Genomic DNA, 72,089 nt, shown 5'->3' on the forward strand with positions numbered 1-72,089 from the left:
TTAAATCTTAAATTAATATTGTAAACTTTGTAAAAACAATATTTTTAAAATTGTAAATATTTGAAAAATTAATACAAGTTTGGTGTGAATTTATAATATGAATTTTTAAATTAAGTTTGGTGTGAATTTATAATATGAATTTTTAAATTAAGTTTGGTGTGAATTTTTAATTTTTAAATATGAATTTTTAATTTTATGCATTTTAAATTTTAAGTTTGGTGTGAATTTTTAATATTAATTTTGAATTTTATATTTAAATTGTGTGAATTTAAAAAACAAAAATTTACTTTATCTCATTAAATTAAAAATATGATTTTTAAAATTCGTCGTAAGTTGAAGACTAGGTCTTTGAATCGAAATTGCTTTACCCAAGGGAGGGACGAGAACTTTTATTATCATTATTTTTAATCTTATTGAATTAAAGTATGCCAAAAACATTAAAAAAACCCAAAAACCTTAGCTTTTAAAACAATCGTTACAAAAAGACAAATTTTAAAATTTTGTCGAAGGACGGACTAGGACATCGATCCGAAACGACCTCGTCCTAAATAACAAGGGAAACAAAATTTTAAAATTAATTACTTAATTGTTTTAATTAGTATAAGTTATAAAAAAAAAATAACAAAACAAAAAACAAACTCCGCGACTCGCGGAGTTTGAAGGGTAATTCACCGCGAGTCACGGAGGGATCGGATTACAGAAAAAATAAAAAGAGCTGAAACAGCTCAGTCCACACAACACACAAAGAAAACACTGCGAAATAACTGCCGAAAAAACCCCCAAAAACACCCCCAAAATCACAATTTTTAACCGTTAATCATCAAATCTTTTACTAAAATCATGTTGAGAAGGATGCTATCAAGGAATTACTCAAGAAAAACAGTAAATTTCTACACCTAAACACCATTTAATCCGAAAATTAGTGTTCTTGAGCAATTTTTTCCCCAATTTGATTTTGATGCTTTTTAGTGTAATTATGATTAAATTGTTTATGTATTATGCTTGTATAACCTAGATTGATGCTATTTAACATGATTAGAAGCCTTAAACTTCAAATTTTGAGTAATCTAGGGTTTGTGTTCTTGAGCAAATTTGGGGCTTTTTGATATAAACAGGTTATGGCCGATTTTTGTCATGAATTGTTGCTAAAATAAGTAGTGTAACATGTTTAGGTAGTTAAATGATCCAAACTTTGAGCCTAAACATGATTTTGAGAATTAAAGTGGACTTTTTCAAGTCTAAAATTCATGAACTTGATTTTTGAGAGATAATGCCATTTGAAACTTGTTTAATTGCTAGTAATGATTATTTTGACATGTTATTTGAGTTGAATGCTTATGAACTTGGCGAACATTTTCGTATATGCTTATTTGAAAAAGTGTAGATTTGATGAAAATATGAAAATGAGCTTAAGTTTGATATAAATTGATCATGTCATTGTAATTATTTTGATTGATGATTTTGCTGACACTGATGCATATTTGGATGCACAAAAATTGTGTTTGATGTGTTTTGCAGACTGAAAGGGGTGAATCTTCATCCCAAGCTCACAATGCTCCTGCTGAGAATGTGGAACAACAGGAGGTGGATAACTACTACAAGCAAGATATACCTCATCCAGTCATGACATTTTCTGATATGCACTTGGAAGAGTTGCACCCGAACCTGAGATTTGACAGACTTTGGATAGATTATCCAAAATACCAAAGGGGTTTGCATACTCTTCATTCTAAAGTTGTTGAGGTACCGAGGGTCATAGAATGGGGACCATTAGAAGCTGTAGAATTGGCCGGGCCAATTAGGGAATTACTTGTACAGAGGTATGGTAATTCTACTTTTAACGACTGGGTACGTTTATTCACCATGCATAGACCTGTATATAAAGTATGGTGTGAAGAATTGTTGTGTAGTATAGAATTAAACGATCGGGTAGCTAGTTTAACCGATCGATCTTTTATTAGATTTTTGTTAGGAGGTTCGATGCGCCACATGTCTTTACTAGATATGGCTCAGGCTTTACGTATATATACGCCTGAGGAGTTAGCATCTGCCGATTGTAGAGGGTTGATACTAAATGGTAGAAAGATAGATGAAAATTTTGATACACACGGTGTATGGAATCAATGACAAGCCATCACCGATTCAAAGGGGGAAATTACTCTTATTTGGATATAGATAGAGCTGAATTAAGAGTGATTCATAGGTTTTTAGCTAATTCGATTACACAAAGAGGTAAGAACAAGGAAAAGGTAAATGAACAGGATTTGTTTTACCATATGTGTATTCGAGACCCACAAAGCACTGTAAGTATACCTTATTGTGTGGGTTATTATTTATCAGCTATGGTTAGGGGGATGAGACCGCATAGCATAATAGGAGGTGGTATTTTTATTACTTTGATTGCTGAATATCTCGGTGTGGATATAAGTCGGGGGGATTATTAGTCGAAGAACCAGAACCCCGCGATACTATAGGTTTAAATGTATACCATGGTGCGAAAGTTTTGAAGAGGCGAAATAACACCGCAGTACAATACCATGGTAGACATCCACAGGTTGAGAGAAACCAACAGCAAGGTAATGTTGGAGGGGGAAATGAGATGCAAGAAATGCAAAGGTTTATAGCTTCACAGGAGTACGAAAATGCTAGACAGAGAGCATTTGAAGATTGGCAAGTTCATCAAAACCAAATCATAGCTCATTGCCAACATATAGGTAGAAACTATATTCCTACGCCAAAACCCATATTCCCTCCCTGGTCTATAGAGATGCAGCCACCGTATCCTACGTATAACCCTGCCGAAGTATTTTATAGCACCTATGGTTATGCTTGGAACCCCTATTGGTATCAATATCATCCCTAGTCTACTTAGTTTTTTTTTATTTTGTAATTTGTAATGATTGATACGTTTAATACTTTTGTTAATATTGTAATAGTTTTTATAATTGTCTAACTTTTATTCTTAGATTTTAATAATTTTTGAATGTGGGGTAATATACCAAACTTCAAAAATATGTATATATGTTTGCAGTTTATCTTATGTACACAACAGGGTAAAATAGCGCATTTTCAAAGACTGGCATTAAGTTCAGCAAAAGCAACTAATTTCGACGACAAGATGCAAAATATATGTGAAATAACAACAAGACGGAATGAACAAATGATGTGCACCATTTATCATTCAGCAAACAAATGCCAATATATTAGGAAACATTGGTAAAAATTTAATCATTTTCACACAAATCACCCTCAATAATTTAAATTGTTACTGATTTCTTGCAAATGAGGGCATTGCAAGATCTTAAGTGTGGGAAGGGGTTAAATTCTTTCGGATTATAAAATTTTTATCTTAAACACTGGGTTACCATTAAAAATACTAGTAAAGTAGTAGTTGTATTAGAATCTAGTGCTCTCTGATAATAAAGAACAGCCCTAGTCTTATATACTGACTACCCAATTCTAGTAAAATTTTTCAAAATTTTCAATTAAATGAACTCAAAATCATGTTTATACATATTTATGAACAATAAAACTAGGTATTAACACCGAAATTATTGTTACCTCGGAAAGGACATAAATTGAGAAACAAACCAAAATGTTAAAATTCATTTAAAATGGAATAGAGGACGATAAAAAGAAAAATAAAAGCCAAGTGTGGGAAAATTTACCAAGTTATCTTAAACATATGTCACATATATCTGTAACAAATAACTGAAAATACTTTTGTTTTGGACTAAACTAAACTGTTTTACCCGATGAAAGAAAAAAAAGAGATGGATCTACACGATGAATCAATTCCATCATTAAAAGGAAGTAAAGTCTTCCGAAAAAGAAACGCGCTTCTTGATTTAGGTCAAGAAGTTGTCGTTCAGACCAGCTGTAGGTTGACGAAAAATCTAGAAAATTCATCACTAAAATCAGCAGGAAATCCACGGACCTCAGTATTAAACAGGGTCGCCAAGTGGTCAGATTTATCCTAACTATGAGAAGGATTTATCTTGTAAAATGGGGGGGGCACCATGCAAATTAGCTTGATAAGACTAATGAATCAGATCCCCAGAAAGGATAATCTCCTTAAAAGATCAAAAATCAGCTTTTAAGCCTGATATTACTCAATCCTAGAGATTGACCTTAAAGATTGAGAATTCAAACTCATGGAATTCAATGATATCTAAACTGGAGCTTGAACGAGAAAATATTTTGATCAAAATTACAAACCGATTTGTTTTCTGAAAACCCTATTTTCAATGCGTTCATTACCATTGAACGTAAAATCCTAGGAATTCACCTGGAATTCATTAGGTCACCTGAACCAAATAGGGTGTCAACCGTAAGAACGATGGTTGCATAGCATGGTCAAAGACAGGAACTTGTGCCAGACCGAAAAATTATAAGGGTGAGCTTTACTATTGCTCCTACCAAGGATAGTAATTGCGTCCGAGACATTATAGACCATAATTAAAAGCATGTCAGGGGACATTGCCTTAACAGTTGCTTGTTCAACGCTTTCCTTTACAACCGGACGGTAGTTTACCGAAAGGTAATATACGGGACAAGTAAACTGGACGTGTTGCTTTCCTAATACAAGGTTAGCAAGTGGGTGACACAAAATCGCAAGTTTTGAGCTAAAATTTTCAAATCTGAAACCCATCAAACCCACAAAAATATTTTGCAAACACCGGTAAAGGGTTATTCCGGAAAACTTATCTAGGGTAAAAACTAGATTTAATTTTTAAAAGATCAAATGTTTTCATAAAGATCCAATTTCCTTAATGGATCTAAATTTTTATAGTCATGTGGGACTGTAAAACATATCGTTACTACCATTGTTTATACCGCCGTATAGAAATCACTGATGTACAAAGTGTGAAGAATAAAGAAGTGATTCTAGTATTTCAAGACGATATTGCTTGAGGACAAGCAACGCTCAAGTGTGGGAATATTTGATAATGCTAAAAACGAACATATATTTCATAGCATTATTCCTCAAGAAAGACAAGCTTTTAGTTGCAATTGTTCTATTTAAAAAGGATATTAGTTTAAATAATAAAAGATGAAGACAAAAGACAGATTCGGCGAATTGAAGACGCAAACAACCAAAAAGCTCAAAAGTACAAAATACAATCAAAGAGGTTCCAATTATTGATAAGAAACGTCTCGAAATTACAAGAGTACAAGATTCAAAACGCAAAGTACAAGATATTAAATTGTACGCAAGGATGTTCGAAAATTCAGAACCGGGACATGAGTCAACTCTCAACGCTCGACGCAACGGACTAAAAATTACAAGTCAACTATGCACATAAATATAATATAATATTTAAATAATTCTTATAATTATTTAATATATTATATTTATTTATAAAACCGTCGGTAAACAAAGAGCCAAACTTGTGTGAGCTGTAAAAGCAAACTCCGCGACTCGCGGAGTTTGAAGGCCAAAAGGGCCGCGAGTCGCGGAGCCCCAAACTCTGAAAATCCCTATAAAAGCAAACGAATTCTGATCACAAAAATCATCTTTTTTTCCTTCTTCTCTCAATATATACGTAATATATATTTATAATTTATATTTTAATTTTAATTTTAATTTTAAATCCTAATAATAAGGATATGTTAGCAAATGTTGTAAGGGTGTAAGTCGAAATTCTGTCCGTGTAACGCTACGCTATTTTTAATCATTGTAAGTTATGTTCAACCTTTTTAATTTAATGTCTCGTAGCTAAGTTATTATTATGCTTATTTAAAACGAAGTAATCATGATGTTAGGCTAATTACTAAAATTGGGTAATTGGGCTTTGTACCATAATTGGGGTTTGGACAAAAGAACGACACTTGTGGAAATTAGACTATGGGCTATTAATGGGCTTTATATTTGTTTAACTAAATGATAGTTTGTTAATGTTAATATAAAGATTTACAATTGGGCGTCCCTATAAATTACCATATACACTCGATCGGACACGATGGGCGGGGTATTTATATGTACGAATAATCGTTCATTTAACCGGACACGGGAATGGATTAATAGCCACTAGAATAATTAAAACAGGGGTGAAATTATGTATAAGGACACTTGGTATAATTGATAACAAAATATTAAAACCTTGGGTTACACTCAGTCGACATCCTGGTGTAATTATTAAACAAAGTATTAAAATCTTGTTACAGTTTAAGTCCCCAATTAGTTGAAATATTTAACTTCGGGTATAAGGATAATTTGACGAGGATACTCACACTTTATATTTATGACTGATGGACTGTTATGGACAAAAACCAGACGGACATATTAAATAATCCAGGACAAAGGACAATTAACCCATGGGCATAAAACTAAAATCAACACGTCAAACATCATGATTACGGAAGTTTAAATAAGCATAATTATTTTATTTCATATTTAATTTCCTTTATTTTATATTTAATTGCACTTCTAATTATCGCATTTTTTATTGTTATTGTATTTAATTGCACTTTTAATTATCGTACTTTTTAATTATCGCAAGTTTATTTTATCGCACTTTTATTATTCGCAATTTCATTATCGTTATTTACTTTACGCTTTAATTTAAGTCTTGTATTTATTTTTAATATTTTATATTTGGTTTTAACTGCGACTAAAGTTTTAAAATCAACAAACCGGTCATTAAACGGTAAAAACCCCCCTTTATAATAATAATATTACTTATATATATATTTGTATTTTTATAAAAGTAAACTAATATAGCGTTAAGCTTTGTTTAAAAAGATTCCCTGTGGAACGAACCGGACTTACTAAAAACTACACTACTGTACGATTAGGTACACTGCCTATAAGTGTTGTAGCAAGGTTTAAGTATATCCATTCTATAAATAAATAAATATCTTGTGTAAAAATGTATCGTATTTAATAGATTTTTTTCCTGTAAAAATATAAGCTATTTCGTATACACCTCGCGAAACATCAATAACCCCAATGGCGAAGGGTTAATATTGTGAGTGGAGTATTTATACGTACGTATATATGGCATATCTATTTGTAGGTGTTATGGCATGAACCATCGAGCCGGTAGTGCCATAACATGTGTGCGATAAGATGTGAACCACGTGCCGGTAGCATCGAGTGTGAACCACGTGCCGGTAGCACTATAAATATAATGATGTGAACCACGTGCCGGTAGCATCGAGTGTTAACCACGTGCCGATAGTACTATAAAATGAGCGTGAACCACGTGCCGATAGCATCGAAGTGTGAACCACGTGCCGGTAGCACTATAAAAGAGTGAGACTCAAATGTGTATGGTGTGAACTACGTGCCGGTAGCACCATAGCGTTATGGTTAACCATATTATGTTGTTGGATATTGTTTAGCATGTTAAATATTGTATACGTATATTGGTGTATTGTTGTGATGTAGCTAACCCTCCGGGTGTAGCTCATTGGCGTTGTTCACCTTGTCGTTGGTGAACTAACTTACACTTTGTTGATATCTTTAGCTTGTGCTTAGAGATCGTACGGTATGCTTAGTGTAGTTGCCTTATACTTGGATGCTCCGGTATGCGGTATTTGACTTTTGTATGGCGTGTCCGTTTTATACATATATATGTATGTAGTATATTATCATTCACTAAGCGTTAGGTTACCCTCTCGTTGTTGATATTTTTATAGGTTCGCATGCTTGGCGGCTCGGATAAGCTTGGGGATTTAGAGATCTTGGCTAGGTTGCTTAGAAGATCTTGCTTTTGTACTCGATTAGGATTTGGGTAGCGTAGTCCCAAATCACCATGCTCGGTTTGTTGGAAACTAAACTAGTCGGATCGTGTATGTCTGTTTGGAAAATTAACTAATGTATTAAATGTTTTAAGGTTATTAAACCTTCTATTGTAATTAAAGATGTTTATGGAAAAACAATCGGGACCTAAAGTATTATTTAACGCGTATTAAAAGGAAAAATTTTTATGGGCCGGTTTAATACAGGTTGGGTTGTTTCACTTTAACTTTTTGCTAAAGTTTAAGTCATTAAACTAGGGGGACTTAACGGTGTATCCTATCGTATACACGCATTGAGGTATAATATTTGCATGAAATTAGCATCAAGAACACTGGGAACAACGGTTTTGTGAAACTGTCCGTCCGGCGTTCTCCGCTGTGCAGGCTGCTTCCGTCATGCGTAAGCCCTGAAGGCCGCCTAGCGCTTAAGCCCTGACCGGAGAGCGTCACATCCAGCGTAAATATCGGATCATGAATAACAGAACGCAGCATCATTTGACACTTGTCCCCGGGTACTTCGGTGGATCTATCACTATAACTAGACCCCTTGGGTCGTCATTTCAGAGGGCAGACACACTGATAATTTGTGTCAAGAGATTTCACCTTTCTCTCTCACATAGTATTTTCTCTCACTGGAAGTCATCCGGCTAGTAGCTCAACGCTCAGCGGACAAAGATTGATTAAGCCACCCCACAGATTTCTATATCTGTGATCCGGGTCTGCAGGGATTATTTCCCGATGGTAAACATCAATCGGAAACATTCCCCCACTTTTAGCTAGATACTTCTAGTATTTGTGCTGACACACTAAGCCTTACCTCATAAGGAAATAGGTGTCAACAGTTAACTTGGGTCCCATTACGTGGTCATAGTCCCTAAATGAGACGCGTTTGACCCAAATTATGTCGCATTCATTTGAAACGTGCATGACTTGCAAAGTTTTAAGTAAACCAAACGGTTCGACAACATGTATAAGTTTACAAAAGTTATAAAGTATAAATGAAATAACTTGCGACATAATATAAGTTGAAAATCACGATTGCTATAAATAGCGTAAGTATGTATGCTTTAAGTTTGAATCCAAAAGTGCTATCACTAGCGTATGCATGTATGCTTGACCCCAAGCAAGTAATTAAAGTGTGCGGAAGCATGTATCAAGTAGCCAAGTATGAACCTGAGAAACATATAGAAAACTGTCAACGAAAAATGTTGGTGAAATCATAGGTGTATTTGTAAACGTATGTTTTTGAACCATAAGATTTAGTAATAAGGTGATTATCTAAATCGTTTACATTCCAAAAGTTGTTGTTTGTATCAAGAGCACCCAATTAGCAAGGCTTAACTGAATAGTACCTCTGCATCATAGTGTTAGAACCTACACTATACCCCAAAAATACGTTTCATTCATTTGAATGAGGGTTCGTCAAACCCGCATGGCCACACAATATAAGTTCTCGCTTACACCCTACAAGTGTAACTAATGATAATTGGACTTGAGGATTTTTGTTCTAACTCATACGTGGAATGTTTGTTTTCGTACTTGTGTTCAACGTATAAAAGTATGAACCGTATATGTTTCTCATCCCATGATTTAAAAGTATAAAAGTTGTTGAAAAGATGGGACTATGATCTCACCGTAGTTGCACGCCAAAGTGTTGAAATTAAACGTTGTGCAAATGAAAGTTGCTTAACCTGGACCTGAAAAAATAAGTTGTATCAATTACCAGTGACGACATGAGGTCGGGTGAAATGTGTTCAATTAGTCATATGGCTCGTTACGACTCAATTATATAGCATGTGAATCACGTTGTCAAGTTTCATGCAAGAATTAAGTATAAAAGCATGTTAGAACGATTGCATAAGTGTTTGGTTAAGTTTGACTAAAAGTCAAACTTGGTCAAATTCAAAGTCAACGGGGTCGGGTCGGGTATCCGACTATTGACATATAAACGTAGTCATATATAAGCATGTTGGCAAAATTTCATGTTAAACGGAGTTGCGAGTAAGCGGGAACGAAACTTGAAAAAAAAAATTGGGACGGAAATATTCTCGCTATAGCGAGATTTTGTGCACAATAGGGCTCGCTATAGCGAGACCCCTAGTTTCAGGTGCTGTTGCTGAATTTTTAAGTGCACGAACCAAGCTTCTTTCAAACACAACTAATGAACCGTAAACATTCAAAACACGTATCTTATATCATTGAAAAGGTAATTTAACAAGGAACACAACTAAACACATTTCATCAAACAAAAACATTATTTACAATAACCAATTTCTCGTCAAGTGATCATTAAAAGTTCGTTTTCAAAGTTTCAAGTTCATAAAATGCATAAGATGATTCGTGAACTTAATACACATATATAATATGCCGTTTCGTAGGTAATTACGCATACAATACAACTAAACACTTACAAACAACATTGCAAAGCATTTAATGCATCAAAATTCACATTCAAGGCTACCAAACAGTAACCAAAAATCATAAAATCACTAATCATGTTAATGTTAGGTTTTCATGTCATCCAACATATCAAAACGAAGCTAATGATGCTAGTGTCACTTTTAACACATAAGGTTTACCATATAACAACATTTAATCAATCAAAATCAAAGATTAAACTAACCCATTTTTCATATTCAAGCTAGTTACTCAAAATAAACAAATCGAGCAAACTAAACACATGTTCATGTTAGACTTAAGCCATAGACACTAATTAACACCATTTCAAGTCAAAAACACTAAGAACATGAAATCTAAAGTTTTTAGAAAGTTACCCAAAAGAGATGAGATTAGTATCAAAACGTAGAGGATGAAAAGAGGATTCCAAAAGTACAAATCATTTTGTTGTAAGCTTCCTTGAAATGATTTAGATGATGATTTAGTGTTGATGGAGAAAAATGGGTTCTTGTTGCTAGTAAGAAAAGAAAGAAAAAGAAAAAGAAAAGATAATGTTGAATGGGAGGGAAAATGGAAGTAAGTGGGAGTTGGGTTGACTAGTTGACCTAGTCAACTAGTTTGCTCACTTGGAAATTTTGGTCCCTCGAGTTTAAAGCGGGAGTAAACGGGAGATATTATAATTACATAACGGGAATATTAAGAACATTAGTTAACGAAAGATACGAATTTAGATAACGAAAGGTATTATCTAAATAAAATAAAAAGACGGCGTAAAAATAAATTAACGGAAAAACCTGATACCTTGGTCGAATATGGTTCAGTACAATTCTGGCATAATTGCACTTGAGACACATGTTGCGGGAGTTTCTTTAGCTCTCCGAATTCTTTGGTGAGGTTTTCTATTTGGTCCGAGAAAAATTTAAGGGTTTTAATGTCGATAGGATTGGATGCGGAAAATGATGATGCTAATGAAATGTGCTCTTCCGTGCTCCAATCGTGATGGTGCATAGTCATCTCCTCGATCAATCTCCAGGCCTCATCAGCAGTGAAGTTCATGAAGTTACCTTGAGAAACAGCATCAAGAGTAGACTTGTTATTCTGATTCAGTCCTTTGTAGAAGGTCAAAATCTGATCAGAGCTCTCAAGCCGCTGGTTTGGGCATCTTCGAAGCAAGTGGTTGAATCTTTCCCATGCAGTGTAGAGTGATTCATCGAAAGCTTGTTCAAAGTTTACGATGTCATTCCTAAGTCTGTTTTGTTTTGATGGGGGAAAGTACTTGATTAAGAAAGTTGTTTCCATTTCCTCCCATGAGGTGATAGAATTGGGTTCTAACCCCTCAAACCAGGTTTTTGCATGTAAGAGTTAAGGAATAGGGGAACAGATACAGACGAACTACATCTTTTTCAATCCCGTTTTTCTTATATGAGTTGGATAGGGAGAGGAATCTATCTAGGTGAGAGTTAGGATAGTCAATCGGTAAGCCGTGGAACTGGCAATGGTTCTGAATGAGTTGTATGATGTTATGCATAAGCACAAAAGATGCTCCGTTAACCTCTGGATAGAGTATCAGTCCTCCACGTCCTTCTAACTAGGGTTTGGTGATGTCGACGAGAGTGATGCGTGTGTTCATCTTCAAACTATCGGCAGGTAAGTGTGGATCTCGTCGGATGGGTACAACGCATGATATTGGATAGAAGAAATGATGTGTCAAAAGAATTCTTAGCGGTCTAAGTAGGTTAAAACATCCTAAAGGTTCACTAATAAGGAAGTATATTTTAAACGTTTAATTAATCTAAATTATTCTAATATTATCTAACCTAACTACGGTAAACTAGTAACTTCTGACAAAGCTATTATTTGTCAAAAGGGTCTCTTAAAAACTAACTAATCTAAATAGGCTCCAAATCATACTACCGCTCCCCGGCAGCGGCGCAAAAATTAACTACTCTTATGATATGCCCGAATTGAACGGTTTATTTGTGCGGTGTCGTTAGGTCGCAAAACGTCAACTCGGGATATCAACAGAAGAAGCTAATTGTTTAATTTATATATGCTGGGCCTAAATCTATTATTCCTTCCTATGGGTTAGCAAGGGCAAATATAACCTAGGGTCATTCCTTGAGCGGTCGAATTTCAAACGGAGCTTATTAAGATAATTTAGTGATTAAGATGGGTTTGTACACAATATAGTCTCCAATACTAGTGGCCAGGTACACCTTTATCCGAAATATCCAACAACCAAGTCCAACCAGTTTATTCTAGACACCACTTTATCCGGAATATCAAATTGTGTAAAAGTATATAGTTGGGTTGATTTGATTTATAATTTTATTTAAAATATTAAAGCAATATAATTAAAATAAGCTAGCTATCATGCAACAGCTAAGGACAGAGAAGACGTGATTCACCATGATTTAAGATAATGTAGTGTCGGGATGATTGTGAGACACTCCTTGGATATATATACCTTGGTGTGAAAACTAGATTCCCTATTAAGTGTTTTCCCGATTAGCATGTCACGAGGAACTAGGCTTTGAAGATTCTGATCGGATGGACTATGCTCAACTCCCGACGCTTTATCCAATTTAAGGATATAATCAGCTCATCTTGGATGCAGTGCATACCTTGGGCACACGAATAAAGTAGCATAGCCATAAATATAGAATATCCAACCTTTCTTAACACCTTAGTGGATCATCCAAGTGAGTGGTTATGATTGTGTTTCGAATTCATTCCTGTCAATGGTTTGGTAAAATCTAAGGGCTTGTAGACAAATTAGCACCTCTGTTAGTTCTCAGTTATCCTTAAAGATTTATAAGCTTAGTTTGTACTTTGTATTGTAGTGCGTTAAATTCCCATTTATGATTTAAACTAGCCCTTACTTAATCTACCCAATAAATCCCTTGGTTATCCACCATGTACTAGACTTAGTGGTTCCATAGCTTCTAACCTTGACCATGCTCAAGTGGTCCTATAGTACATCAATAATGTACTCTACTGTTGCAATAGTATTTCCTCGGGTCTTATACTCTTGATCAATATCTTGATCTGGTCCTACGGTAATTCCCCATTTACTTGTATTTCCGATGGGTTCATACCTTGAGGAATGTATAAACACAGATAATTAATTACCTTATAATTGTCGACTTTATAAAAGGTCTTAATCACGTTTATTGGTGGAAGGACGATAATAACGAGGTTTAATATCATAGACAGAAAGCGAATACTAAACGATAATCATCATTAACTAACATTATTAAATCATGGTAAATAATTAAGCAATTACTCACACATCATGGCAACAAGCATTTCTAATATTAATAAATCACAAACATCCAACAAGAATATTATAATAAATTAATAAAAGAAAATGATAGATATTAACGAATAATGTCGGTAGAATAACACTTGTATTTCTTCATAATATCAATAGCATTACAATGCTTGATAGCTTCTACTACTAACTACATACAAATCTCCTATTAATCACTAGAGAGCGATAATAGAGAGATACTTACATTTCCTAATCTCTGTACTTTTCTCTCTCTAGAATCTAGAGAGAGAAAGTAGAGAGAGAACTAATCTCCTATATATCACTAGAGAGCGACTATAGAGAGATATTTGAGAGAGAAGTGAAGAATTGTTGTGTTTGAAATGGTGGGATGAAGCCCCCATTTATAGGAAGTGCTTGGTGGCAAAATTGTAATTAGATGTCTGAAAAACTGCTTGCCACCTGGCAGGCCGTTTGGCAGGCCGTTTGTCATGGAAGTTTGCCTAGGTAAGCCATTTTTTATGCCCATTTCCTGGAAGGCCGTTTTCCCTTATGGCAAGCCGTTTGCTGGATCGTAACTTGTCTTTCACCGTTTTCGCTCTAAAATCTTCGTTTTAGCTCCGTTTTTGACGATTCTTGTGCCCACGCGTTCGTAATTGAATATCATAAAACATGAGATAAAGTAAATAAACTTTTACAAAAATTATAAAATAAGTTATTTAAACGCGAGTTAATCGTCTTAGCCGATTTTGCTCGTTTTCCTTGTTTTTCATCCGTTTTTAGTGATTCTTGAAACATAGCCATTGTAATGACATAATCTACCAAATGAAGCAAATAAATGCTTATCTAGATGATAAAGTCAATTACTTTATCATAAATGGGGCTAATATCGGGGGTAAAAACGTGACTATTTAGCCGATATCAAAGACGATCATCAGGGCCCAAAACAATCATCAAACCTCACATTCCACCACTTTAATCTCATTGCACTCAATCCTTAATTAAGTATCTTTAATTTAGGATTGATCAATTGGTGTCATCCGTGGGGCATGTTCAAAATTAAACTTGAAATTTTTCGTTTTGTGCTATCAAACGATTAAAATTGCCTGTTAAATTTTAATTGTGTTTTGTTATGATGATTTACAGGAAAATTGCTAAGGTGTACCAGTTGATTTGATCGTCGGCCATGGCAGCTAATGCGAAGCACGCAAACAGCTCTATGAATGCTGATGTGCTGCACGATGATTTGCAGAATGCCTTGCCAGTTAACTTCTAGGCAAATATTAATGCTAATGCGAGCAATTCGGTTCAAGAACCGCTTGCTAAAGAGTCTAATTTCAATATAGCTAGTGTTGATCCGCAACTAAAGGTTGCTGCTAATAAAATGGTTGCAAGTAGAAATTTGCAACAGAGTCACGATGAAACTATTGTAGAAGGCAAGCGACTCAGAATTTTGGCTGGGAAAACGAGTTTCAAAGCAGATAAGGTTGTCGGTACTGCTATTGAGCAAGCCAAAAAAGATGCCAAACATGGCCGCGAATCTCGCATACCGCATACTTATCTATGGCTAATGAATGATTCAGGATCACATATTGATCGTTAAGTTGTTGAACATCGCGATAGCGATAGTGATGATGCAGAGGAACACGTTGTTTTAAACTCCGTTTTTAATTCCAAGATTTCAAAAACGCCAAGAGAAGAAAGTGAATATTTTAATGATTCAGATAGCGCAGAAGAATTTGTGAAAATTCCACATGTTAAGCGTAGGCGACCACCAACACCTTTTCCCCACCATGGGGATGAGGGTGAATCTTCTGATGCTACGCGTAGAGAGAATGCTCAAAATTTCTTAGCGGATGCTTTTAAAAGCATTGTGCCTAAATCGATGCAGCATAAGTTTGAGCAACCAATTTTTTTGCAAGATATGATAACTAAGTTTTGTGCGGAGAGTACTGATACCCGCACAAAAGGCGACTGAGATCACTACTGCTGCAGACAAGTTTGTCCAGCATATCTGTAACGACCCGTCAAAATCACTATTGACGCAGCACGTTAATCATTGATTCCACAGTGAGGTTTTGACCTCTATATGATACGTTTTGATAAAATATTGCATTCATTAAAATAAGTGACTTTCTAAACATAGAAAGTTATAAACATGTGGGCGAGTGTTTAGGTATAAGCAAAACCCCAAAATACATAAGTCTTTAATTTACAGGTTGACTTCACAGTCCAATTATTTATTACACAACGCAGTTTTATTTTGAATGCAATAAACTTTGTACAAAGCATGAGAGACTCTATGCAGGCAACAAGCACATCACAACGGAAGCATTCTAAGGACCTGAGAATAAAATATGCTAAAAAGTCAACACGAATGTTGGTGAGTTATAGGTTTAATTGCTCGAGTCATAAACATATATAAAGATAGACCACAAGATTTCATCAAAAGTTTATCAATAGATTCTACGTAACAGAACACCCTGGTAACTAAACTTAATGCTATAGTGATAATTACCCCATTCGTTTTAATACGCGCAAACCAACTTGTCTTAAACTCAAATAACATACGTCCGTTAAAAGGCTAGCGCTCTAGCTCGGACGGGGATGTCAAGCCCTATGGATCCATATACAATTATTCACGCCCACCAGTCCATATCCTATGTACTGGCAGCTACTAGTTACCAAAGCTAAGGGATTTTTGGTTTAACTCAGTGTAGAATTTTGTATGTACTTGTGTCTTATTGCGTTTAAAATAAATTGCATGTATTCTCAGCCTAAAAATATTTAAAGTATTTAAAAAGCGAGACTATAACTCACAGTTCAATATTGCGATTCAATATTGTAGGCAAATTGCGTAGACGTAATGATGGTAGACGACTGTATGGTTGGTCTTGGATTCAAGAACAATACCCCGAACAATACCCAATATTTCCTTATTTTAAAACGGTTTGAAACCCGAATTAAAAATACCCTCGAATATACTTTATTATTATTAAACTTAAAATTAAAATTATAATTATAATTATAAATATAAAATTTACGTACAGAAATGATTATAAAAAATTCATCGAGCAAAACTGACCTTTTATAGTACTTTTCGATTTACTGTAGCTCATGCGATCGCATGAGTTTTCAGTGTTTTTGCCATGTGATCGCATGGCCGCCTTTTCTGTTTTTGTTTGCTAGTTCGTCGACATCAAATAGTGTGTTACTGTAGTAAATAGTGTACTGTAGCAAATAGTATTTTACTGTAGCAAATAGTGTTTTACTGTAGCAAATAGTATTTTACTGTAGCAAAGTAATTTTTACTGTAGCAAATAGGATTTTACTGTAAGAAAGTCGTTTTTACTTGTACATATATATATATATATATATATATATATATATATATACATACATATAATTGTTCATGAATCGTCGAGAGTAGTCAAAGGTAATTGTATATATGAAACAGTTCTAAAATTTTGAGACTCAATCTAACAGACTTTGTTTAACGTGTTAAAATAATAAATCGTATAGAGAATTGGTTTAAATAAGTCAAAAAATTTCGGGTCATCACAATATCTCTAATTATCCGATTGTTACACCGCCCATTGTGCCTGCAACGTTGGGAGTTTATTCTGGCTTAACTGACCCTTTGGATTTCTTGTAACGGTTTGAGGGAAATGTAAGAACTTATAATTGGGATGAACCGGTCGCATGGCGAGTATTTCCTATAGTTCTGCAAGGGTCAGCAAGGGAGTTGATAGTGCTCCAAATGAACATATATTTAGTCGCAATATCACACCAATATGTAAAGTTTTTAGTTGTAATTATTCTATTTTTAATTTGTAATCGTTTAAATAAATAAATGTGAAGACGAAGCATGAAGACTAAAGAATTGAAGAAAGAGTGCCACTAAAGCCTGAAAAGTGCCACTAAAGCCACAGTGCACTCAAAAGTGCCACTAAAAGTGAGTTAAAGACTTGCGCGGATTTTGGGAGTTAAGGAAAATAATTTTTTATGCAAATTACAAATTGCGAAACGCAAAGTACAAGATATCTACGCGTATGAAAGGACGTTCAAAAATTCGGAACCGAGACATAAACCAAGCATCAACGCGTGAGACAACGGACCTAAAATTACGAGTCAACTATGCACAAGAATATAATATAATATATATATATATATATATATATAATTACATTAAATTATATATATTAAATTATATATTAAAATAAAACGTCAACAAACTAGAAAACAAAAGCAAGTGAGCTAGTCCAGGGCGGCCATGCGATCGCATGGTATTTACACTTCAAGCCCATGCGATCGCATGGGCTACAGGAACTCAAATTTTGCTATAAATTGTCCAGTTTGCTCGACGAATTTTACAATAGATATCCATCTTTCTCTCCCTATATAATATAGTTTAGTTTTATATTAGTTAGTTTGGGTAATGTAAAGGTATTTTACGAGTTTTAAAGTCGGAACTCTGTCCCTGTAACACTACGCGATTAATAATCATTGTAAGCTAAATTCTCCCTTTTTAATTATGTATTGTACTTAAATTATTATTATGCTTATTTGAGCCGAAGTAATCGTGATGTTGGGCTAAATATTAAGACGGGGTTATTGGGCTTTGGACCATAATTGGGGTTTGGACAAAAGACCGACACTTGTGGAAACTAGACTATGGGCTATTAATGGGCTTTATATTTGATTAACTAAATGATATCTTGTTAATTTAATATAGAGATTTATAATTTGATGTATCTATATATAACCACATACGCTTGACTGGGTACGGTGAGCGAGATATTTATAAATACTAATAATTATTAATTTGACCGGACACGGGGATGGATTATTAGTCAATGGACTCATTAAAATAGGGGAGGATTACATTCAAAGGAAATTGGTGTAATTTTTAATAAAGTATTAAAACCTTGGGTTAGACACAGTCGATAACCTGGTGTAATCATTAACAATGTATTAAAACCTTATTACAGTTTAAGTCCCCAATTAGTTGAAATATTTGGCTTCGGGTATAAGGTTAATTTGGCGAAGACCCTCGCACTTTATTATTATGACCGATGGACTATTATGGACAAAACCAGATGGACTTATCAAATAATCCAGGACAAAGAACAATTAACCCATGGTAATAAATTAAAATCAAAACGTCAAACATCATGAGTACGGAAGTTTAAATAATCATAATATATTTTATTTCATATTTCCTCGTACTTTTATTTATTGTTATTTATTTTATCGTTAGTTAAATATCATCATTTACTTTACGCTTCGCTTAAAATATAAAATCAACAAACCAGTCATTAAACGGTAAAAACCCCCTTTTATAATAATAATAATTGTAATATATATATATATATATATATATATATATATATATATATATATATATATATATATTTATATTTTGTACAAATATAGTTAATAAAATTATAGTGTAAAATAAGCCGTCTCCCTGTGGAACGAACCGGACTAACTAAAAACTATACTACTCTACGATTTGGTACACTGCCTATAGTATTGTAGCAAGGCTTATGTATATCCCATCTATAAATAAATTATATAAAACTTGTGTAATATTTCGTCGTATTTCGTAGTAAAATATAATAGTATTTCGTACACCTCCGCTGCTTCATCAAGTTTTTGGCTCCGCTGCCGGAGAGCGCTAAAACGCTGTATTTTTAAATTATATTTGTAAAAATATAATTATAAAAATAGAAAAAAATATAAAAAATAAAAAATATATATATATATTTTAAGGTTTTGTTTAATATATATAATTCTAATAAGTGTTTTGATTTTTATTCTTAATTTTAAAAATACAAGTTTATTTTACATTAATTTTCTTTATATATCTTAAAAAAAAAACGAACGAACGAATTTGAGCCTGCAACAAAATCTGAATCTGCATACCAGGCGATCGCATGGCTTCGAAGCATAAACCCCATGCGTTCGCATGGAGTGAGTTGACAGGACCAAACTCGTATCTATTAATTACGGAGTAGGGTTTAATTATTATTATTATTATTATTTAATCAATTAGGGTTTAATTATTTAATATATTCACTTCTAGTTTTAATATTAATTGTAATTTAAGTTTTATTATTATTATAGATTAATTTTTTTATATAATAATTTTAGTAATAATATTTTTATTTAATTAATAGACGCCAATTTTCTGGTTCGTAGTAATAGTTGGATTTGTTAGTGGCTGAGTTATGGATTTTCTGATTTAAAGGATCCTGGCTCCCTGCTACATATTTTGGCTATTCAAAACGTGGGTAAAAGCAGAAAAGTCTATTAATTTGATAACTTATATAAAGTGTATAATAATCTTTAAGTTTTATAACTAATATGATAATTAGTAAATGCACCACATTGTAGCTAAAATTTGGCCATAACAATAAAACTGAAAATTTTGAAAACAAGGCCTTGGAAACTCTTTTTGAAATCCAAAATTAATTAAATCAATACTCTCAAATGAGTGTTGATGACAATTCGTTCGGTCAAACTTGGATCACAAATGACGAAACAATAACTGGTTGTGAAATCTGTGGAGATTATCATTCAACATGGGAATGTTATTATTACGTTCCTATGGAAAATTATGCACCCATGGAACCTGAATGGAATGATTATGAGGAATACAATTCAAATTGGGATTATTCCCAAGAATATATCCAAACTCAACAACCAGATGACGAGGAAAATTATGTGTCTGAAATTTTTTTACATTATATGAAAATCAAACTCGAAGAATTTGACGCTCAAAATGAACAAATGAGAGAGTATGCAAATAGGCAAGCTAAAACTCTATCAGACTACACACCTGTTGATCTGAGGAGTATTGTGCAAGAAAATCTCATATCATCGGATTTTGTTGAATTCGAGAGCTCCGAAATCACCAATTATCCCGATGATACATTTTATTCAGTTTTACCAATTTCACAACATATCGACACATTAGCCTCTACCGACGAAATCATCGATCCATCAATGGGTGAAGAAGAAGTAAGGGTGAAAAATTGGTACTCTTGGGAAAATGATAACATTGAAAATTTTATCCCCGAGACCAAAATGGTGGGATCGATAAGGACCGTTAATGAAGAAGAATTTGCTTCGATCCTGAAATTCACCATCCCACAACCTTCCAACCCAATATTCTCAATAGTCGAGTCATCTACCGAAGATGAACTACGAGCTGTAATAGATATTGACACCTCGGATTTCACCTAATTGGGTAGTAGAGGAGAAAATTTTGATCCCGAGAATGAACGGAAGGAAATGTTAGGAATTGTCCACCCTAAAGAAATATGTATGTCGGTGTATAACGATTCATTTGACCAAGAACCAAAAAAAGAGACATATCCCTTTACTAAAAGTTACACTTAAAAAAGAATTAAGTAGTGACGATCGGGTGGGTCTAAACTTTAAACCCATTGATATATTATACACCACCCGAGATGTAAATAACTGGCTCACTATTCTAATTCGTGGAACTTATTCTACCGACTTCACATGTCATCAGCCAAGTGTGGGGAAGTCTAACCCCACTTAACCTTAAATTCGGGGTTCGGGTTACTGCATAACTTGTTAATAAAAATGCATGATAAATAAGGGTAAAAGATGTATTTTCAAAGATTAGCAAACAGTTCATAAAAGCAACCGTTTTTGAAGAAAAACATGTGTGATAAAACAACAAAAGTAATGAACAAAGAGGAGCGCCATCTATTATTTGACGAGCTTTGTAATTACAAACTGGGTATTTTTAATCACTTTTCTACACTAATCACCCTCATGAATTTATAATTATAGTCTGATTTTATGCAAATGAGGGCATTGCATGATCTGCAAATGAGGTCATTACATGATATCAAGTGTGGGGAAGAGGTATAAATTCTCTCGGGTTTATACTTGGTTTATTTTCTAAATTTTATGAAAATTTGAAAAAATTTCAACTAAATGAATTCAAGCGTTTTAGTTGTTTCTCAATTTATATCCTCTTTTTAGGGTAACAATAATTTCGGTATTAATGGCCTTGGAAACTCTTTTTGAAATCCAAAATCAATTAAATCAATACTCTCAAATGAGTGTTGATGTCAATTCATTCGGTCAAACTTGGATCACGAATGATGAAACAATATCTGGTTACGAAATCTGTGGAGATTATCATTCAAAATGGGAATGTTATTATTACGTTCCTATAGAAAATTATGCACCCATGGAACCTGAATGGAATGATTATGAGGAATACAATTCAAATTGGGATTATTCCCAAGAATATATCCAAACTCAACAACCAGATGACGAGGAAAATTATGTGTCTGAATTTTTTTTAGATTATATCAGAATCAAACTCGGAAAATTTGATGCTCAAAATGAACAAATGGGAGAGTTTGCAAATAGGCAAGCTGAAACTCTATCAGACTACACACCTTTTGATCTGAGGAGTATTGTGCAAGAAAATCTCATATCATCGAATTTTGTTGAATTCGAGAGCTCCGAAATCACCAATTATCCCGATGATACTTTTTATTCAGTTTTACCAATTTCACAACATATCGACACATTAGCCTCTACCGACGAAATCATCGATCCATCAATGGATGAAGAAGAAGTAAGGGTGAAAAATTGGTACTCTTGGGAAAATGATAGCGTTGAAAATTTTATCCCCGAGACCAAAATGGTGGGACCGATAAGAACTGTTAATGAAGTAGAATTTTCTTCGATCCCGAAATTCACCATCCCACGACCTTCCAACCCAATATTCTCAATAGTCGAGTCATCTACCGAAGATGAACTACGAGTTGTAATAAATATTGACACCTCGGATTTCACCCAATTGGGTAATAGAGGAGAAAACTTTGATCCCGAGAATGAACGGAAGGAAATGTTAGGAATTGTCCACCCTAAATAAATATGTATGTCGGTGTATAATGATCCATTTGACCAAGAACCAGAAAAGAGACATATCCAGTTACTAAAAGCTACACTTAAAAAAGAATTAAGTAGTGACGATCGGGTGGGTCTAAACTTTAAACCCATTGATATATTATACACCACCCGAGATGTAAATAACTGGCTCACTATTCTAATTAACCAGAAGGATTATATCCATTAATAATTTGTGAAGAGTTTAACCATAAATAATCTCTTAACCAGCCCATCAAATAAGTGGAAGATTTGGAACTTATTCTACCGACTTCACATGTCGTCAGCCAAGTGTGGGGAAGTTTAACCCCACTTAACGTTAAATTCTGGGTTCGGGTTAGTGCATAACTCGTTAATAAAAATGCATGATAAATTAGGGTAAAAGTCATATTTTCAAAGATTAGCAAACAGTTCAGAAAAGCAACCGTTTTTGAAAAAACATGTGTGATAAAACAACGAAAGTAATGAACAAAGAGGAGCGCCATCTATTATTCGACGAGCTTTGTAATTACAAACTGGGTATTTTTAATCACTTTTCTACACTAATCACCCTCATGAATTTATAATTATAGTCTGATTTCATGCAAATGAGGGCATTGCATGATCTCAAGTGTGGGGAAGAGTTATAAATTCTCTCGAGTTTATACTTGGTTTATTTTCTAAATTTAATGAAAATTTGAAAAAATTTCAACTAAATGAATTCAAAATCATGTTTATACATATTTATGAATGATAAAACTAGGTGTTAATACCGAAATTATTGTTACCCTAAAAAGAGGACATAAATTGAGAAACAACTAAAACGCTTGAATTTATTTATTAGAAATAAAAAGACGCATGAAAAGAGCCAAGTGTGGTTAGAATGTACCAAGTTATTTAATTAAAAACTATCTATCACATGTTTCTGTAAAGTTATTGCAGATGCTTTTGTTTTGAACTATATTAATCAGTTTTACTCGGTATATTGTAATAAAGATGAAAGAAAAGATGGATCTACACGATGAATCAATTCCATCATTAAAAGGAAGTAAAGTCTTCCGAAAAAGAAATATGCTTCTTGATTTAGGTCAGGAAGTTGTCATCCAGATCAGTTGTAGAGTCTACGAAAAACCTTGAAAAGTTTTCTCAAAAATCAGCTGAAAATCCACGGACCTCAGCATCAAACAGGGTCGCCAAGTTGTCAGATTTATCCTAACCATGAGAAGATCTGTCTCGTAAAATGGAGAGGGTGCCGTGCAAATTAGCTTGATAAGACTAATGAGTCAGACCCCCAGAAAGGATAATCTCCTTAAAAGATTATAAATCAGCATTTAAGCCTGATATTACTCAATCCTTGAGATTGACCTTAAAGATTGAGAATTACAAACTCATGGAATTCGATGATATCTAAACTAGAGCTTGAACAAGAAAATATTTTGATCAAATTACAAACTGATTTGTTTTCTGAAAACCCTATTTTCAATGCGTTCATTACCATTGAACGTAAAATCCTGAGAATTCACCGAAATTCATTAGCTCACCTGAACCAAATCGGGTGCCAACCGTAAGAATGGTGGTTGCATAGCATGGTCGAAGACAGGACCTTGTGCCAGACCAACAAATTATAGGGTGATCTTTACTATTTCTCATATAAAGGATAGTAATAGCATCCGACACATTGTGGACCATGATTAACTGCATGTCATTAGACATTGCCTTAACAGTTTCTTGTTCAACGCTTTCCTTTACAACCGGACAGTAGTTTACCAAAAGGTAATATACGGAGCAAGTATACTGGACGTGTTGCTTTCTTAATACAAGGTTAGCAAGTGGGTGACACAAAACCGTAAAGTCGTGAGCTAAAATTTTAAAATCCGAAACCCACAAAACCCACAAAACCCACAAAAACATTTTGCAAACACCGGTGAAGGGTTATTCCAGAAAACTTATCTAGGGTAAAATCTATAATGAATTTTCAAAAGATCAAATGTTTTCATAAAGATCCAATTTCCTTAAAGGATCTAAATTTTCATAGTCATGTGGGACTGTAAACCATATTGTTACTATCATTGTTTATACAGCCGTATCAAAATCACTGATGTATAAAGTGTGAGAATAAAAAAAAGTGATTCGAGTGAAGTGTGATTTTATTTCAAGTTATGTATTGCTTGAGGACAAGCAACGTTCAAGTGTGGGGATATTTGATAGTGCTCCAAATGAACATATATTTAGTCGCAATATCACACTAATATGTAAAGTTTTTAGTTGTAATTATTCTATTTTTAAGTTGTAATCGTTTAAATAAATAAATGTGAAGACGAAGCACAAAGATTAAAAAATTGAAGAAAAAGTGCCACTAAAGCCTGAAAAGCGCCACTAAATCCATAGTGCACTCAAAAGTGCCACTAAAAGTGAGTTAAAGACTTACGCGAATTTTGGGAGTTAAGGAAAATAATTTTTTATGCAAATTACAAATTGCGAAACGCAAAGTACAAGATATCTACGCGTACGAAAGGACGTTCGAAAATCCAGAACCGAGACATAAACCGAGCATCAACGCGCGAGACAACGGACCTAAAATTACGAGTCAACTGTGCTCAAGAATATAATATAATATATATATAATTATATAAAATTATATATATTATATTATATATTAAAATAAAATGTCGACAAACTAGAAAACAAAAGCAAGTGAGCTGGTCCAGGGCGGCCATGCGATCGCATGGCATTTACACTTCAAGCCCATGCGATCAAATGGGCTACAGGAACTCGAATTTTGCTATAAATTGTCCAGTTTGCTCGACGAATTTTACAATAGATATCCATCTTTCTCTCCCTCAATGATATATATATATATATATATATATATATATATATATATATATATATATATATATATATATATATATATATATAGTTTTGTTTCATATTAGTTAGTTTGGGTAATGTAAAGGTATTTTACGGGTTTTAAATTCGGAACTCTGTCCCTGTAACACTACGCGATTAATAATCACTGTAAGCTAAATTCTCTCTTTTTAATTATGTATTGTACTTAAATTATTATTATGCTTATTTGAGTCGAAGTAATCGTGATGTTAAGCTAAATATTAAGACGGGGTTATTGGGCTTTGGACCATAATTGGGGTTTGGACAAAAGACCGACAATTGTGGAAATTGGACTATGGGCTATTAATGGGCTTTATATTTGATTAACTAAATGATATCTTGTTAATTTAATATAGAGATTTATAATTTAATGTATCTATATATAACCACATACGCTTGACTGGGTACGGTGAGCGGGATATTTCTAAATACTAATAATTATTCATTTGGCCGGACACGGGGATGGATTAATAGTCAATGGACTCATTAAAATAGGGGTGGATTACATTCAAGGAAAATTGGTGTAATTTTTAATAAAGTATTAAAACCTTAGGTTACACGCAGTCGATAACCTGGTGTAATCATTAACAATGTATTAAAACCTTATTACAGTTTAAGTCCCCAATTAGTTGGAATATTTGACTTCGGGTATAAGGTTAATTTGGCGAAGACCCTTGCACTTTATAATTATGACCGATGGACTATTATGGACAAAACCAGATGGACTTATCAAATAATCCAGGATAAAGAACAATTAACCCTGGGTAATAAATTAAAATCAAAACGTCAAATATCATGAGTACAGAAGTTTAAATAAGCATAATATATTTTATTTCATATTTCCTCGTACTTTTATTTATTGTTATTTATTTTATCGTTAGTTAAATATCATCATTTACTTTACGCTTCGCCTAAAATATAAAATTGACAAACAAGTCATTAAACGGTAAAACCCCCGTTTTATAATAATAATAATTGTAATATATATATTTATATTTTGTACAAATATAGTTAATAAAAATATAGTGTAAAATAAGCCGTCTCCCTGTGGAACGAACCGGACTAACTAAAAACTATACTACTCTACGATTAGGTACACTGCCTATAGTGTTGTAGCAAGGTTTAGGTATATCCCATCTGTAAATAAATTATATAAAACTTGTGTAATATTTCATCGTATTTCATAGTAAAATATAATAGTATTTCATACACCTTCGCTGCTTCATCAGGAGTGGTTCCATAGCTTGCAAGCCTGCAGTATTATCGGTTTTATCAATCTTCGCAATAAGTTTCTGTTGCAGTTTCAGAATCTTTTACCGCAAAAGAAGACGCATATCGAGTGCCATGATATCAAGCAGGGCAATAGAGGAACTTTAAACGCACTACTTATGCGATATATTTATGAGTCCCAAAAAATACCAAGTTTGAATGAGGATCAAAAAATTTCTGGTTTTTTGCATGCCATCAATCTGCAAAGACATCCAACGCTTGTGCGCTGTTTGAGAAGAGATGTTCCATCAACTTTTGATAAGGTGCATCAGGAAACATATGATTATATTAGAGGCGATGAGGATAGCGCTATAACCGCCACATGTGGATAGGGTAAAGATAAAAGTTGGAGGGATGATAATGATTCTTTCCGTGATGAAAACAATGACAACTTTCGCAGTTCAGGATATCCAAGGCAAAACGGTGGTGGTAGTTATCCGCGTAATGACAAGAAAAGACCCGTTCATATACATTATAAATGATTCACAATAGTTGATTACATCACGAGGTATTTGACCTCTATATGATACATTTTACAAATATTGCATTCGTTTTTAAAAGACAAACTTTCTTTACATCAAAAATTGACAGACATGCATACCATTTCATAATGTCCAACTATAAATGATCTAATCTGTCATTTACTTAATAATAATCTCTATTGAACTCAATGACTTGAATGGAACGTCTTTTGAAATATGCCATGATTGACTCCAAGTAATATCTTTAAAATGAGCAAATGCACAACGGAAGATTTCTTTAATACCTGAGAATAAACATGCTTTAAAGTGTCAACAAAAAGGTTGGTGAGTTCATTAGTTTATCATAATCATTCATTTCCATCATTTTAATAGACCACAAGAATTTCATTTCCATTTCTCATAAATATACGTTCCATGCATAGAGACAAAAATCAGTCATATGGATTGAACACCTGGTAACCGACATTAACAAGATCCATATAAGAATATCCCCTATCATTCCGGAACATCCATCGGACATGATAAAACAACATCGAAGTACTAAAGCATCCGCTACAACGGATGGGGTTTGTTAGGCCCAATAGATCTATCTTTAGGATTCGCGTCAATTAGTAGACTGGTTTACTAATTCTTAGGCTACACAGCAAAAGTGGCATATTCGGCTTCGATCATTCAACCATATAATGTAGTTTCGATTACTTGTGTCTATTTCGTAAAACATTTATAAAAACAGCGCATGTGCTCTCAGTCCCAAAAATATATATTGCAAAAGCATTTAAAAAGGGAGTAATTAAACTCACCATACTGTATTTCGTAGTAAAATACATATAACGTCATTGAACAAGTGCAAGGTTGGCCTCGAATTCACGAACCTAAATTAATTATATATATTTATATGTTGGTCAATATTTGTCTAACAAATTAGGTCAAGTCATAGTGTACCACAATCCTAATACTCGAGACTAATATGCAAAGGTCAACAAAAGTCAATTTGACTCAAAATGATTTCCAAAATTTATACATGATTATTATATAGTTTAAATATCGTCGTTTTATATTTTTAAATACTTTTAAAAGATTTAATAGAGTAAATAATATAATTCATTTATTAATAAATAAGATTTTATATAAAAATACACTTTTATATATCTTAAGTAATAAAATTTATAAAGTTAATTTAATATCATAAAAAATAATATGATAGGTAGTACTAATGTAATTATATTACACGTAATAAAATATCTTTGTATTATATATTTATTTGATAAAATAATATCGATAATAATAATAGTAAGTAAAAGTTGTATTATTTTATAATAATAATTATTATTATTCTACTAATAATAATAACAATATTTATATTTACGAAAAATGGTATTATGATAAAATGATAATTCTTATTAATAATAATAATGAAATTTTATATTAACAATGATATTCCTATTAAAATTAACAATTTTTGTAAAAAAAGATATTTTTAATATTAATATTACTTTTAATAATAATAGTGATAAAAATAATGAAAAACAATAATTTTATCTAAATCAATATCTTACTGTATTTTAAATTTCATTATGATACCCATACTCATTACTAATCGATTTGTTTTATAGCTTTTAATCATCTTTTATATCGCGTTCATAATAATAATAGTAATCATAATAGTTAGGTGTTACTAATATTAGTTTTAATTATAATAATACTAATGATAATAAATGTTATGATAATATTAATGATAGTACTAATAACTATTTTAATGATAATAATAATAATAATAATAAAAATCATAACTTTAACGATAACAACGATAGTAATAATAATAAAAATAACAATTTTTAATGATAATACCTTTTATTGAAAATGATAATAATAATAATAATAATAATAATAATAATAATAATAATAATAATAATAATAATAATAATAATAATAATAATTATTATTATTATATAAAAACTATAATGACGATAATAACGACGATAATAATAATCATTTTTAATAATAATACAAAAATTCAATTGACTATAATTTCTAATCCGTTCATCGAAACCATTCGATATCTAAATGAAAAGTTCTTAATTTTTCGCTAGCTTTCCAATGACATGCATATCTTATACCTTATCTCAATCGCATATGTAACTAATTCAGGATTCAACATAACCTATCTAATGGGAATATCAAAAGTACGAGAATGCATAATCCTATATACTCGAGCACTAGTCAGTGATATACTATTAATATATAAAAGTTAAATTATAAGTACTCACGTATCAATATTGAGATTCAATATTGCAGGAAGGGTACGTAGACGCAACGGAGATGATAAACACTAGTTTGATCTCACGAGCATACCCTCGAACATTACCTATTACCTCCATAGCTATAACCCATAATCTCCTTAGCTCTATCCCGCTCGAAAACCCATTTTAAAATAACTCGCGCGTACCCCTTGTCGTAGTATTTTATGTATAATACATAATAATAATAATAATACTACTAATAATAATATTTCTAATAATAATATTAATCTTAATATTAATAATAATAATATAATAATAATAATTATTATAATATATATAGAGAGATAGATGCGATATAGATGGATAAATGAATCAGAGAAGCAAAAAAAAAAAAAAAAAAAAAAAAAAAAAAAAAAAGGTTCGACATTTAAAGGTTGTAACTTCACCAACCCTCTCATGCACTTGCATGAGGTTTGTGAGGAGAATTCATGCACTTGCATGAGGCCTAGTTCCAGCTAACATTCGATCAATCAAGGCTGCCGACAGTTTGTTTAATATATTTTATATCTAATATATTTAATTTATATAATTAATTATATATTATATTATATTTACGTGTATGGTAAAAATGTAATTTTTGTTCAAATGACTCGTACGTTGTCACTGGACTCATGTACCACTTTCGGTTTTTCGAACGCATTTTCGTACGTTTAGAAAACTAGCCTTTTACGTTTCGCGACGTGTACTCTTATTAATAATTTGACTTACTCATCAATAAGTTATCTTATAAAAATGTAACTTATAAAATTGAGCGTTGTGGTCATATGCTTCTATAAATTAGTGGCTCGTTGTTTATCAAAATATATTATTTTAAATCAAGACGTTTTATGACTAAGTTAAAATATATATATTTTTATATTTTCATTTCAAAATATAAATTTGGGACAATATATAATATATAGTTTTTCAAAACTAATAATATTCAAATTTATATATCTTGAAATCGTTTAAATAATAAGGAATATTATTTCGTAACATTTGTATTTTTAAAGTTTAAAATTGATATACTTTATTTATATAAAAACGTTTACAAAGACATTTTAATATTCCAATTACTTTATATTCCAAATCATTTTATTACAAAGGTTATAATAGTAGAAGTTGTTATATCATAAGATGTTCTTAAAAAGTCTATTATATCGAAAAGACATTTTCGTAAAATCATATATGAATCATATCATGTTTCAAGGTTTTAACTTCCAGTTTAATCATAACTCGTAGGATTAAGTCTAAAGGAAAAATTAAACGTAAGGAATCATCTTAATGTAAAATGTCGATCTATTAATCTTGTCCATATCTATTTTCTAATTTACCTATATTCCCTAATTTCACTTTCACAATACATAATATGTAGGTTAATTAATTTTATTTTATCAAAGTTACCGGGCAATTATTGTAGGGCCTGTATTGGAATTTAACAGGAATTTCCACCAATCTGGCTAGCTCCTGTTACTTTCCACTTTGTCCTTACTCGAAGATCACTTTACCATTTATTTCGAATATCGTTAAAAAGGAAAGATTTTCTAAATCAAAGTGGACCTCTCAGTAGGGACTCGTAATCATCATTCAATGTATCTGATAAATCAATCATTTGATATTATCTTCTGATTCCATCGATAAACATGTTGAAACGAATACGTTCATGTAAAGTATTATACGTTTAATACTTTGTTAATATTTCAAGTTATAATATATACACATATACATATAATCATATCCGTTCATTTAATGGTTCGTGAATCGTTGGAACTTGGTCGAGGTTTAAATGAATGTATGGACACAGTTTAAAATTCTTGAGATTTAACTTAACAAACTTTTCTTATCGTGTAGGAAACATATAAAGATTAAAGTTTAAATTTGATCGGAAATTTCTGGGTCGTCACAGTACCTACCCGTTAAAGAAATTTTGTCCTGAAATTTAATTGGGATGGTCATGGCTGACAATAAGTATGTTTTCATGACGCATATAAGCTGAAAATTAGGGTTTTATCATCATTGAGTAATATGGATAAAACCTTTTGATTTTGTGAAGAGTACGAATGAAGCTATCACCAAAAGAGTGAAATGAGAAAGGTAAAGTTTCGTCATATCCTTTGGCGTAGACAGTTTGATTTTCGAAGTTCAAGAGATATTGAGAAGATCTTAGTAATAAGATTTGATTAAGGAAATTTAGGATCCGCTTTAAATGCGATCATCCATCTTGATTGCTCTGTCAGATATTTTACTATAAATCCACTCCCTTCGTTTCCTTACAACTCACACCTTCTCTTCTTTCTCCCTCAGCTCATACTTTAAAGCATTTGTTAATATGCTCCATCCAGTTCTGATTCTTGATATACTCCTTACCTTCATATCTTTCATTCTTCTTTTTCATCAGCCGCCAGAAGAATCTATTTACTTTTACTATACCCTTGGGTTTATAGTGTTTTTAGTTCTCCCGTGTCTTTATATTGCTATTTGCATCGATATATATGGTTTGTAATTTCTACATTGTTGTTGGGTTTTATATCTTCCCTTATACTTCGATGTCCCTGCTTCTGTCTTCTATAATCATTGTCATCCCCAGTTAATTCTTTCTTTTATTTGCTGCGATTTATACCCCAATTTCTGTTTCGGAGCTTTGTCCTTTTGTTTCTTCTTCTTGCGAGTAAGTACCACTTATAATGGTCCATAATTCGCAGATATGAATTTCGGAATGAACATTGTTAATGTTCTAAGAAGGAAATTGTAATGGCACGATCTTGACTTGTCTAATTACTAGAATACCTCGGAAAAGACCGAATCAACATGAAATATTTTCTTGATATTTTAGAGGTTAAAGAGAATATAAGAGTCGTGTAACATGACATATGATGACGTTATGGTCTGTGAATCATCACGTTTCATTAGAAACTCAGCATGACTTACTGTAATATAATCACGTTGATCAAGTGTCATTATATTATACTAACTCATGCTTCAGTTCCTAACACTACTTCAAAAACATTCATATTTTAAGTTTGAATTTTTCAGAATTTAGAAACTAAAACAGTTTCCTTTCTGAGGTGACATTGATATCGCGAAGAGATACATGATTTCAGATAAGAATAGTTATAAAAATATCTTCAGAAATATCGAGGATATTTATAATGAAAGATACGATGATATCTTAGAGTTTCTAATATCGATGGATGATGATGAAGATTTGTACGTCAAAGTGAAGAGTCAGGAGAAAGGTATTCGTTAATGACTTCAGCAGACACTGAATCATTTGGATTCTTTGAAGGCACTTTCAGTCTTTGTGATTTGTCCACAGCCTCCTTTATACTTTGCTCAATCCGTTTTCTAGTTCCAAAACTTCTCTTTTTCTGAGCTTTGCCAATACACTAATCTTTATCATCAAAATTTTTACTGTTAAGATCGTTTACAGTTGTTGATGCTTCGTCAGCATTTCAAGAACTAGTTCGTAGTTCAAGGTGTTTTTCAGAAACTTCACATTCAAAGTATGTAAGTCCAGGAGATAGTCGTTGTACGTACACATATAACTATTAGCGTAGACATGCTGCGAGATTTCAAAATACTGATTGCTAATTCCCGATGATTTGTATGGCAATTCTCGTTACAAGATGCGAATGAGTAAATGATGGGGTTTCGATAAATATAATGATTCTTTGGAAGGTCAAAGATCAGTGAAGTTGTGAATAAGTTTATTGCTAATGTGGTGGAACATGAAAGGTTCTCCGGTAACAAAAGGTTAATCATATATATCAAGATTATGATAAGGCTACTCCTAATGAAAAATCGAAGTTGTCTTGCTGGAGCTGTGATAGAATTTGCTACTTTGAAAAGGAATTGCAAAGTTATTTTTGCTAATAAATGCCAAAGGATCTGACACAGATATGTGTTGAATTATGACTTTGGTTTCGAGAGCTTTTTAAGTACATAATTGTGGTTAATATATGGTTGGATCATCATCTCGATTGCTCATTATTTGAAGTGTCTTCAGAAATTTTCGAAGGGTTTGAACACAGATTGTAATCGTTAATATATATTTGATGTTCTAACACAGTTTTGAAGTCAAAGTATAGCTTTGAAAGATGTAGGAATCTAAAAGTGATGATACCGGTTATATCTCGAATTGAATTCTGAGGTTTCAAAATCAGAATATGTAATTGGGTTTGAATGAGTATGGTTGTTTTGATTTCTATGAAAGAATGTATATTATTGTGAAAGTAGGAAGTATAGTTGATAATTTGCTTAATCAGATTCGAAGAATGTAACATATTAATTGTGAATATATATATATATATATATATATATATATATATATATATATATATATATATATATATATATATATATATATATATATATATATATATATATATATATATATATATATATCGGGTATTACCTACCCGTTAAAAAAATTTCACAATTAATATTTTGTACAAAAGAATTTTATTACAGTCTTTATGAAAATATATATGTATATATTCTCTTCAGATGTAATATAGATTTTAATGAGTTAATACTAAATTAAACTCATTCGATTTACGGTTGGATCTAAAATTGAATAATCCCTTGAAGGCTTTAGAGATTATATTAGTATTTCTTCAATAATATTGAAATTATGAATCAATACTTCGTTATTTGTTGAGGCGTGATGTTGGTTCTCGTTAAATTCTTGTGAACTTCGCAAAGTACGAATGATGTTATCTGAAAAGTTTCAGGTACATCGATGATGAAAGTGTAAAATCAAATATATACTTGATTTATTATGAATTGGAATTTGTTGAATTGAGAAAGAGATTGTAGTTAACGGTGGTTAAGTTGCAAGCGAAGGACGTACATTATTGCATATTTGTAATATGAATTAACCGAGTAGTTAAGATCCACACACAATAGCTTAGCACGGAAAGATTTATTTTTTATTTCAATATATATATATATATATATATATATATATATATATATATATATATATATATATATATATTATATACATATAATTTCTTCAGAGGAAATGAGTTAATTCTTCATAACTCGTTGATACAATATACGCGTTATTGATTCGTAATGATGTCCACAGTGATTCTTGAATTGACGGAGTTTGTGATGTTATAGGTGTTGTTAATTCTGATGCTGACTGCACTGACGATGCTGGTGACGCTGATGGTACTGATGATGTTGTTGGTAAAACAAGTTTAGCTTGTTAACCACACACCATTTTTGTCAGGGTTTCTACTCTTCCTTCTATCGTTTTGGTTCGCTAAACTGGTTTATGGTTAGGGCTAGATTAGATAATCTCTAAGAATTTAGAGATTACATAATCGCCGCGGAATGTTTCTCCAATGAAGTTATGAATTAATACTTCGTCAGTTATTGTTGGTGGTACTCCTTAGTATCCATGGTGCGTATGACGTTGATGCTCGTGGGACAGATTGTAAAGTTGAGGTTTACGACGCGGTTATGGTTGGAGGTGGTAATGGTACTGTGGCTTTGATGATGGTGGTACTGATTATGTTGCTGGTGCTTCTGCTGGTGTTTGTAACTTTTGCACCATATTCTTCAAAGTCACTACCCGAGTGATGTTATACGAGGTGTATATGAAATACTTATATTTTTACTATGAAATACTATTAAATATAAAACAATTTTACACAAGTTATTTATTTATTTATAGAGTGGATATACCTAAACCTTGCTACAACACTTACAGGCAGTGTACCTAATCGTACAGTAGTGTAGTTTTTAGTAAGTCCGGTTCGTTCCACAGGGAGCTAGCCAAGTTTAACGCTATATTTTTAAACTATATTTGTATATATATATATATATATATATATATATATATATATATATATATAAGTAATATTATTATTATTATAAAAGGGGGTTTTTACCGTTTAATGACCGGTTTGTCGATTTTATGTCTTAAGTCGCAATTAAAACCTAATGTAAAATATTAAAAATAAATATAACTTAATTTAAAGCGTAAAGTAAATGACAATAATTAAAGTGTGATAAATTAAAGTACGATAAATAAAATGACGTTAAATAAAATTGCGATAATTAAAAAGTACGATAATTAAAATGACGATAAATAAAATTACGATAATTATAAATACGATAAATAAAAATGTGATAAGATATAAAATAAAGGAATTATGTTTATTTAAACTTCCGTAATCATGATGTTTGACGTGTTATTTTAGTTTGTTACCATGGGTTAATTGTCCTTTGTCCTGGATTATTCAATATGTCCATACGGTTTTTGTCCATAACAGTCCATCAGTCATAAATATAAAGTGCGAGTGTCCTCGTTAAATTATCCTTATACCCGAAGTCAAATATTCCAACTAATTGGGGACTTAAACTGGAATAAGGTTTAATACATTGTTAATGATTACACCAGGTTATCGACTGTGTGAAATCCAAGGTTTTAATACTTTATTATCAATTACACCAAGTGTCCTTGTATGTAATCCACCCCTGTTTTAATGAGTCCATTGACTATTAATCCATTCCCGTGCCCGGTCAAATGATCGATTATTAGTACTTATAAATATCCCGCCATCGTGTCTAATCGAGTGTAAATGGTTATTTATAGATATGTCAAATTGTAAATCTCTATATTAAATTAACGAACTATCATTCAGTTAAACAAATATAAAGCCCATTAATAGTCCATAGTCCAATTTCCACAAGTGTCGGTAGTTTGCCGACGGTTTTCAATATATAATATAATATATATATAATTTTAAGAATTATTTATATATTATATTATATTCATGTGCATAGTTGACTTGTCATTTTAGCTCCGTTGCATCGTGCGTTGATAGTTGGCTCAGGTCCCGGTTCCGGATTTTCGAACGTCCTTTCGTACAATTTAATATCTTGTACTTTGCGTTTCGCAGCTCGTACTCTTGTAACTTTTATACGTTTCTTATCAATAAATTGAACCACTTGAATTGTATTTTGCACATTTTAGCTTTTTGGTCGTTTGCGTCTTCAAATCGTCGAATCTTTCTTTTGTCTTCACCTTTTAATATTTAAACTAATATCACTTGTAAATAGAACAATTGCAACCAAAAACTTATCTTTCTTGAAGGATAATGCTATGAAATATTTGTTCGTTTTTAGCATTATCAAATATTCTCACACTTGAGTGTTGCTTGTCCTCAAGCAATATAGAACTTGAATATAACTTTACTAAAATCACTTCTTTATTCTTCACACTTTGTACATCAGTGATTTAATACGGCGGTATAAACAATGATAGTAACAATGTGGTTTACAGTCCCACATGACTATGAAAATTTAGATCCTTTAGGAAATTGGATCTTTATGAAAACATTTTATCTTTTGAAAATTCAATCTAGCTTTTACCCTAGATAAGTTTTCCGGAATAACCCTTCACCGGTGTTTACAAATTGTTTGTGGGTTTTGTAGATTTCAGATTTTAAAATTTTAGCTTAAAACTTATGGTTTTGTGTCACCCACTTGCTAACCTTGTATTAGAAAAGCAACACGTCCAGTTTACTTGCTCCGTATATTACCTTTCAGTAAACTATCGTCCGATTGTAAAGGAAAGCGTTGAACAAGTAACTGTTAAGGCAATGTCCCATGACATGCTTTTGATTATGGTCTATATCGTATCGGATGCAATTACTATCCTTTGTAGGAGGAATAGTAAAGATCACCCTATAGTTTTTCGGTCTGGCAAAAGGTCCTGTCTTCGACTATGCTATGCAACCACCATTCTTATGGTTGATACCCGATTTGGTTCAGGTGACCTAATGAATTCCGGTGAATTCTTAGGATTTTACGTTCAATGGTAATGAACGCATTAAAAATGGGTTTTCAGAAAACAAATCGGTTTGTAATTTGATCAAAATATTTTCTCGTTCAAGCTCGAGTTTAGATATCATCGAATTCCATGAGTTTGAATTCTCAATCTTTAAGGTCAATCTCAAGGATTGAGTAATATCAGTCTTAAAAGCTGATTTTTGATCTTTAAGGAGATTATCCTTTCCTGGGATCTGATTTATTAGTCTTATAAGCTAATTTGCACGGTGCCCCCCCCCCCCATTGTACGAGACAAATCCTTTCATGGTTAGGATAAGTTTGACCACTTGGCAACCCTGTTTGATGCTGAGGTCCGTGGATTTCCAGCTGATTTTCGAGAAAACTTTTCAAGGTTTTCCGTAGACTCTACAACTTGTCTGGACGACAACTTCCTGACCTAAATCAAGAAGCGCGTGACTTTTTTCTCGTAAGACTTTACTTCCTTTTAAATTCCATTTATATTACAATAAACTAGGTAAAACTTATTAATATCGTTCAAAACAAAAGTATTTTCAATTATTTGTACAAAAATATATGATATATGTTCTAAATAACTTGGTAAATTTTTCCCACACTTGGCTTTTATTTTCCTTTCTTTCCCTTTTTATTCTCCTCTATTCCATTTAAAATGAATTCTAAGATTTTGGGTTGTTTCTCAATTTATGTCCTTTACGAGGTAACAATAATTTCAGTGTTAACACCTAGTTTTATCATTCATAAATATGTATAAACATGATTTTGAATTCATTTATTTGAAAATTTTTAAAAATTTTACTAGAATTGGGTAGTTAGAATATAAGACTAGGGCTGTTCTTTATTATCAGAGAGCACTAGATTCTAATACAACTACTGCATTAATAGTATTTTTAATGGTAACCAAGTGTATAAGTCAAAAAAAAATTTAAAACCGAAAGAATTTAATCCCTTCCCACACTTAAGATCTTGCAATGCCCTCATTTGCAAGAAATCAGTAATAATTTAAATTATTGAGGGTGATTAGCGTAGAAAAATGATTAAATTTTTACCAAAGTTTCCAGACATATTGTTGTTGATGTTGAATGACAAATGGTGCACATCATTTGTTCATTCCGTCTATTGTTACATCACACTTGTTTTTCGTTTTGTCGTCAAAATTAATAGCTTTTACTGAACTTAATGCCAGTCTTTGAAAATGCGCTGCTTTACCCTGTTGTGTACATGAGATAAAATACATACAATACAAATATAAACATGCATGGTAATTTGAAATGGGATTTGATATCCCACTTTCAAATTACAAAAATGAAATATTAGTATACAATAATAAAAAAATATTAAACATTACATAAAAGTATAAAAATGTTAAGTGTTTAACATAAATAGATAAAAATAATAAAAGATAAGACATCACCAATGGAACACTATTGATTTGGATAGGGATTCCAATTCATATCGTCGTTCGGGTTCCATGGTTGGTGATAGGTGTTTTGGTAGGCTTGGTTTGGGTTGTACAGATCAAAGGGTGGTCGCATATCGGGCTGATGTGGTGGATAGTAAGCAGGCCGAGTCGGGATGTAGTTATTTGGTACCTGATATGATAGCTGCCTTATGATTTGGTGCTGATGAACTTGCCAGCTATTGTGTTGGCGTTGCCTAGAAGTCTCATACTCATTCGCGGCTTGCCATTGCTCATACCGACGATGTCTATCCTCGTTAGTCATTTCTACCTCATCTATTCGCTGGAAAATGTCAGTAAAACTATCCCTAATGACATCCCTGATGTCATCTGCTTCCTCCATCTCATCATCCGAACCCCTTTCTACCTGTAGATGACAGCCCTGATATGGGAATGCCTGATTGCGTCTCCTAGTTAATACCTTTGAACCTTGATAGACTTGCAAACCTAAAGTCTCGTCTTGTTCCCTACATACCATCATCGGACCCCCTTGATCCCTATCTACACCTAAATACTCTCCAATGAGAGTAACAAAAATACCTCCTCCTATTATTCCCCTTTCCTGTATACCTTCCACCATTTTGGACAGATAAAAACCAACACAGTAGGGGATATTAATAAAGCTTCTAGTGTTTCGAATGCACTTAAAGTAAAATATATCGTGTAAGTTCATTTTCTCCTTATTGTTACCTCTTTGTGTAATCGAGTTTGCTAAGAATCTATGTATTATACAAAGCCCGGCTTTATTAATATCTAAATAGGAGTGTCTTCCTCCCCACGAAAAAACATTATAATTTGACATACGCCTCCAGATGGCGTTCGCGTCAAAATTCCTATCTACCCTCTCACCATGATAAATCAAATTTGTACAATTAGGTAATAGTAATTCAACGGGAGTATAAATCTGTAAAGCCCTGGCCATGTCCAGCATGGACATCCTGTATATCCTACGGCCAAGTAAAAATCTAAGAAAAATCTTATCGTCTAACCTATCTACATCCTTATTAAAATCTATAGTACTCATAAGTTCAACACACCACTCTTTATATACAGGCCTACGAGTGGTAAATAAACGTTTCCAATCGGGAAAAGAAGAGCTACCATACCTTTGGATTAGATGCTGCCTAACTGGGTTTGCTAGGTGGACCCTTTCCAAAGGCTCCCAATCTATTACCCTTGGAACTTCTACATTTTTGGTCCAAAGCTTAAATTTGTTACTTTGGTACGTCGGGTAATCTCTCCAACTTCTATCAATCCTTAAATTAGGATGCAACTGTTCTTCATGAATTGTTGGGTGATCTACTATATGGTGACCGGGAAATACAACGTAGGCAATAAAAAATTGTGGGTCTTATTCATAGTATGGTACGTGTTGATTAGGTTGTTGTTTCGGTTCGTGATATTGCATTTCTGGCTGTGGTTCCGGATCAGGTTGCCTAGATGATGATGATGCACCATCAGTATCAGTATTTCTCTGCAAAACACATTAAACACAAAATTTGTGCATCCAAATATGCGTTAGTGTTAGCAAAATAACAAATTAAAACAATTACAATAACATGTTTAATCCATATTAAACTTATACTCATTTTCATAGTTTTATCAAATCTACACTTTTTCAAATAAGCATATATGAAAATGTTTACAAAGTTCATAAGCATTCAACTCAAATAACATGTTAAAATAATCATTACTAGCAATTAAACAAGTTTCAAATGGCATTTATATCAAACTAATCAAGTTCATGAATTTTATACTTAAAAAGTCTACTTTAATTCTCTAAAATCATGTTTAGGATCAAAGTTTGGATCATTTAACTACCTAAACATGTTACACTACTTAATTTAGCAATAATTCATGACAAAAATCGGCCATAACCTATTTATATCAAACAGCCCCAAATTGCTCAAGAACACAAACCCTAGATTTCTAAAAATTTTGAAGTTTTTGGCTTCAAATCATATTAAATAGTATCAATCTAGGTTATACATGCATAATATACTAACAATTTAACTCTAATTACATTAGAAATTAACAAAATCAAATTAGGTAAAAATTAGCTCAAGAACACTAAAATTCGAATTTAAAGAGTTTTAGGGGTGAAATCTTTACCTTCCTGCCTCCCCATCTGAATATAGGCATGATTGTAGCGGATTATTGTGAGAAATTTGGTGAATTTTGGTTGAAAAATGATGATTTAAGGGGTGATTGTGTGTGTTTGTTCGTGTATGTGTGTGTTGAAAGTGAGAAGGCAGAAGCAGCTCGTCTGCTTTTATGTTTCTGACCAGATTTCTAAGGCCATGCGATCACATGGCTTGACAGTTCAAACCCCATGCGATCGCATGGGCCCAGGTAATTTTTTATTTTTTTATAAAAACCTTATACTTGTAAAACAAAAATTAAATAAAATTAAAATTTTGTTTTCCTTATTATTTAGGACGAGGTCGTTTCGGATTGTTGTCCTAGTCCGTCCCTCGACAAAATTTTAAAATTTTGTCTTTTTAAAGCGTTGTTTTAAAAGCAAAGATTTTTGATTTTTTTTTATTTTTTTTTGGTATACTTTAAATCTAATAAGATTCAAAATAATGATAACAAAATTTCTCATCCCACCTTCGGGTAAAGCAATTTCGTTTCAACGACCTAGTCTTCAACTCACGAAGAATTTTAAAAATCATATTTTTAACTTAATGAAATAAAGTAATTTTTGTTTTTTTTTAAATTCACACCAAACTTAAATTTAAAATGCATAAATTTAAAAATTCATATTAATATTATTAATATTTTTATACATTAATTTTACAAACTTATATTAAAAATATTAATTTTTAAAATATTTAAAAACTTAAATATATTGGTTTTAGAAAATTTACAGTAATAATTTAATATTTATATATTAATTTTAAAAGCAAGAATTAAAATGAAAAATCTTTTTGGTCTTTTATCCCACTTTAATCAATCAAATATTATCAAAAATATATGCCCCTCTCATTGGGTAAAGTAATTTCGGCTATATTACCTAGTTTTACTCCTGACAAATTTTTAAAATATTTTGGATTGATTGATTAAAGATATTTATACCTTAAGAATAAACGGTAAATTTCGCAGTGATGTAATAAATTTTTGTATGATATCAATAATTTCGGTTTCGCATACCAAATTTTATTGAATATCAATTTAATACTTTATAGTGAACGATTCAGCGTTTATTATCAAAAGGTTAAAAGCAATAAAAACTGTACATACTTACCTGTGAGATAGAATTCTCAGAGACCTGCTTTAGCCAACTCATAGGAGAGTCGTGTGATTTGGTTTTCCATAGCTACGTAGGCATAACCTCGATTCTTCAATAACTTTTCTTCTAAACATATGAACGGCCCTTCTCTGCATAGAGTAATAAATTCGGTATTTAAATATGTTTGATTATTCGAACATTTACCTTCGTGTGACCATTTTCCGCATTTATGACATCTTTCAAGGTACCGTGCTCTTCTTTTTGTAGCGGATTTTGATTTTCCTTTACCAAAATGTGTCTTATGATGATCTTTCCTGAGTTCTTTCCTCACTTCGTCCATTTTTCCTCTTATGAATGATACCAGTTCACTCGGAAAGATGTTATTATTACGTTTAGTAATCAAATCGTGTAGTAGTAGACCATGGTTCAGATCAAAGGAATTCTTCATCTTGTAAAACCTAAAAAAATAAAAATTCAGAATGGAGGGAGAAGACTAGTTCTTTAGGGTCTGCTAGGGAAAGACCATTCGGATTCCATTCTCGAGAACTACACGAAAACAGAATATCTAACTCTAACAAAAATACACATTACCCTTAAAAGATTCGAATCTTACCACACTTAGTTAGCTGTGGTGTCGAAATTTTAATTAACTTCATCTTCAACTTCCATTAGATTATCTATGTAATGTTTAACTCTGTGACAATTAACCTTAAATTCAATCCCATTTGAATTTATTAATTCTACTGTTCCGTATGGGAAAACTCTTTTGACTATGAATGATCCAGACCATCTAGATTTCAATTTTCCAGAAAATAGCTTGAATCGTGAATTGAAAAGAAGAACTCTATCTCCTTCCTTAAATTCTTTTAAACTTCTGATTATTTTATCATGCCATTTCTTCGTTCTTTCCTTATATATTAACGAATTTTCATATGCTTCATGTCTTATTTCTTCTAATTCATTTAATTGACTTAACCGTAGATGTTCGGCTTCATGCAAATCAAGATTACATGTCTTCGAAGCCCAAAATGCTTTGTGCTCAATTTCTACTGGAAGATGACATGCTTTTTCGTAAACGAGTTTAAAAGGTGTGGTGCCAATTGGAGTTTTGTAGGCTGTTCTAAAAGCCAGAGTGCATCCTTCAATTTCATGGACCATTCCTTCGGATTTGATCCTACGGTTTTTTCTAGAATACGTTTTAAAGCTCGGTTGGTATTTTCAACTTGTCAACTTGTTTGTGGATGATAAGTGGTTGAGATTTTATGAGTTACTCCATATCTTTTGAGAACTTTCTCAAGTTGATTGTTACAAAAATGAGTACCCCGATCACTTATTAAAGCTTTCGGTGTTCCGAACCTAGCAAAAAGACGTTTTAAGAAGTTGACTACAACTCGTGCATCGTTATTTGGGATAGCTTGTGCTTCCGCCCATTTAGATACATAATCAATAGCAACGAGAATGTAGAGATTATTATGAGATTTTGGAAATGGACCCATAAAGTCAATACCCCAAACGTCAAATACTTCACATACTTAAATGACAATTTGTGGCATTTCATCACGTTGACTTATTTTTCCAGCCCTTTGACAAGCATCACATGATTTACAGAGAAGGTGTGCGTCTTTGAAAATTGTAGGCCAATAGAATCCAGCGTCATAGACTTTTCTTGCTGTAAGTTGAGCCCCATAATGCCCTCCTATTGGTCCTGTGTGACAATGGTTTAAGATTTGACTGGCTTCATCCCCGAATACACATCGGCGGATTATTCCATCGGGACAACTTTTAAACAAATGTGGATCTTCCCAAAAATAGTGTTTTATATCACTAAAGAATTTCTTTCGTTTTTGGTACGACAACCCTTTTTCAAGGAATCCACATACTAAGTAGTTTGCATAGTCTGCAAACCATGGAATTTCATTATAATCTATCTTCAATAGATATTCATCAGGAAAGTTATCTTGTATGGTCGATTCGTTTAGAACTTCTAATTCAGGATTTTCAATACGAGAAAGATGATCGGTTGTGAGATTTTTTGCACCCTTTTTGTCTCGGATTTCAATATCGAATTCTTGTAAGAGTAAGATCCAACGGATTAATCGTGGTTTGGCTTCTTGTTTTGAAAATAGGTATCTAAGAGCAGAATGGTCAGTATAGACCACCGTTTTAGCTAGAATGAGATATGAACGAAATTTGTCAAAAGCAAAGACAATAGCAAGGAGTTCTTTTTCAGTAGTTGTGTAATTAAGATATAATAAATTGTTCGTTTATAATGAAATATTAATATAAGTCAAAGGGAAAATACCTCTATCACCAATTGGTTTTAGAAAAGAATAGACTCTTGGGCTTATATGTTGGAACATGTTGTTGGACTATACGATTTATTAATTCTGTAATGGTATCAGAGCCACTCATGACCACCTCACTCAAATTTCGGGACGAAATTTCTTTAACGGGTAGGTAATGTGATGACCCGGGAATTTCCGACTAAATTTAAACTTAATCTTTATATGATTTCAATACGATAAGCAAAGCCTGTAATGTTGAGTCTTGAAAGTTTTGAAACTATATTCATACAATCAATTACCTTTGACTAATCCTGACGATTCACGAACCTTTAATCGTAAATAGAAATGTATATATATAAATAACCGTACATGTAAATGTTTATATATTATAAATTTAATACATTAATGAAATATTATGTGATTTGATTATTATGTAGAAAACTTAAACGCGTATTTATTATTGTGGAAATAAATATTAAAATGAAATTCTCTATGCATTCGAGTCATAATCATTTATTTCCATCATTTTAATAGACCACAAAAATTTCATTTTCAGTTCTCATAAATATACGTCCCATGCATAGAGACAAAAATAATCATTCATATGGTAAACACCTAGTAACCGACATTAACTAGATACATATAAGAATATCCCCTATCATTCCGGGATCCTCCTTCGGACATGATATAAATTTCGAAGTACTAAAGCATCCGGTACTTTGGATGGGGTTTGTTAGGCCCAATAGATCTATCTTTAGGATTCGCGTCAATTAGGGTGTCTGTTCCCTAATTCTTAGATTACCGGACTTTAATAAAAAGGGGCATATTCGATTTCGATAATTCAACCATAGAATGTAGTTTCAATTACTTGTGTCTATTTCGTCAAACATTTATAAAAGCGCATGTATTCTCAGTCCCAAAAATATAAAGGGTAAAAAGGCAAATGAAACTCACCATACTGTATTTCGTAGTAAAAATACATATAACGTCATTGAACAAGTGCAAGGTTGGCCTCGGATTCACGAACCTAAATTAATTATATATAATTATGTGTTGGTCAATATTTGTCTAACAAATTAGGTCAAGTCATAGTGTACCACAATCCTAATGCTCGGGACTAATACGCAAAAGTCAACAAAAGTAAATTTGACTCAAAATAATTTTCAAAAAATCTATACATGATTAATATATAGTTTAAATATCGTCATTTTATATTTTTAAATATTTTTAAAAGATTTATTAGAGTAAATAATATAATTTATTTATTAATAAATAAAATTTTATATTAAATTTATACAATATAATATACTTTTATATATATATTAAGTAATAAAATTTATAGGGTTCATTTAATATCATAAAGATAATATGATAGGTATTATTAAAGTAAGCTATTACACATAGTAAAATATATTTGTATCACATATTTATTTGATAAAATAATATCTATAATGATAGTAAGTAAAAGTTGTATTATTTTGTAATAATAATTATTATTATAAAAATATCAATATTTATAATTACTAAGATGACATTATGATAAAACGATAATTCTAATTATGATAACTTTAATATTTACGATAATTTTTAATATTATCTTTAAAATAATAATTCTATTTAAAATAATAATAATAATGATATTTTATAGTAATAATGACATTTCTATTAAAATGATAATTTTTGTTAAAATGATAGTTTTAATACTAACGATACTTTTAATAATAATAATAATGATAAAAATAATAAGAACGATAGTTTTATCTAAATCAGTATCTTATAATATTTTAATTTCATCATGATACTCTTACTCATTATTTCCTAATCATTTCGTTTAATAGCTTTTAATCGTCTTTTATATCATGTTCATAATAATGATAATAATAGTAATCAAAATAATTAGGTGTTACAAATATTTGTTTTAATTACACTAACATTAATAATGATAGTTACTATAACATTAATAACGATAATACTAATAATTATCTTAATGATAATATAGTAATAATAATAATAACAATAACAATAACCATTTTTAAATAATGATATATATATTAATAATGATAATAATAATAATACTACTAATAATAATAATAATAATAATAATAATAATAATAATTGGATAATAATAATAATAATACTAATTATAACTTTAACGATAATAACGATAGTAATAATAAAAAAAATAACAATTTTTAATGATAAATCCCTTTTATTGATAAAGATAATAATAATGATAATAATAAGATAAAACTAGAACGACGATAAAAACGACGATAATAATAATAATCATTTTTAATAAAAATATCGAAAATTCAATTGATTATAACTTCTAATCCGTTCATCGAAACCATTCGATATCTAAAGGAAAAGTCCTTAATTTTTCGCTAGCTTTCCAAGGACATGCATATCTTATACCTTATCTCAACTGCAAGTGTAACTAATTCAATATTCAACCTAACCTGTCTAAGGGCAATATCAAAAGTACAAGCATGCATAATCCTAAATACTCGAGCACCAGTCAGGGATACACTATTATTATGTAAAAGTTAAATTATGAGTACTCACATATCAATATTGAGATTCAATATTGCAGGAAAGGTACGTAGATGCAATGGAAATGATAAACACTATATTGACCTCACGAGCATACCCATGAACCATACTCAATCACCTCCATAGCTATAACCCATAATTTCCTTAATCCTATTCTACTCGAAAAACAATTTCGAAATCACTCGGACAGCACTCCGTCGTAATATTTTATGTATACTAATAATATCTTGAAATAATACGGAGTAATTATATATATGTAAATTGATGGAGAGAGTTTAGAGAAAAATATTTTCAAGTTTCTATGAAATAATGAAACCTATTGAATTCTATTTATAATAGATTTTTGAATTATTAAAGTGAATTATTAAAGTATGAATTATTAAAGTGAATTATTAAAGTATGAATTATTAAAGTGAATTATTAAAGTAAATTATTAAAGTATGAATTATTAAAGTGAATTATTAAAGTTAAAGTAAAGTAAAAATAAAGTAAAGGTAAAGTTTAAGTATAGTAAAAGTACAAAACTATGTATGTATAATACGCGTATAAATATATATAATATTAATTTAAATCGTTATATATATTTAATAAAATAAAATATAAATATCGTTATCCTTATCATACTAGTTAAGTAATGAGTTGTCAAAAGTGGTTCTAGATATTTATAAAAGTTATATACGTTTTAATAATAAAGTTCTTTTTAAACTGAAAATGTTTTTGTACGTTTGAAACTAAATAGATCAATCGAGTCTTTATGAGATTCAATCTTCCACTATCCTTTGTCTAGTTCTCAATGATTGACAATTTGTTCTTATTTATAAATCACTTTACCATTTTCCGAATATTGTTAAAATGGAAAGATTTCTCAAATCAACGTGGGCCTTTCAACAGAGACTTGTAATCATAATTCAATATATCTGATAATTTAATCATTTGATCTTATCTTCTAATTCCATTGATAAACATTTTGAAACAGATACAATCATATAAAGTATTTAATCTAATATTTTGTTTACGTTTCAAGTTATAATATATATACACATATACATATATAATCATATTCATTTAATGGTTCGTGAATCGTTGGAACTTGGTCGAGGTTGAATGAATGTATGAACATAGTTTAAAATTCTTGCAATTTAACTTAACAAATATTGCTTATCGTGTCGAAAACATATAAAGATTAAAGTTTAAATTTGGTTGGAAATTTCCGGGTTGTCACAGTACCTACCCGTTAAAGAAATTTCGTCCCGAAATTTGAGTGGAAAGGTCGTGAATGATAATAAGTATGTTTTCATGATGCATACGGGCTGAAAATTAGAGTTTTATCATCAGCGAATAATTTGGATAAACAATCCATTTATATGAAGAGTACGAATGAAGCTAACATAGAAGAGTGAAATGAGTAAGTGTAGATTCATCTTATCATTTGACGTAGATATGATTGATTCCCAGATTTCAAGGGATTTGAAGAAAATCTTCTTAATAAGATTTGACTCTCCGGTAATCAAGGGAATTAGGATCCGCTTTAAATGCGATCGTCTATTTTAATTGTTCTGTCAGAGATTTTCTTATAAATTCACCTCCTTCATTTCCTTACAACTCACACCTTCTGTTGATGCATTTTATGCAAGTCCCTAGACATCTACCCACGTCCATTGCAGGTACAACAGTTTACAGGCCACCATGATTGCTCGTTATTCTGCTTCAAGAACTTTCAAGCCATCCAAGGATCCTTTGAAGCTAGATCCATTTTTTTAATTTCCAGTAAGTTTATCCAAGGAACTTGAGGTAGTAATAATATTCATAACATCATTCAACTCATACATAAAAAGCTGTCTTATTCAACGTTATAAACTTGTAATCACTAGAACATAGTTTAGTTAATTCTAAACTTGTTCGCAAATAAAGTTAATCCTTCTAACTAGACTTTTAAAATCAACTAAACACATGTTCTATATCTATATGATATGCTAACTTAATGATTTAAAACCTGGAAACACGAAGAACACTGTAAAACCGGACATACACCGTCGTAGTAACACCGCGGGCTGTTTTGGGTTAGTTAATTAAAAACTATGATAAACTTTGATTTAAAAAGTGTTCTTCTGGGAAAATGATTTTTCTTATGAACATGAAACTATATCCAAAAATCATGATTAAACTCAAAGTGAAAGTATGTTTTCTAAAATGGTCATCTAGACGTCGTTCTTTCGACTGAAATAACTACCTTTACAAAAACGACTTGTAACTTATATTTCCGACTATAAACCTATACTTTTTCTGTTTAGATTCATAAAATAGAGTTCAATATGAAACCATAGCAATTTGATTCACTCAAAACGGATTTAAAATGAAGAAGTTATGGGTAAAACAAGATTGGATAATTTTTCTTGTTGTAGCAACGTGAAAATTGGTAACAAATCTATATTAATCATATCCTACCTAACTTATATTGTATTATACATGTATTCTAATATATTATGTAATTTTGTGATACCATAGACACGTATGCAAATGTTTTGACATATCATATCGACCCATGTGTATATATTATTTGGAACAACTATAGACACTCTATATGCAGTAATGTGGGAGTTAGCTATACAGGGTTGAGGTTGATTCCAAAAATATATATACTTTGAGTTGTGATCTAGCCTGACACGTGTATACACTGGGTCGTGGATTGATTCAAGATAATATATATCAATTTTTTTCTGTACATCTAACTTTAGACAACTAGTTGTAGGTTACTAACGAGGACAGCTGACTTAATGAACTTAAAACATCAAAATGTATTAAAAGTGTTGTAAATATATTTTGAACTTACTTTGATATATATGTACATATTTGTTATAGGTTCGTGAATCGACCAGTGGCCAAGTCTTACTTCCCGACGAAGTAAAAATCTGTGAAAGTGAGTTATAGTCCCACTTTTAAAATCTTTGTATATTTATTAATATACATAATTGTAATCGAACAAATGTATATACATATATGAATTTATTAGTTATATCCTTTTATCAATATGTATATGTTTTATATATTTATTTTGTATATAAAAACATCAATTTTGTTATGTCATATATAATAAGTATTTATATATATATGTACATATGTACATCATCTGTTTATTAAAATAGTAATTATAACATTACTAAAATAATATTAAATATTATAATACTTAATTTTATTAATAAAGGTAATAATGTTAATAATTCTATTAGTGATAAAAATAACATTAATGATAATAATATTAATTTTTACAGTTTATGATTATTATGATAAGGATTTTAGTAATTACATAATAATATTACCCATGATAATATAAATAGTAATACTTATAATGATAATTATAATACAATAATAATTATAGTACTAGTAATAATAAAGTTAATATAATTAATTATAAACTGATAAAAGTAAAAATTTTAATGAAAATACTAATAAATTTTAATATGATAGTAATAATATTACTTAACTTAACAATAATACTAGTAATCATAATTGTAGTTTTTTTTTTTTTAGATATTACTAATATTAAGTGATAACTAATATTTTTATTAGTAATAATAATAATAATAATAATAATAATAATAATAATAATAATAATAATAATAATAATAATAATAATAATAATAATAATAATAATAATAATAATAATAATAATAATAATAATAATAATAGAAGTAATAACAACAATATGTTATACCTTTGTAGCATTAAAAAGAATTAAAGTACGCGAGACGGGACTCGAACCCGCGACCTCCCGGATACCCGAACAAACCCCTAGCCAACTGATATGTCCTGTTTTTCTGCTACATTTTCTATCCTAGTATAATTAAGCCGTTCCTTTTATTTTTAGATTGGCCAAACCTTTGGCCCAACAACAATAACCCTAGATTAATTCTGGCTTAATTGACGATTTAAGCCCAAGACCATTACGTAAATGGGGTACCCGGTTCATCTATACACCGTATACGTTCAGTTGTTGGTTCAAAAGGGGATCGAGGTAGCAGTATCCAACGCAGAAGAAATCACAGCTCAAGATTTCTCGATTCATTAATCAATCGATTGGTCAGGTAATATTTATCGATGAATTAGTAAGTTTATCGATTCAGCATCATCATCAGTTATCATCTCCAACATCACAGCACCATTACTAATCATCATCTTTCTTGTCGTGAATCAATTTAGGGTTTTAAAATTAGGAACAAGAGGAAAACACCGAGAGTGATATTCGATTTTATTGGCTTGAACAGAAACATAATAATAGCAGGTTGTAGCAGTTTTATTCGATGGTGATAATGAAACCTAAAGTCAAAAATTGAAATTCAAAGCATATCAGGTATGGATTACTTCGTGAATTTGATCTCCTAAATTGTTGATGCTCACAGTTGAGTGATGTGAATTTTGAGTTTATGATGAACAGAAATTGTTGAATAACATGTATATTTGTTTCTTTCTTCTTTCCTATTTTATTTTTCGAATAGCAGCTGCAGTTGAGGATTTGTTTGTTTAATTGAATGATTGAGTAGTAACGATATTAAGGTTGTTTTGCAGAGAATAGTGAGGTTATAGTGTTGGGTTTTCTTGATCTTGCTCTATTGTAAAAAGGTTTTGATTACACTTTCTAATCTGATCTTAACTTAGATGAGGAGGGAACAGAGTGAAAACTAAGAAATAATAAAGTGGACGAATGGATTTGGATCTCATGGTGATAATGATGTTTATGATTATTAATGGTGGTGATTTGTAACGGGTTAAAGTAAAACAGACCTTGAAGATTTTAGCAGTATTCCTTGTATTCGAACAGCAGGTATAACAAAAGGGTTTGATGGATTTGTTCAGTTGATTGATGCACAAAATGTTTGACAGCAGGAGGCTTTCGATGGTTTGGTGGTAATGATATTAAAGTGGCAGATGGTGAAGTTGTGATGGTGGTTCGAATCAAAATAAAAAGTAGAAACACAAGAGGATAACAGCAGCAGTCCATCGATGGTTTCAAGGTGCTGGTGATCGAAGAGATGGTTGGTGATTGAAGAAGATGAGTATGATGGTATTGAGGTCCAATGATTTTATTTATTTCCTACAATTTGCTTGATTGAATCGACAAGCACAATATTCTGTCAGGAGAAAAAGTCAATAGAAGATAAAGTGACATTAGCTGTATTTGTTTGTTAATGAATTGTTTGGAATCAGTTGGTATAAGTTCACACACATATAACAAATTAATAAAGAGTTGATAGCTAAGTGTAATAGATTTTGGAGGAAATCCGATTTTTGAGGGAATAGATATGTACAAAAATTGATGTCATTCGATTGGTTGTGCAAAAGGAGTTGATTTCTATAAATGATTCCATATATCTATTTCTTTTTATTATCTGTATTTTATATTTATAAAATTTAGTTAACTTCATATAACAATATTACTCTTAATTATAATAATACAGATTTTATAATAATATAGTAGTATTTAAAATGTTATTACCAATGGTAATTATAATTATAATGATTACTATAAAATGTATAACAATAATGTCATTTAATTCAATAATACAAATTATAACAATATTAATAATAATTTTTGTACTAATAATATCAAAATAATACTCATATTAATATTTATATTAAATGTTTACTTTAATAATGATAATGAAAGTAATAATCTACTTAACAACTATAATTCAACTTATAATTACATTTAATATCTTAACCTTATATTTTGTAAATTTTAAAACATATATTAAATAGTAACATATTCTGAATATTTAATCTTTATACATTTTTACATATATATATTATTATATAATTGTATTTGCATTTTAGTTATATAATGAATATATTATTATTATTATTATATATATATACATCTTTATTTTCAATAATTGTTCGTAAATCGTCGGACACAGTCAAAGGTAATTGATTATATGAACATAGTTCCACAATTTTTCGAGACTCACTATTACAGACTTTGCTTATCGTATCGAGATCATGTAAAGATTAAGTTTAAATTTGGTCGGAAATTTTTGGGTCATCACAGTACCTACCCGTTAAAGAAATTTCGTCCCGAAATTTGAGTGAGGTCGTCATGGCTAATAATAAATATGTTTTTCTTGACGAATATGAGCTGATAAATAGAGTTTTTATCATTACAGAATAATACAGGTAAAATAATTCGATTATTCGAAGAGCACGAATGAAACTATCATGAGAGAGGTCCCAACGGGCATCGTCCACCTTCGCCCAAAAACTTGCCCAAATTTTTAGCCGTTAGTAAAATAAAATAAAAAAAATTCCAACGGCTATCCCAACGGTCACTTTTACACTATATAAACACCAACCATATACTTCATTTTATACACTCAAACATATATTTCTTTTATATTTCCATCTTTCTCAAGATCAAAATCAAACACTCTCAAACTGCAAAATGTTAACACTTTCCCCAATGATTGTTTCATTCGATGTTCATTACGGAGGTGATTTCCGTAATCAAATGAAGGAATATGAGTGGGGTGACAGTATTTCGTTTGAATATATCGACATTCGTGATGTTGGTTTACAAGACTTGCTATCCTTTCTGAAGGAAAAAGTTCCGTGTGAATTCACGTATGTGTTCTTTTATAAAGACGATTATGATGCGGATTGTAGGGCAAGTTTTCTGTGTACCGATGATCAATGGTACTTTATAAAAGATACCACTGAAGATCGCGATAAACGCATTTCTTTGTATGCGGTTATTGAAGATGAAGAGATGTTGGGTTATCGTTACCTCGATGAATCAGCTGAAGCAGCAGTTGAGGCATCAAGAGAAATACCGATGTCTCCAGAGTACCTCACAGATGGTGAAATGACTGGCGAACGCTCCTTTGCAGATGACAATTGACGACGACGAGTAGTTTGATTGTAATCTTTTAATTTTTAATTGTCGTGATGTTTTAATTTTTAATTATTGTAATTTCAGTGTTGTTGTCGAGTTTTATATCTTCCTTTATGTTTTGGAGCTCTTCATCTTTTTAATCTCCTCTCGATCTCTAGTAAAACGAGTAATGGTCAAGAATTTATAAGTATGGAGTTTCGAATGAACTTAAGGTTATAATCAAGAAAGAACGTAATAGCACGATTTGATTCGTCAAATTACCAGAATCATTGAGAATAGAGCTATCAAGAATATACTTTCTTGATATGTTCAGAAGTTAATTAGAATGAAAGAGTTATGTAACATGACACATGATGGTGGTATGATCTACTGTGAACCATCATGTCCCATAAGAACTCAGCATGACTTACTGTAATATAATCACGTTGATCAAGTGTCATTATATTATACTAACTCATGCATCAGTTCCCAACATTACTTCAATAACATTCATATTTTAAGCTCGAAAGTTTACAGAATATAGAAACTAACAGTTTCTATATGATGTACTACTGATAGCACGAAGAGATTAATGATTTCAGATAAGAATAGTTATAAAAATATCTTCAGAAATATGGAGGATATTTATAATGAAAGATATGATAATATCTTGAAATATCTAAGATCAGAGGATGATAGAAACTATTGTCTGCAAGGGTTTAGAGTAAGGAGCAAGATATTCACTGAAGACTTTAGCAGACATTGAATCATTTGGATTCTTTGAAGTCAAACTTATTCTTTGTGATTTGTCCACGGCTTTCTTCATAGTTTCGCATAATCTACCTTTTAGTACTAAATTTTCTATTGAATGTTTCCATTATAATGATACACAGGAAGCACGAGGAGGTATACAATTTCGGACGAGAATATTTATGAAAATATCCTCAGAAATATCGAAGATATTGATGATGATATTTTGTAATTTCTAAGTTTTATGGTTGATGGAGAAAGGTTTTCCGCAAGATTTTAACATGACTTCGGAGCAAGATATTCTCTAAAGATTTCAACGGATCCAGAATTATCTGGATTCTTTGAATATAGGGTATAGTCCTTGTATTTGTCCTTGGTCTCCTTCATGGTTAACTCTATCCATTTTCCAGTTCCAACTTTTCTGAGCTTTTCCAACATTCTATTCTTTATCATCAAACTTCCGATGATTAGGGTCGTTTACAGTTTTTGTTGCTTCATTCAACTTTTCAAAATTCAGAGTATTGGTTCACAGACTGGGTGCTTTTCAGAATTTCAGAATGGAAGATCATTATTCTAAGAGATAAATGTTATACATATAACTGTTGATGTAGATATGCTGTGAGTTTTCAAAGTACTGCTTGCCGATTCTTCTACATTTACTGCTACCATATCTGAATCATTGGTTATCGATCTGAGGTGATTTCAAGAGAATTGTGTTTTTAGATGATTAAACGCTGACGGTAATAGGGTGGAATATAAAAGGTTCCTCGGTAATAATAAAAGAGCATACATATAAATCAAGGTGATAATAAGGTTGTTTCGAACGAAAAGTCGAAGTTGATTTGCTGGAGCTGTGACCAAATTTGCTACTTTGAAAGGAATTACCAAGTTATTTTGGGTAATAATAACACTAAAGGAATTAACACAACTATGTGTTAAACGTTTACTCAGTTTCCCAGAGTTTTTCAGATGCATAACTAAATGCATCAATCTTTTCTCCCGTAGATGAAGTGCGGTTGATTCATCCTATCGATTGAGGTGTTTTCAAGAATCATGAAAGGTTTGAACGCAGATTGTAATTGTGATGATACGAATGGGGTTTAAAATGAAAACAAGTGGCAACCTTGAAGAATTGTTTAGTTTCATATGTTATAATCAATATTTTAATTCATTTTAATTGTCCAGTGTTGGTAGTCCACAGTTGATATTCCACAGTAACAGTCCAGTAATTCATATATAGTTTAATATATAATATTCGAATTGATTAATAAGTATCGTGACCCGTGTACATGTCTCAGACTCGATCACAACTCAAAGTATATATATTATTTGAGAATCAACCTCAACCTTGTATAGAGAACTCGATCATTACTACATATAGAGTGTCTATGGTGATTCCAAATAATATATATAGATGTGTCGATATGATATGTCAAAAACTTGTATACGTGTCCAGATATTTAAAGTGCGTAAAATAAATAACAGAAATTAAATGACGATAAATAAAGTGCGTAAAGTAAATAACAGAAATTAAATGACGATAAATAAAATTGCGAGAATGTAAATTGCGATAAATAAACTGCGTTAAATAAATTGCGATAATTAAATGGTAATACGGAATTAACAGTTAGCTAGGAACAGTTAGCTAGGATTTTGTTAGCGTGGATTCTTAATAGAATTTCATATTGTTAATTAATCTATTTCTAATCAATTTTTATTGTGTCCATTATTTTTTCATTATGCCACTTGTTGGATTCTGATAGGTCAAAATCCAAATATGTATTTGGATTAATATGGTTATTCTGTGGTGAACGGATTTGTATATCGGTGGATGTAAGTAGGATAGTAAATGACTGTTGAATCAGTTTCGTCAAATGTATAGTGTAACTTATTAATGCGAAGTCCAAATATTCCTCGGGTATTACCTACCCGTTAAAATATTTTCACCATTAACAGTTTGTACAATAAAAATTTTAATTACAATCTTTATGAAAACATATATACATATATATTTTCTTCAGACGTAATCATGGATTTAATGAGTCAATGTGATATTAAACTCATCAGATTTACGGCTAGAACTAGAGTACATAATCTCTAAAACATTAGAGATTACATATTCGCCATGTTGAACGAAGATAAATGAGGTAGAACGATACGTAGAACGAAGATCATACTCAAAGTACAGATGATGATATTGAAGCATAGATTATTGATGGTACTGGTGCTGTTATTGATTGTACTGTTGGTGCCGGTGATGTTGCTGAAGCTGGTACATTTTGCACCATATTCTCCGAATTGATTATTAGAGCGCGAAGTTTGTTGACTTATTACTCCAGGATGATTGTCGGTCGGAACGAGCGGATGAATAAGGTTCAGAATTGTGGATAGAATATAATCTTGTCAAGTTACCCCGGAAATGAGACTGAAAATGGTGTCTCGAACAGGTTCGCCGGTAAACGCTTCAGGTTCATTGTCAAGAGGTGAATTCGGTTGGTGGAAGGGATTGCCTTCTGCGCGTTTCCATTAATTAAGTCGACTACGAACCCATTAGATGAATTGATAATGGCTGATTGGTTGATTCATGCTGATGACGCTGTTTTTGGAGCTTAGGTGAACATCTATGTCGGAATAGCTGTCGGAATAACTATAGAAATAGCTATCGGAATCTGAGGGACTCGAACTGGTTTAGGGATTCATCCTGTACAATCAGATGAAGGATTTTCGATAAGAAATAGATTATAGGATATAGATTAGTACCCTGCGGTATATAATTTACATATGCATATATAATACTAAAATCCCATAAGTTACGGAGGAATCTACAGAAACTGTCAGGCATCGGTAACAATAACAGGTACGCTAAGATATGAATTAGCAAATATGCTAAGATATAAATTTTGTCTATACACTAATCATGCAATTAATGCAATAAGATGTGTCTAGACTAAGGATGATAAGCAAGTGATTCTCTAAGAATGATAAGCAGGAAATTTTCGACACAAAATGATAAGCAAAACTTTTGACATGCAGACACGGTCAAAGTCCAGACTCACTAATGCATCCTAACGACTTATCAGTTAGACACACTAATGCAGACCCGGTTCACTAAGACCACAGCTCTGAAATCTTACTTGGAGTCATTGTAACCCTTATTATTATCATTAATATTAATATCATTATCGTTACTAAAACTAGTATTATCACTACATATTATTATTAGTATGATTATTATTAATAAGTACTACTAATATGACTTGGTTCACGATGAAAGGACCCGTCCTAATCCATCGGGACGAAGTCCATATCGGTTATAAATGATTCACAACAGTTGATTACATCGCGAGGTACTTGACCTCTATATGATACATTTTACAAACATTGCATTCGATTTTAAAATACAATCTTTCTTTACAACGAAATTTGGCGACATGCATACCATTTCATAATATATCCAACTATAATTGACCTAATAATAATCTTGATGAACTCGACGACTCGAATGCAACGTTTTTTGAAATATGCCATGAATGACACCAAGTAATATTTATAGAATGAGCAAATGCACAGCGGAAGATTTCTTTCGTACCTGAGAATAAACATGCTTTCAAGTGTCAACCAAAAGGTTGGTGAGTTCATTAGTTTAACATAAATAATCATTTCATAATTTTAATAGACCACAAGATTTCATATTTCCATTTCTCATAAACATACGCCCCATGCATAGAGACAAAAATATCATTCATATGGATTGAACACCTGGTAACCGACATTCACAATATGCATATAAGAATATCCCCATCATTCCGGGATCCTCCTTCGGACATGATATAAATTTCGAAGTATTAAAGCATCCGGTACTTTGGATGGGGCTTGTTGGGCCCGATAGATCTATCTTTAGAGTTCGCGTCAATTAGGGTGTCTGTTCCCTAATTCTTAGGTTACCAGACTTAATAAAAAGGGGCATATTCGATTTCGATCATTCAACCATATAATGTAGTTTCAATTACTTGTGTCTATTTCGTAAAATAGTTATAAAAACAGCGCATGTATTCTCAGTCCCAAAAATATATATTGCAAAAGCATTTAAAAAGGGATTAATGAAACTCACGATACTATATTTTGTAGTAAATATGAGTGCGGCGGAAATAAACAGATGCACGGTTGGTCTCGGATTCACGAACCTATATCAATTTTATATGTTAAAACATATAATAGAAATTGCACAAGTTTATATATATATTTAGTAATATACTTGTTATATTAATAAATTATTTGCTATTTTAATAAATAAATTAAATATATTTATTTCTCAAAGTTACTTTCATAATCATATCTTTATTTATTAGATTAGTTTAATTTTGCTTAATTCGTACTTCTTGATTGACATGTATTTAGACTGAAACTCATTAGAAACACATCTTCTTTGTTTCATGTACGTATGCATATGTTTTCTTTTTAGATCTTACAAACCTTTGATTTATTTTGTTTAATTTAAATAACCTAACAAGTCTAAACTATTTAAAAACTTATAGACATTTCATATATATACGGTTTATTTTTAAGACTTGAACATCCAGATATCGAAACCGAAACAAGGACTTAACCAGTGGTTTCATTTTGTTTAGATCGTAGATATGAACACTAGATAATTAACAAAACTATATAAATATTAAAGTTTGGTTAAGATTTTACCTTTATAAAAAGAAATCGAGTTCACACCGAATTGAATGCGTAAAACTTCCCGTTCTTACTCTCGTTCTTAGGTTCACAATGAGATTGAGTTTTAAAATTTGTTTATGAACTTTAGTTTTGAGTAAATGAATGTGGTGAATGTGATCTAATATATATACAATACAATATATAATAAATAATAATTTTAGAAAATTTCCCAATTCAAGTCGTAACCTCCGGTTATTATTTATTAGTGGGACATAGGCTGTTTCTTCCCAATTAATTGAGTAAGTGAATGTGTTTTAGACTTTTACTATCAAGTTCAATTATTATTATTATTATTATTATTATTATTATTATTATTATTATTATTATTATTATTATTATTATTATTATTATTATTATTATTATTATTATATGTAGCAGGTAATGTAATAATTGTGATTTTCATGAAAAGGTGATAATGAAGATTGATGAATGAGCAGTGGGTTTTGAAGAGTTGTAGTATGTTACTTCCTTTTTCTATTTAATTATGTAATAATTGGTAGTAGGTAGTAGAATTATTAAAGTAGGCCAAATAAGTTTTAAAAATATGACGTATATACAATTATTATTGATAGTCTCTAAACCCTTTTTAACTACTTCTTGTAAAGGCCAGAGATTTTAAATCTAAATCGAGTCATGGAATTCAATCCAGTATATTATTATCATTATGGTTTTATATTATTGTTGTTTAGATAGGATGATTAGGCCATTACAATTTTTTTTTAATAAATTTACAAGATATATATCTAAGTGAGTATGATATAGATTAGTATAATGGATAAGTGTTATGGAATCCAAATAATAAGATTCATATGTTTAGGTAAAATAAAACATACTACCATAATATTATTATTACGTTAAAATATATATTTAATTTAATCTTGTATTATCACATTGTTATTATTGTCTATTTTAACTTAACATTAGTACACATATTTAATATAGATCATTATAACATATCCCACTTAAGGTGATTTTGTAACTTGAGGTGGTAACCAAAATTAAATAAAGAAGTTCGAAATTAGGGATAACTTAGACGCATAAAATGCAACCCATAAAATGTATGATAAATATCAATTATCATAAATGTGAATTATATCATAATATAATACGTTTCAAGTTGTTATATATATATATGTATATATATATATACATTTATATCAATTAATATAGTTCGTGAATCGTAGGAATGGTCGAAATGATAAATGATGTATATTTCAAAAGTTTGAGACTTTCAAATAACAAGTTTGCTTATCGTGTTGAGATCATATATTGATTAAGTTTAAATTTGGTCGGAAATTCTCGGGTCATCACAGTACCTACCCGTTAAAGAAATTTCGTCCCGAAATTTGAGTGGTGTCGTCATGGCTAACAATAAATATGTTTTCCTGACGAATATGAGCTGATAAATAGAGTTTTATCATTATTGAATAATACAGATAAAATAATTCGATTATTCGAAGAGCACGAATGAAGCTATCACAAAAGAGTGAAATGAATAAATGAAGTTTCGTTTTAACTTTTGACTTTGCCTTGGTTGAATTCCGGAATTTAAGGGATTTACAAAAAATCTTTGAAATCTAAAAGATTTGATTCTTCGGTGAATAAGGAAATTAAGATCTTTCTAATTAAATGCGGTGATCTGCTTCGATTACTCTGTCTGATAATTCCACTATAAATGAACTTCTTCCGTTCCATTATTCTCACCATTCCCATACTCTCTTCCTTAGTTCATACATCCAAAAGATTGTGGAAATGCTTAATCCAGTTCTAATCTTTGTCCTTATCCTTACTATTGTAACAATCATTCTCCTTTTCCAACTTCCACCCGAGGAATCTGCTTACTTCTACTTTGCTCTTGGGATTATAGTGATTTTAATTCTCCCGTGTCTTTATGTTGCGATAAACATTGATATACACGGTTTGTAAATTATGCGTTGTTATCGGGCTTTATATCTCTCCTTATATTACAATGTCCCCCTTTCTATTTCCTATAATCATTGTCATCCACAGTTAATACTCCCTCCTATTTGCTGCAATTTATACTCCAATTTCTATTTCAGAGTTTTGTCCCTTCGTTTCTTCTTCTGGCGATTTGGCATCTCTTGTAATGGTCCAGAATTCGCAGATATAAGTTTCAGAATGAACATTATTAATGTTCCAAATAAGAAGGAACGTAACAGCACGATTTGATTTGTCAAATTACCAGATTCACTGAGAATAGAACTATCAAGAATATACTTTCTTGATATGTTCAGAAGTTAAGCAGAATGACAGAGTTATGTAACATGGCACATGATGATGTTATGATCTGTGAATCATCACGTCCCATTGGAAACTCGGCATGACTTACTGTAATATAATCACGTTGATCAAGTGTCATTATATTATACTAACTCATGTATCAATCTCCAACATTACTTCAATAACATTCATATTTTAAGCTTGAAAGTTTACAGAATATAGAAACTAACAGTTTCTATATGATGTAATACTGATAGCACGAAGAGATTAATGATTTCAGATAAGAATAGTTATAAAAATATCTTCAGAAATATGGAGGATATTTATAATGAACGATACGATAATATCTTTGAATATTTAAGGTCAGAGGATGATGAAGACTATTGTCTGCAAGGGTTTAGGGTAAGGAGTAAGATATTCGCTAAAGACTTCAGCAGGCATTGAATCATTTGGATTCTTTGAAGTCAAACTTAGTCTTTGTGATTTGTCTACAGCTTTATTAATAGTTTCGCATAATCTGCTTTTCGGTATTAAATTTTCTATTGAATGTTTCCGATATAATGGTACACAGGAAGCACGAAGAGGTATATAATTTCAGACAAGAATATTTATGACAATATCCTCAGAAATATCAAAAATATTGATGATGATATTTTGGAATTTCTAAGTTCGATGATTGATGGAGAAAGATTTTCCGCAAGATTTTAACATGACTTCGGAGCAAGATATTCTCTAAAGATTTCAACGGATCTAGATTTATCTGGGTTCTATGAATTTAGGGTATGTTACTTGTATTTCTCCTTGGTTTCCTTTATGGTTAGCTTAATCCGTTTTCCAGTTCCAACGTTTCTGAGCTTTTCCAACATACTATTCTTTATCATCAAATTTCCGACGACTAAGGTCGTTTACGATTGCCTACAGTTTCTGCTGCTTCATTCAGCTTTTTTTTTTTTTCTTCAACATACAGAGTATCGATTCATAAACTGGGTACCTTTTCAAAATTTTTGAATTGAAGGTCGTAATTCTAGGAGATAATTATTATATATATAATTGTTGATGTAGATATGCTGTGAGTTTTGAAAGTACTGATTTCCGATTCCTCTACATTTACTGCTACCATATCTGAATCATTGGTTATCGTTCTGAGATGATTTCAAGATAATTGTGTTTTTAGATGATTAAACGCTGACGGTAATATGGTGGAATATAACAGGTTCTCCGATAATAATAAAAGAGTACACATATAAATCAAGGTTATAATAAGGTTATTTTGAACGAAAAGTCAAAGTTGACTTGCTGGAGCTGTGACAAAATTTGCTAATTCAGAAAGGGATTGCAAAGTTATTTTGGGTAATAATAACACAAAAAAATTAGCATGGCTATGTTTTAAACGTTTACTCAGTTGCCGAGAGTTTCTCAGGTGAAAAGTTATATGCATCAATCTTTTCTTCCGTAGATGAAATGCGGCTGGTTTATCCTCTCGATTGAGGTGTTTTCAAGAATTACGAAAGGTTTGGACGCAGATTGTAATCGTCAAGATACAAATGAGTTTTTAGGGTGAAATCAAGTGGCAAACTTGAAGATTTGTTTAGTTTCATATGTTATAATTAATATTTTAATTCATTTTAATTGTCCAATGTTGGTAGTCCTCGATTGATAGTCCACAGTTAGCAATTCAACAATTCATATATAATTTAATATATAATATTTGAATTAATTAATACGTATCGTGACCCGTATTCGTCTCAGACTCGATCACAACTCAAAGTATATATATTATTGTAGAATCAACCTCAACCCTGTATAGAGAACTCGATCATTACTGCACATAGAGTGTCTATGGTGATTCCAAATACTATATATAGATGCGTCGATATGATATGTCAAAACCTTGTATACGTGTCCCGATATTTAAAGTGCGTAAAATAAATAACAAAAATTAAATGACGATAAATAAAGTGCGTAAAGTAAATAACAGAAATTAAATGACAATAAATAAAATTGCGATAATTAAATTGCGATAAATAAATTGCGATAAATAAAATGTAATCAGTTAGCTAGGAACAGTTAGCTAGGATTTTGTTAGCGTGGATTCTTAACAGGATTTCTCATAGTTAATTTTTTTTTGTTTCTAACAAATTTTATTTTGTCCAATGTTTTCTTCATTATGCCACTTGTTGGATTCTGATAGGTCAAAATTCAAATATGAAATTGAAGGAAAATGGTTATTTTGCTGTAAACGGATATGTATATCTATGGATGTAAATAGGATAGTAAATGACTTGAATCAGATTCGAAGAATGTACAGTATAACATGTTAATATGAAAGTTAAATATTTCCTCGGGTATTACCTACCCGTTAAAATATTTTCACCATTAACAGTTTGTACAAAAGAATTTTTAATTACAATCTTTATGAACACATATATACATATATATTTTCTTCAGATGCAATCATGGATTTAATGAGTTAATATGATATTAACACATCTGATTTACCGTTAGAACAAGAACACATAATTTCTAAAACATTAGAGATTACAAAATCGCCATGAAGAATGAAGGTAATTGATGTAGAATGATACGTAGAACGATGATTATACTCGAGGTACAGAATGAGATGCTGAGGCATGGATTGTTGAAACTTGGGTTGTTGGTGGTACTGGTGCCGTTAGTGCTGAGGCTGGTGACGTTACTGGTGTTGGTGATACTGCGGGTGCTTGTAAATTATGTATCGTGCTCTCTAAAGTTAATACTCGAGCTCGGAGTTCTCTAACTTCTTCTACTAACCCTGGTTGGTTACCAGTGTGAGGTAGAGGTCGGATATCTCCTCTATTTCTGTTAATGGTAGCCTCAAGATGAAAAATTCTTGCAAAAAGGGTATAAATGGTGTTGCGAACGGGTTCGCCGGTGAGCGGGTCAAATACTCCAAGGTTAGGTGGTAGATTCGGTTCATGATATGGAGTACCTTCTTCCCTTCTCCATAGGGTGAGTATGTCGCGAACCCACCCCCATTTTCTCCAGTAATCATGGTAGTTGATTGGTTGGTGTGCTCCTGTCACGCTGTCTTCGGAGTCAGAGGAACTTGGTTGATTCGTAGAGGCCATCTTACGCGATCTCAGGAAAGATTTTTGGTATGAAGAGTTTAGTGACAGCAATTTATAGTTGGATGGTATTCTCAATGCATAATTTGCATAGATATATATAGTACCAGGATCCCTTAAATTAAGGAGAAATTTACGAGAGATATCAGGAAAGGTCTACAGTAACAGATATGCTAAGATATGAATTTTCAGATACGCTAAGATATGAATTTTGTCTATACACTATTCATGGAGTCAATGCAGCAAGACGTGTCTAGACTAAGAATGATAAGCAGATAATTTTCGACACAAAATGATAAGCAAAACTTTTTGACATTCAGACACGGTCGAAGTCCAGACTCACTAATGCATCCTATCGACTTATCAGTTAGACACACTAATGCAGACCTGGTTCGCTAAGACCACCGCTCTGATACCAACTGAAAGGACCCGTCCTAATCCATCGGGACGAAGTCCATATCGGTTATAAATGATTCACAACAGTTGATTACATCGCGAGGTACTTGACCTCTATATGATACATTTTACAAACATTGCATTCGATTTTAAAAGACAATCTTTCTTTACAACGAAATTTGGCGACATGCATACCATTTCATAATATATCCAACTATAATTGACCTAATAATAATCTTGATGAACTCGACGACTCGAATGCAACGTTTTTTGAAATATGCCATGAATGACACCAAGTAATATTTATAGAATGAGCAAATGCACAGCGGAAGATTTCTTTCGTACCTGAGAATAAACATGCTTTCAAGTGTCAACCAAAAGGTTGGTGAGTTCATTAGTTTAACATAAATAATCATTTCATAATTTTAATAGACCACAAGATTTCATATTTCCATTTCTCATAAACATACGCCCCATGCATAGAGACAAAAATATCATTCATATGGATTGAACACCTGGTAACCGACATTCACAATATGCATATAAGAATATCCCCATCATTCCGGGATCCTCCTTCGGACATGATATAAATTTCGAAGTATTAAAGCATCCGGTACTTTGGATGGGGCTTGTTGGGCCCGATAGATCTATCTTTAGAGTTCGCGTCAATTAGGGTGTCTGTTCCCTAATTCTTAGGTTACCAGACTTAATAAAAAGGGGCATATTCGATTTCGATCATTCAACCATATAATGTAGTTTCAATTACTTGTGTCTATTTCGTAAAATAGTTATAAAAACAGCGCATGTATTCTCAGTCCCAAAAATATATATTGCAAAAGCATTTAAAAAGGGATTAATGAAACTCACGATACTATATTTTGTAGTAAATATGAGTGCGGCGGAAATAAACAGATGCACGGTTGGTCTCGGATTCACGAACCTATATCAATTTTATATGTTAAAACATATAATAGAAATTGCACAAGTTTATATATATATTTAGTAATATACTTGTTATATTAATAAATTATTTGCTATTTTAATAAATAAATTAAATATATTTATTTCTCAAAGTTACTTTCATAATCATATCTTTATTTATTAGATTAGTTTAATTTTGCTTAATTCGTACTTCTTGATTGACATGTATTTAGACTGAAACTCATTAGAAACACATCTTCTTTGTTTCATGTACGTATGCATATGTTTTCTTTTTAGATCTTACAAACCTTTGATTTATTTTGTGTAATTTAAATAACCTAACAAGTCTAAACTATTTAAAAACTTATAGACATTTCATATATATACGGTTTATTTTTAAGACTTGAACATCCAGATATCGAAACCGAAACAAGGACTTAACCAGTGGTTTCATTTTGTTTAGATCGTACATATGAACACTAGATAATTAACAAAACTATATAAATATTAAAGTTTGGTTAAGATTTTACCTTTATAAAAAGAAATCGAGTTCACACCGAATTGAATGCGTAAAACTTCCCGTTCTTACTCTCGTTCTTAGGTTCACAATGAGATTGAGTTTTAAAATTTGTTTATGAACTTTAGTTTTGAGTAAATGAATGTGGTGAATGTGATCTAATATATATACAATACAATATATAATAAATAATAATTTTAGAAAATTTCCCAATTCAAGTCGTAACCTCCGGTTATTATTTATTAGTGGGACATAGGCTGTTTCTTCCCAATTAATTGAGTAAGTGAATGTGTTTTAGACTTTTACTATCAAGTTCAATTATTATTATTATTATTATTATTATTATTATTATTATTATTATTATTATTATTATTATTATTATTATTATTGGTAGTAGGTAGTAGAATTAATTATGTAATAATTGGTAGTAGGTAGTAGAATTATTAAAGTAGGCCAAATAAGTTTTAAAAATATGACGTATATACAATTATTATTGATAGTCTCTAAACCCTTTTTAACTACTTCTTGTAAAGGCCAGAGATTTTAAATCTAAATCGAGTCATGGAATTCAATCCAGTATATTATTATCATTATGGTTTTATATTATTGTTGTTTAGATAGGATGATTAGGCCATTACAATTTTTTTTAATAAATTTACAAGATATATATCTAAGTGAGTATGATATAGATTAGTATAATGGATAAGTGTTATGGAATCCAAATAATAAGATTCATATGTTTAGGTAAAATAAAACATACTACCATAATATTATTATTACGTTAAAATATATATTTAATTTAATCTTGTATTATCACATTGTTATTATTGTCTATTTTAACTTAACATTAGTACACATATTTAATATAGATCATTATAACATATCCCACTTAAGGTGATTTTGTAACTTGAGGTGGTAACCAAAATTAAATAAAGAAGTTCGAAATTAGGGATAACTTAGACGCATAAAATGCAACCCATAAAATGTATGATAAATATCAATTATCATAAATGTGAATTATATCATAATATAATACGTTTCAAGTTGTTATATATATATGTATATATATATATACATTTATATCAATTAATATAGTTCGTGAATCGTAGGAATGGTCGAAATGATAAATGAATGTATATTTCAAAAGTTTGAGACTTTCAAATAACAAGTTTGCTTATCGTGTTGAGATCATATATTGATTAAGTTTAAATTTGGTCGGAAATTCTCGGGTCATCACACACGAAAGGTTAATATAGAAGTTTTAGTTGTTAGTTCACAAATTAAACATGAAGATTTTGATTATAATTAACATAAGTATCGATATTAATATTATCACTAGTAATGAAATTACTATAATAATTATTATTATTAAGTAGTAGGTATTAATATAAAAGTTATTATTTTTATTATCAATAAACTTTTCATTTAAATAAAATTTACTGCTATTAACATTATTATAAAGTTATCATCAAAGACTATCATTTATATTATTATTAATAAAATCATTCAAGTTATTATCATTATTAATAACACTAGTATTATCATTATCACTATTTTAATCACTACTAATATTATTGTAATATTAATATAATTATTAACTTAACAAACAAATGAAATATATACATATAAAATATTTGATACATATAACCTAACAAAAGTTATATTTCTACATAGTAATAATGAAATATATAAATTAACAATATGAAAATTATATCACTAATAATATATATATATATATATATATATATATATATATATATATATATATATATATATATATATATATATATATATATATATATATATATATATATATATATATATATATTACAAGAATATGTTTTAATATATATATATATATACGAATGATATAGGTTCGTGAATTCGAGGCCAACCCTGCATTGTTTAATGTCGTAATATGTATTTTTACTACAAAATACAGTATGGTGAGTTTCATTTGATTCCCTTTTTACTCTTTACATTTTTGGGACTGAGAATACATGCGCTTTTATAAATGTTTGACACAATAGACACAAGTACCTTAACTGCATTCTATGATAGAATTATCTGGGATTGGGGTTGATATGAATGATTTTATTTCTAGTATGATGCGAAATGCCTGCTATGAGATGGTTGGTTGATTTGAATGGTTTATTATTTATGACATTTTGGCACCGGTTGGCCTATATTTTATAAACATGTGTTCTGCCGTGGGGTGTAAAGACCGGCACAGAGGTTCTATAATTTGAAGGCACATGTATTCAGCCGTGGGGTGAAAGACCGGCACAGATGGTTACTATTATATTTTGAATCCTCACCAGGTGTTCTTCATATGAAAGATATTTTTTTGTGCAGTTGGAATGGGACTTCTGCACGTTTTATAATATTTAAAAATCTTGTAGTCTATTAAAATGATGAAAATGAAATGATTACTATAAACTAATGAACTCACCGACCTTTTGGTTGACACTTGAAAGCATGTTTATTCTCAGGTTTGAAAGAAATCTTCCTCTGTGCATTAGCTCATTTTAAGGATATTACTTGGAGTCATTCATGACATATTTCAAAAGACGTTGCATTCGAGTCGTTGAAGTTCATTAGAGATTATTATTAAGTAAATGACAAATTAGGTCATTTATAGTTTGGATATTATGAAATGGTATGCATACCTGTCAACTTTCGATGTAATGAAAGTTGTCTTTTAAAAACGAATGCAATGTTTGTAAAATGTATCATTTAGAGGTCAAACTGAAATGTCCCGTTCTTATTGATTAAAAACATTCCATATTAATTGATTTCGTTGCGAGGTTTTGACCTCTATATCGTTTTTCAAAGACTACATTCATTTTTAAAACAAACCATAACCTTTATTTCATAAATAAAGGTTTAAAAAGCTTTACGTAGATTATCAAATAATGATAATCTAATATATCCTGTTTACACACGACCATTACATAATGGTTTACAATACAAATATGTTACATCGAAATCAGTTTCTTGAATGCAGTTTTTACACAATATCATACAAACATGGACTCCAAATCTTGTCCTTATTTTAGTATGCAACAGCTGAAGCTCTTAGTATTCACCTGAGAATAAACATGCTTTAAACGTCAACAAAAATGTTGGTGAGTTATAGGTTTAACCTATATATATCAAATCGTAACAATAGACCACAAGATTTCATATTTCAATACACATCCCATACATAGAGATAAAAATCATTCATATGGTGAACACCTGGTATCCGACATTAATAAGATGCATATATAAGAATATCCCCATCATTCCGGGACACCCTTCGGATATGATATAAATTTTGAAGTACTAAAGCATCCGGTACTTTGGATGGGGTTTGTTAGGCCCAATAGATCTATCTTTAGGAATCGCGTCAATTAGGGTGTCTGTTCCCTAATTCTTAGATTACCAGACTTAATTAAAAGGGGCATATTCGATTTCGATAATTCAACCATAGAATGTAGTTTCACGTACTTGTGTCTATTTTGTAATTCATTTATAAAACCTGCATGTATTCTCATCCCAAAAATATTAGATTTTAAAAGTGGGACTATAACTCACTTTCACAGATTTTTACTTCGTCGGGAAGTAAGACTTGGCCACTGGTTGATTCACAAACCTATAACAATATATACATATATATCAAAGTATGTTCAAAATATATTTACAAAACTTTTAATACATTTTGATGTTTTAAGTTTATTAAGTCAGCTGTCCTCGTTAGTAACCTACAACTAGTTGTCCACAGTTAGATGTACAGAAATAAATCGATAAATATTATCTTGAATCAATCCACAACCCAGTGTATACGTATCTCAGTATTGATCACAACTCAAACTATATATTAATTTTGGAATCAACCTCAACCCTGTATACCTAACTCCAACATTCACATATAGAGTGTTTATGGTTGTTCCGCAAAATATATATAGATGGGTCGACATGATAGGTCGAAACATTGTATACGTGTCTATGGTATCTCAAGACTACATAATATACAATATAAGTTGATTAGGTTATGGTTGGAATAGATTTATTACTAACTTTCACGTAGGTAAAATGAGTAGTTTTTATCAATCTTGTTTTACTCGCCATTTCTTCGTTTCTAATCCGTTTTGAGTGATTCCAGTGGCCACGGTTTTGTATTGAACTTAAGTTTATGAATCTAAACAGAAAAAGTATAAGTTTATAGATGGAAATACAAGTTACAAGTTATTTTTGAAAGAGGTAGTCATTTTCGTCGAAAGAACGACATCTTGATGACCATTTTGAAAAACATACTTTCATTTTGAGTTTAACCATGATTTTTGGATATAGTTTCATGTTCATAAGAAAAATCATTTTTCCAGAAGTATAGCTTTTAAATCAAAGTTCTTCTTAGCTTTTAATTATCCCAACCAAAACAGCCCCGGTTTTACTACGACGGCGTATATCCAGTTTTATGGTGTTTATCGTGTTTTCGGGTTTTAAATCATTAAGTTAGCATATCATATAGATATAGAACATGTGTTTAGTTGATTTTAAAAGTCTAGTTAGAAGGATTAACTTTATTTGCGAAAAAGTTTAGAATTAACTAAACTATGTTGTAGTGATTACAAGTTTATAACGTTGAATAAGACAGCTTTTTATGTATGAATCGAATGATGTTATGAACATCATTACTACCTCAAGTTCCTTGGATAAACCTACTGGAAATTAGAAAAATGGATCTAGCTTCAAAGGATCCTTGGATGGCTTGAAAGTTCTTGAAGCAGAATCATGACACGAAAACAATTTCAAGTAAGATTTCCACTCGAAATAAGATTGTTATAGTTATAGAAATTGAATTAAAGTTTGAATATGATTATTACCTTGTATTAGAAAGATAACCTACTGTAAGTAACAAAGGTTTCTTGATCTTGGATGATTACTTGGAATGAATTTAGAAAACTTGGAAGTAAACTTGCAATCTTGGAAGTATTCTTGATTTTATGAAACTAGAACTTTTGGAATTTATGAAAAACACTTAGAACTTGAAGATAGAACTTGAAGATCAATTAGATGAAGAAAATTGAAGAATGAAAGTGTTTGTAGGTATTTTTGGTCGTTGGTGTATGGATTAGATATAAAGGATATGTAATTTTGTTTTCATGTAAATAAGTCATGAACGATTACTCATATTTTTGTAATTTTATGAGATATTTCATGCTAGTTGCCAAATGATGGTTCCCACATGTGTTAGGTGACTCACATGGGCTGCTAAGAGCTGATCATTGGAGTGTATATACCAATAGTACATACATCTAAAAGCTGTGTATTGTACGAGTAGGAATACGGGTGCATACTAGTAGAATTGTTGATGAAACTGAACGAGGATGTAATTGTAAGCATTTTTATTAAGTAGAAGTATTTTGATAAGTGTATTGAAGTCTTTCAAAAGTGTATGAATACATATTAAAACACTACATGTATATACATTTTAACTGAGTCGTTAAGTCATCGTTAGTCGTTACATGTAAGTGTTGTTTTGAAACCTTTAGGTTAACGATCTTGTTAAATATTGTTAACCCAATGTTTATAATATCAAAAGAGATTTTACATTATTATATTATCATGATATTATGATGTACGAATATCTCTTAATATGATATATGATATATATACATTAAATGTCGTTACAACGATAGTCGTTACATATATATCTCATTTCAAAATCATTAAGTTAGTAGTCTTATTTTTACATATGTAGTTCATTGTTAATATACTTAATGATATGTTTACTTATCATAATATAATGTTAACTATATATATAACCATATATATGTCATCATATAGTTTTTACAAGTTTTAACGTTCGTGAATCACCGGTCAACTTGGGTGGTCAATTGTCTATATGAAACCTATTTCAATTAATCAAGTCTTAACAAGTTTGATTGCTTAACATGTTGGAAACACTTAATCATGTAAA

Source organism: Rutidosis leptorrhynchoides, chromosome 1 (assembly GCF_046630445.1).
Source record: "Rutidosis leptorrhynchoides isolate AG116_Rl617_1_P2 chromosome 1, CSIRO_AGI_Rlap_v1, whole genome shotgun sequence".
NCBI lineage: Eukaryota > Viridiplantae > Streptophyta > Magnoliopsida > Asterales > Asteraceae > Rutidosis > Rutidosis leptorrhynchoides.